Source organism: Anomaloglossus baeobatrachus, chromosome 11 (genome assembly GCF_048569485.1).
Source record: "Anomaloglossus baeobatrachus isolate aAnoBae1 chromosome 11, aAnoBae1.hap1, whole genome shotgun sequence".
NCBI classification, from domain to species: domain Eukaryota; kingdom Metazoa; phylum Chordata; class Amphibia; order Anura; family Aromobatidae; genus Anomaloglossus; species Anomaloglossus baeobatrachus.
Genome location: NC_134363.1, coordinates 8,158,441 through 8,230,529, shown reverse-complemented (window position 1 = coordinate 8,230,529; position 72,089 = coordinate 8,158,441). Strand labels below are relative to the sequence as shown.

General features: G+C 50.1%; 1 protein-coding gene across 1 annotated transcript; it reads left to right on the top strand.

Annotated features, from left to right (window-relative positions):
- The first annotated feature begins 45,021 nt into the window (after nucleotides 1-45,021).
- Nucleotides 45,022-70,042, top strand: LOC142256070 (basic phospholipase A2 RVV-VD-like). The gene is made up of 4 exons (XM_075327575.1): nucleotides 45,022-45,115; nucleotides 45,281-45,425; nucleotides 45,604-45,710; nucleotides 67,524-70,042. The coding sequence occupies exons 1-4, from the start codon at nucleotides 45,040-45,042 to the stop codon at nucleotides 67,685-67,687; spliced, it is 492 nt and encodes a 163-aa protein (XP_075183690.1). The 5' UTR covers nucleotides 45,022-45,039; the 3' UTR covers nucleotides 67,688-70,042.
- Nucleotides 70,043-72,089: the final 2,047 nt, after the last annotated feature.

The following is a 72,089-nucleotide window of genomic DNA, read 5'->3' as shown; positions in this document are numbered from 1 at the left end:
ATGCAATGGGGACTTTACAGCAGAGAACATTACAGCAGGCAACATTACTAAACAATGGGTACATTACTGTACATTGGGGACATTACAGCAGGGGACATTACTATACAATGGGCACATTACTATACAATGGGCACATTACTATACAATGGGCACATTACTAAACAATGGGGACATTACTAAACAATGGGGACATTACTATACAATGGAGACTTTACTAAACAATGGGGACATTACTATACAATGGAGACTTTACTATACACTGGGGACATTACAGCAGGAGACATTACTATACAATGGGAACATTACTATATGATGGGGACAGTACAGCAGGAAAATTTCAAACATATATCCCCCTTATTTTTATAGTCCTATGTGTTACCCCAATTTAGGAGCAAGAACAAATGTCAGTAAGGCGCAATATAAAAATATATCCCTAAACAGTCCAATAGTTAAGGGTCCTACAGTCAAGATCCCTAAAGGCAGCACTTTTTACCCTAAATTAGTCGGTTCTGCACTGAGATATAATTCCATATATACTGCCACTTCCTATATTAGTGAGGAGGCTGTCAACCTTCTACCCCTAATCGACCCGACGCGTTTCCCCTTTCTAATAGAAGGTTCTTCAGGGGTCATCAAAAAGTAGTATAGAAAAATACAATTAATTTATACATTATCCTCCAATCATAAAGTGAATACAGACATAGTTTTTGTAATCTCCCCAAACAGAGTACATCAAACAAATGATCTTCAGATTGTACATATGACTATTATAGTCTCCTCTGGTGCTGTCGTATCTTTAGTCTCCAAAAATTACCAGGTAACACAGAGTTCCACAAAATATTAGCGTGGATATTACCGAACAAAGAATTCCTGTTATAGAAATATTTTTCAGATTTTTGTCATCTCATTCGGGACAAGGCTGTATATTCTAGGTGAATGATGGTGTCACCTGAAAAATTAAAAGAATTTTGTGTCCCAAACAGTTCATATTTTCAGGTGTAATTACCATCAGGAATCTCACAGTAAATAATCATGGCAGAAGGAGATACCAATCTCCGGAGGGTGCATAGGAGGAGAATAACACATAGAGGTCCATCACCTCAAAACCAGAAACACCTATGTGCCCATATAATAAAAAATACCTATTAAAAACATGCCCATTCATAATTCCCCTTCAGCAAGCTTTTTCCTTTTCTGTGTCCGTGTAGATGAATGGACTAGAGTCCTATGGAAAAAGCAATACAATCACCAAGTGCCTATGCAACACCCCATATGGTGCTGCATATATCTCTAAAGTCAAACATACCCCTCAGGTTGCAATTGGCATGTCCTGGTCCAAATAAATTTAAAACTCTGCATAATGAAAGGTAAATGAAAAGAGTCCATCACATAACACTCACAGCTCTATAGTACATGTCAGCAGTTAGAATATCTCAATGAAGCCTGTTACTCACATATACCAGCATGTAGTTGGGGCTCCCTGCACTGTTCAGAGCGTTCCCAGCCTCTGCAAAATCCACGTGGAGACAGCGTTCACCTCCCACCTCCTCCAGTTACAGATCATATGCTGTGAAGGGGCCAATCAAGGCTGCCCTTCAATAGAGGTCCGCCCATTAACCTGGATGACACGCTCCTCGTGTTCATCTAATCGCATATTGCTGCCTTAGAGTACATGTCACATGCTCACATTGGGCCAATCACAGCCGTCCCAGTTGCTAGTCTGTTTACATAGCAGGGTAACAGACACGCTGTTTCTCCTCATTAAGAAAATCAATACAGCATGGTTGTGTATCCCACCCACCCCCAATCACATGCCATAGTGGGCCAATTAGGGTGGACAGCTCTGGGAAAACCGCCCACAAATCAGACACAACACAGGTCACGTCCATCAATGATTCCAGGACTCAGCATAGAGCAGTGGTCTGGGTGAAGCTGCAAGCGCAGCCAACAAGCTGTGATCACAGCGTTTCCAGTTCTATTCAGCCAGTCAACGCAAAATAAATCATCTATACAAAATTGTTTCCTTTTATTTTATGTTTTTTTTAAAAAAATCATTAAATTTAATAATGAACCGCTGGACCAAAAAATTCATGATCCAGTGGATAGTATTAAATAGCTCTGTAATTATATTTATTTTTTTGTCTGTATTCACTGTATGATTGGAGGATAATGTATAAATTAATTGTATTTTTCTATAATACTTTTTGATGACCCCTGAAGAACCTTCTATTAGAAGGGGAAACGCGTCGGGTCGATTAGGGGTAGAAGGTTGACAGCCTCCTCACTAATATAGGAAGTGGCAGTATATATGGAATTATATCTCAGTGCAGAACCGACTAATTTAGGGTAAAAAGTGCTGCCTTTAGGGATCTTGACTGTAGGACCCTTGGCTATTGGACTGTTTAGGGATATATTTTTATATTGCGCCTTACTGACATTTGTTCTTGCTCCTAAATTGGGGTAACACATAGGACTATAAAAATAAGGGGGATATATGTTTGAAATTTTTGTATGGCACCAATGAATATTTTCTATATAATGTGGAAGTGTTTTTAATTGCTTCTGTTAATAAAATTGATAATTTTTAAATTAAGGAGTTTTTAGTCTGTGAACCAGTTTTGAGCTCTCCTTGTATTACTTTTTTCGTGAGAAAGACAGTACAGCAGGAGACATTACTATACAATGCACACATTACTATACAATGGGGACATTACTATACAATGGGCACATTACAACAGGGGACATTACAGCAGGAGACATTACTATACAATTGGGACATTACTATACAATAGAGACATTACAGCAGGGGACATTACTATGCAATGGGGACATTACTGCAGGGGACATTACAGCAGGGGACAATACAAAACAATGGGCACATTACAGCAGGAGACATTACTAGAGATGAGCTAACCGGTCCCGGTTCGGCTCGAGTTCGGTTCGCCGAACGGAGGTCTCGTTCGAGTTCGGTTCCTCGAACGCTCGACGAACCAAACTCGAACCACATAGGAAACAATGGGAGGCAATCACAAACACAGAAAAACACCTAGAAAACACCCTCAAAGGTGTCCAAAAGGTGACAAACAACTCACAACACAGCACAAACACATGGGAAAGTGACAAGGACATATACTCATGCGAAAACAAAACAGCTGGACGAGGAAAAAGAGGAGGAGACACAGATATAGGCATGGCACGCCCTTCTAAAATCATGTAAAACACCGCAAGGTGACTCCAAGCGGAGTCTCCCTTTTTTCCAAAAATTGGGCCCCACACACACCCACCCATTCAGTGGCAGCAGTTGTGCCCCAGTTGTACACTTCACAGCTAGATTGGCATCAAGCACATTCAAAAATACGCCATAATTAACCGTCCCCAGGATGACACCGGGGTAGGTAGCAAAGTCTTTCCTGATCCCAGCTCTGTTCATCTTGGATCATTTTTAAAAACAATGTAAGCAAGGGTTACTCCAAGCGGAGTCTCCCTTTTTTCCAAAAATTGGACCACACAGACAACCCATCAGTGGCAGCACTTGTGCCCCAGTTGCAGGATGTTTTGATTTTCATCAAGCACATTCCAAATCCACAAGCATTTACTCTCCCCAGGATGACACCGGGGTAGTAAATTCCTTGTGGATCCATGACTTGTTCATTTTGATGAACGTCAGTCTGTCCACATTGTCACTGGACAGACGCGTGCGCTTATCTGTCAGCACACACCCAGCAGCACTGAAGACACGTTCAGAGACAAGTGCTGCCAAAAGGAGCAAGGCTCCAGTTGCAAAGTCATGGCATCGATGTTCATTTGGAGATACTCCTGTATCATCCTCTCCATCCGTTGACTATGTGTCAGACTTGTTGTCTCTGGTGGCCTTGCAAAGGAGGGTCTAAAAAAAATTATGAAAAGATTCCATAAAATTGCAGTTACCAGCACCAGATACGGTGCTACTGGTACGGGTAGACTGTTGAAAATGACGAGACCGTCCCATGTTTGTCAAGTTACAACTGGGAGATTCCCTCCCTGCACCTGCACGGTTGTTTGGTGGAAAAGCCGAGCTAAGATTGAGTAACAGCTTCTGCTGATACTCCTGCATACGTGCGTCCCTTTCTATGGCTGGAATTATGTCACAAAATTTGGACTTGTACCGGGGATCTAATAGTGTGGCAAGCCAGTAGTCATCATCACTTCTAATTTTGACAATACGAGGGTCATGTTGGAGGTAGTGCAACAAGAAGGCGCTCATGTGTCTTGCGCAGCCATGCGGACCAAGTCCACGCTGTGTTTGTGGCATAGAGGTGCTAACCGTTCTTTCTTCCTCTGACATCTCCCCCCAACCTCTTTCAACTGAAATTTGACCAAGGTCTCCCTCATCTGCTGAGTCTTCCATGTCCATGGACAGTTCTTCCTCCATTTCTTCATGTTCTCCTGCACCTTCCTCAACATCTCGCCTGCTACCATGGGCCCTTGTTGATCCCTGTCCCCCATGGTCCCATGCCTGCCGCGTTGGTGATGATGAACGTCTGGACCTTGGTGATGTTGTTGTGTCTTGTGCATATGAATCCTCCTGTAGTTCCTCCCCTTTCTGTTGTCCCACCCCCTGACTCCGAATAGTGTTTAGCGTGTGCTCCAGCATGTAAATGACTGGAATTGTCATGCTGTTAATGGCATTGTCAGCGCTAAACATATTCGTCGCCATGTCGAAACTGCAGAAGGGTGCATAGGTCCTTGATCTGAGACCACTCCATCAGGGTGATCTGCCCCACCTCTGCATCTCGTTGGCCCAGGCTATACGTCATGACGTATTGCACCAGGGCTCGGCGGTGCTGCCACAGTCGCTGTAACATGTGGAGAGTTGAATTCCAGCGTGTCGGCACATCGCATTTCAGGCAATGAACCGGCAGGCCGAAAGACTTCTGGAGCGATGCAAGTCGCTCAGCTGCGGCAGTTGAATGGCGGAAGTGAGCAGACAGTTTTCGTGCCCTGTGCAGAAGGCCATCTAGGCCGGGATAGTGTGTTAAAAATTGCTGGACAACAAGGTTCAACACGTGAGCCATACAAGGCACGTGTGTCACCTTGCCCAGGCGAAGGGCCGCACCCAAGTTTGCAGCATTGTCGCACACGGCTTTACCAGGCTGCAGGTTGAGTGGAGACAACCATTTATTAAACTCAGTCTCCAGAGCTGCCCACAACTCAGTCGCTGTGTGACTCCTATTTCCAAGACATGTCAAGCTAAAGACTGCCTGATGCCGTTGCGCTCTGCAGCCACCATAGTAATGAGAGGTGCGTGATTCCTTCTGCGCAGTGAGAACGCTGGTGGCCTGACCAGGCAGGCTTGGGGCGGAGGTGGAGGACCCAGATGAGGTGGAGGAGGCAGAAGCAGTGGCGGAACTTGGACAGACAGAGGATTGACACACAAGTCGTGGGGACGGCAGGACTTGTGCAGCAGACCCTTCACCATCTATCACCATAGTTACCCAGTGCCCAGTCAGCGACATGTAACGTCTCTGTCCATGCTTACTGGTCCAAGTATCGGTGGTGAAATGCACCCGTTCACACACAGAGTTTCTGAAGGAAGCGGTGATGTTGTGTGCGACATGCTGGTGTAGCACGGGCACACCTTTCTTAGAGAAGTAGTGGCGACTAGGCATCTGGTACTGGGGCACAGCGACGGACATAAGGTCTCGAAAATCATGTGTGTCCACCAGGCGGAAACCCAGCATTTTGGTAGCCAAGAGCTTACAGAGGGATAGAGTCAACCTCTTAGCTTTGTCATGGGTCGCAGGAAATGGCCTTTTATTTGTCCATATCTGAGGGACAGAGATCTGGCTGCTGTGTGTAGACGGTGTTGAGTAGGGTGTCCCTGGAAAAATGCAGGTTTGTGAGGAAAGGGCAGGCGTAGACATGATGTTGCCTTCATCCAATGTTGGTGCTATCGATGTCTGAGAGAGCTGTACACACACACTTGTTTCCCCTTCCAAACCAACTGACGACCTACCAAGCAAACTGCTTGTTGCAGTTACAGTGGTGGAAGTTGTGCGTGGAAAACCAGGTGTGACAGCTGTCCCCACAGTCCTAGAAGATGAAGAGCGCGCGGATGCACTGGAAGGGGCAGGCGGTGGATGGTTCGTTCCGCTAGGCCGCATTGCAGCACGGTGAGCTTCCCACTGGGACATATGATATTTATGCATGTGACGATTCATGGAAGAAGTTGTCAAACTGCTGAGGTTTTGCCCTCTACTAACAGAATCACGACAAATTTTACAGATCACATAATTTGGGCGATCTTTTGCTATGTCAAAAAAGGACCAGGCTAAGCAAGGCTTAGAGGGTATGCGACCTGCTGAGCCCCCCCGACTAGTGCTCAGAGGCAGAGTGGTGGCTGAGGATGCAGTTGTACACGTGCTACCAGTACTCCGACTCTGTCCAGGAAGGCGCAAGGTAACTTCATCGTCAGTTGCATCCTCCTCCACCGCCTCTGTTGACCTCCTCGAGTGCCTGACTGTGGGTTGACAGTAGCTGGGATCTAGAAGTTCCTCATCAATTGTTGTGTTTGCACTCCCCTCCCCCTCAGACCGAGCCTCTTCTTGCCCTGACCGAATACAGTTAGGTCCAGAAATATTTGGACAGTGACACAAGTTTTGTTATTTTAGCTGTTTACAAAAACATGTTCAGAAATACAATTATATATATATATAATATGGGCTGAAAGTGCACACTCCCAGCTGCAATATGAGAGTTTTCACATCCAAATCGGAGAAAGGGTTTAGGAATCATAGCTCTGTAATGCATAGTCTCCTCTTTTTCAAGGGACCAAAAGTAATTGGACAAGGGACTCTAAGGGCTGCAATTAACTCTGAAGGCGTCTCCCTCTTTAACCTGTAATCAATGAAGTAGTTAAAAGGTCTGGGGTTGATTACAGGTGTGTGGTTTTGCATTTGGAAGCTGTTGCTGTGACCAGACAACATGCGGTCTAAGGAACTCTCAATTGAGGTGAAGCAGAACATCCTGAGGCTGAAAAAAAAAGAAAAAAATCCATCAGAGAGATAGCAGACATGCTTGGAGTAGCAAAATCAACAGTCGGGTACATTCTGAGAAAAAAGTAATTGACTGGTGAGCTTGGGAACTCAAAAAGGCCTGGGCGTCCACGGATGACAACAGTGGTGGATGATCGCCGCATACTTTTTTTGGTGAAGAAGAACCCGTTCACAACATCAACTGAAGTCCAGAACACTCTCAGTGAAGTAGGTGTATCTGTCTCTAAGTCAACAGTAAAGAGAAGACTCCATGAAAGTAAATACAAAGGGTTCACATCTAGATCCAAACCATTCATCAATTCCAAAAATAGACAGGCCAGAGTTAAATTTGCTGAAAACACCTCATGAAGCCAGCTCAGTTCTGGAAAAGTATTCTATGGACAGATGAGACCAAGATCAACCTGTACCAGAATGATGGGAAGAAAAAAGTGTGGAGAAGAAAGGGAACGGCACATGATCCAAGGCACACCACATCCTCTGTAAAACATGGTGGAGGCAACGTGATGGCATGGGCATGCATGGCTTTCAATGGCACTGGGTCACTTGTGTTTATTGATGACATAACAGCAGACAAGAGTAGCCGGATGAATTCTGAAGTGTACCGGGATATACTTTCAGCCCAGATTCAGCCAAATGCCGCAAAGTTGATCGGACGGTGCTTCATAGTACAGATGGACAATGACCCCAAGCATACAGCCAAAGCTACCCAGGAGTTGATGAGTGCAAAAAAGTGGAACATTCTGCAATGGCCAAGTCAATCACCAGATCTTAACCCAATTGAGCATGCATTTCACTTGCTCAAATCCAGACTTAAGACGGAAAGACCCACAAACAAGCAAGACCTGAAGGCTGCGGCTGTAAAGGCCTGGCAAAGCATTAAGAAGGAGGAAACCCAGCGTTTGGTGATGTCCATGGGTTCCAGACTTAAGGCAGTGATTGCCTCCAAAGGATTCGCAACAAAATATTGATAATAAAAATATTTTGTTTGGGTTTGGTTTATTTGTCCAATTACTTTTGACCTCCTAAAATGTGGAGTTTTTGTAAAGAAATGTGACAATTCCTACAATTTCTATCAGATATTTTTGTTCAAACCTTCAAATTAAACGTTACAATCTGCACTTGAATGCTGTTGTAGAGGTTTCATTTCAAATCCAATGTGGTGGCATGCAGAGCCCAACTCGCGAAAATTGTGCCACTGTCCAAATATTTCTGGACCTAACTGTATTTAAGTTGTCATCCCAATCTGGTATCTGCGTTTCATCGTCATCAGTATGTTCCTCATTGTCTATAACAACAGGTGTTACAGTTTGTGAAAAAGCGTCAACATTATGCTCAGAAACTTGGTCCTCATGGCCTGAATCAGAGTCACAAAGGTTCTGGGCATCACTGCAGACCATTTCCTGTTCTGTACTCACTGTAGCTTGGGAGCAGACCTCTGATTCCCAGGCTATAGTGTGACTGAACAGCTCTGCAGACTCAGCCATCTCAGTTCCACCATACTGTGCAGGGCGGATGGAGACTTCAGAGCTGGGAGAAAGCAAGTTTGATTGGGATGACAACTCAGAGGACTGGTGTTTTTTGGATGCGGTAGTTGAGGTGGCGGAGAGGGCACTTGTTGGACCACTTGAGATCCATTCAAGCATTTTCCTTTTGTGGGCATCATCTACCTTTGTTCCAGTTGTTCGTGTCCGTAAAAAAGGGAGCACATCCGATTGTCCACGGTAAGTAGTAGACATCTTACTTTTGCTGGTAGATGGTCTATCTTCAGCAGATGTTAATGGAGCTTTGCCACCTTCCCCACGGACAAACCCTTTTTTTCCTTTTCCAGCACGCCTCTTCCCCTTTCCACCAGCATCTGTCATTTTGCCACTCATGTTGATTGCGACAAGATTGTGCACTTAAAATGTGGTAGTAAAAATTGAGAGGTGGTGTAGATTGCAGTGGTGGTCTAGCTTTATTAACAGCAGAATAAACAACAATAATTATCCCTGACAATGCAACTACGGCCTTTAAACTGGCAACATAGTTTGCTAGTATAATGGCTTAGTAACAATGAGTTTGAGTGTGCAATGCAGGCAGACGTGCTGCAAATATCTTTGCACTAGTGGGACACTAATGGAAGTCCAACAGCCACTTTTAGGATGCCACTAAGTTCACTCAGTGTTTGCTAGTATAATGGCTTAGTAACAATGAGTTTGAGTGTGCAAAGGACAGGAGGGTACAGTGGCAGGGTTGTGGGTCTGGGTAGAGGAAAGGAAGCCTTACTTTCTATCCCTCCTAATGGGGAAATGCAGCGAGGAAATCCCTGACCTTAGCTACACAGACGCTGTCATCTTGTGTAGCTGTTAAACTCTGTTTTCACGGACCTGTCACCTATGGCTCTGACCCTGCCGGGATTAGCCCTTAAAAGGACTAATAGAAACTTCTATCCCTATTCTGTACATCGCTGTGTATAGAGCGTACACAGCAGTATCGGAGATAGGAGCTGCGCCAGCGGTGACTGACACCAAGGATGCAGAAGGCAGATAATGGCGTGCTGGAAGAAAATGTCCATTTTTATAATGCAGGGACATGTGACATGGACATCCTATCACACATGCCGTTGCTTCTCTGGCTAAAAGTCCACTTAGCTGTGTGTGTGTCTGGGATTGGCTGACATGCTGGCCCTCCCCACTACACGCGCACGCTTAGGGAAGGAAGACAAGGAAAAAAAAAATGGCGATCGCCATTATCCATACAGCAGTGATCTGAATGCGCTGTTCCCGCACACTATACGCTGAAATTTCATAATAGTGTGAGTCACAGAGTGACTTACACTATTACAGTGGAAAGCCAGCTAGGAATTAGCTGGTCTTTTTGCTGCTAGAACCGTTCTCGAACATATCTAGAACTATCGAGCTTTAGCAAAAAGCTCGAGTTCTAGTTCAATCTAGAACAGCCCCCAAAATCACTCGAGCCGCGAACTAGAGAACCTCGAACCACGAACCGCGCTCAACTCTAGACATTACTGCAGGGCACATTACTAAACAATGGGGACATTACAGCAGGGAACAGTACAGCAGGGAACATTACTATACAATGGGGATATTACAGCAGGGGACATTACAGCAGGGGACTTTACAGAAGGGGACATTACTATACAATGATGACATTACAGCAGGGGACATTACAGAAGGGGACATTACTATATAATGGGGACATTACTATACAAAGGAAACATTACAGCAGGGGACATTACTATACAATGGGGACATTACAGCAGGGGACATTACTATACAATGGGGACATTACAGCAGGGGATATTATAGCAGGGGACAGTACTATACAATGGGAACATTACAGCAGGAGACATTACTATACAATGGGCACATTACTATACAATGGGGACACTACAGCAGGAGACATTACAACAGGAGACATTACAATACAATGGGCAAATTACTATACAATGGGGACACTACTATACAATGGGGACACTACAGCAGGAGCCATTACTATACAATGGGCACATTACTATACAATGGGGACGTTACAGCAGGGGACATTACAGCAGGAGATATTACAGCAGGGGACATTACTATACAATGGGGACATTACACCAGGGGACATTACAGCAGGTGACATTACTAAACAATGGGGACATTACTGCAGGGGACATTACAGCGGGGACAATACCATACAATGGGCATATTACAGCAGGAGACATTACTGCAGGGCATATTTCTAAACAATGGGGACATTACAGCAGAGGACATTACAGCAGGGGACATTACTATACAATGGGGCAATACTATACAATGGGGACAATACAGCAGGGGACATTACAAAAAGGGACTTTACAGAAGGGGACATTGCTATACAATGAGGACATTACTAAAAGGGGACTTTACAGCAGGGTACATTACTATACAATGGGGACATTACAGCAGGGGACATTACTATACAATGGGGACATTACAGCAGGGGACATTACTGTAGGGCACATTTCTAAACAATGGGGACATTACAGCAGGGAACATTACAGCAGGGAACTTTACTATACAATGGGGACATTACTGTACATTGGGTACATTACTAAACAATGGGGATCTTACTATGCAATGGAGACTTTACTATACAATGGGGACATTAAAGCAGGAGACATTACAGCACAGCAGGAGACATTACTGTGCAATGGGCCCATTACTATATAATGGGGACAGTACAACAGGAGACATTGCAGCAGGAGACATTACTATACAGTGGGCACATTGCTATACAAAGGATGGGGACATTACAGCAGGGGACATTACTATACAATGTGCACATTATAGCAGGGGACATTACAGCAGGAGACATTACAACAGGAAACATTACTATACAATGGGCAAATTACTATACATTGGGAAAACTACTATACAATGGGCACATTACTATACAATGGGGATAATACTATACAATGGGGATATTACAGCTGGGGATATTACAGCAGGGGATATTACTATACAATGGGGACAATACTATACAATGGGGACATTACAGCAGGGACTTTACAGCAAGGGACTTTACAGAAGGGGACATTGCTATACAATGGGGACATTATAGCAGGGGACATTACAGAAGTTGACATTGCTATACAATGGGGACATTACTAAAAGAGGAAATTACAGCAGGGGACATTACTATACAATGGGGACATTATAGCAGGAGACATTACTATACAATGGGGACATTACTATATAATGGGGACAGTACACCAGGAAACATTACAGCAGGAGACATTACTATACAATGGGCACATTGCTATACAATGGATGGGGACATTACAGCAGGGGACATTACTATACAATGTGCACATTACAGCAGGGGACATTACAGCAGGAGACATTACAGCAGGAGACATTACTATACAATGGGCACATTACTATACAATGGGGATAATACTATACAATGGGGATATTACAGCAGGGGACATTACTATACAATGGGGACAATACTATACAATGGGGACATTACAGCAGGGGACATTACAGCAAGGGACTTTACAGAAGGGGACATTGCTATACAATGGGGACATTATAGCAGCGGACATTACAGAAGGGGACATTGCTATACAATGGGGACATTACTAAAAGGGGACATTACAGCAGGGGCCATTACTATGCAACAGGGACATTATAGCAGGGGACATTACTATACAATGTGGACATTACAGCAGGGGACATTACAGCAGGGGACAGTACTATACAATGGGGACATTACAGCAGGGAACATTACTGCAGAGCACATTTCTAAACAATGGGGACATTACAGCAGGGGACATTACAGCAGGGGACATTACTATACAATGGGCACATTACTATACAATGGGGACATTACTAAACAATGGGGACATTACTATAAAATAGAGACATTACTATACAATGGGGACATTACAGTAGGAGACATTACAGCGGGAGACATTACTATACAATGGGCCCATTACTATATAATGGGACAGTACAGCTGTTGACATTACTATACAATGGGCACATTACTATACAATGGGGACATTACAGCAGGGGACATTACTATACAATGGGCACATTACAGCAGGGGACATTACAGCATGGGACATTACAGCAGGTGACACAATTGGGACATTAGTGTTACGTCACCACCGGAGTCCACTCCAGCGACTTCTGCTCCGATCGCCAGGCGACGCCGTGTTCCTGCCGTGGATGGTGCTGGTGATGGGAGAGGATTCGAGGCCAGCGGCACTGGTGGGTGCATCCTCCGATCATCCACTGGGCTGGGTTATCTTGGGATCTGCAGTACCACTGGCTGACTGTGGGTGGCGTGTGTCTTCCAGCTGAAGTTGCCAGCGTTCAGCTACAGCCAATGGGAAGATACCACACCCTTCTTAGTTCCCCTCCTGTCTGCTGACCTCTGCCAGAGATAGTTCTGATTTTTTGGATCCTGGTCCGCCCTATTCTGTTTTGTGATTCCTGTGTGCTGATTTCTGCGTGTTTTCTGACTACCCTTCTGCCTGCTGTTTTTGTACCTCGCTGCCTGATCCGGATTTGACCTCTGCTACGTTTTCTGATTACGTTCTTGCTTGCCGATTCTGTCCCTGTTCTGCTATTCCTGGTTTGACCCTGCCTGACGACTACTCTCATCAGACTGCAGCCTTCCACAGGTAGTGATCTTAAGGGCCCTGTGTAATTCCAAATCCCTGTATAGGGGTTAAAGGGTTTCAGGGTTCTAGGAGTCCTGCTTGGTGAGTGGCTTCCCTCTAGTCTGTCCATTACATCCCACCTGAGTCTGTTGATCCAGGCAGGCGTTACAATTACTATACAATAGGGACATTACAGCAGGGGACATTACTATGCAATGGGAACATTACAGCAGATGACATTACAGCAGGCGACAATACTAAACAATGGGGACATTACTGCAGGGACATTACAGCAGGGGACAATACTAAACAATGGGCACATTACAGCAGAAGACTTTACTGCAGGGCACATTTCTAAACAGTGGGGACATTACAGCAGGGAACATTACAGCAGGGGACAATACTATACAATGGGGATAATACTATACAATGGGGATATTACAGCAGGGGACATTACAGCAGGGGACTTTACAGAAGGGGACATTACTATACAATGGAGACATTACAGCAGGGGATATTACAGAAGGGTACATTACTATACAATGGGGACATTACAGCAGGGGAGATTACTATACAATAGGGACATTACAGCAGGGGACATTACTATACAATGGGGACATTACAGCAGATGACATTACTATACAATGGGGACATTACAGCAGGGGATATTACAGCAGGGGACAGTACAATACAATGGGGACATTACATCAGGAGACATTACAGTAGGAGACATTACTATACAATGGGCACATTACTATATAATGGGGACACTACAGCAGGACACATTACAGCAGGAGACATTACTATACAATGGGAAAATTACTATACAATGGGGACACTACTATACAATGGGGACACTACAGCAGGAGACATTACTATACAATGGGCACATTACTATACAATGAGGACATTACAGCAGGGGACATTACTATACAATGGGCACATTACAGCAGAGAACATTACAGCAGGAGATATTACAGCTGGTGACATTACTATACAATTGGGACATTACTATACAATGGGGACATGACAGCAGGGGACAATACTATACATTGGGGACATTACACCAGGGGACATTACAGCAGGTGACATTACTAAACAATGGGGACATTACTGCAGGGGACATTACAGCAAGGGGACAATACTATACAGTGAGCAAATTACAGCAGGAGACATTACTGCAGGGCACATTTCTAAACAATAGGGACATTACAGCAGGGGACATTACTATACAATGGGGACAATACTATACAATTGGGACATTACAGCAGGGGACATTACAGCAAGGGACATTACAGAAGGGGACATTACAGTGGGGGATATTACAGAAGGGGACATTACTATACAATGGGGACATTACTAAAAGGGGACATTACAGCAGGGGACATTGCTATACAATGGGGACATTACAGCAGGGGCCATTACTATACAATGGGGACATTACAGCAGGGGACATTACTATTGATATAGAAGGGTTAATAGTTTCTATATTTCTTCATTTTAAATACTTTATTATTCCATTACTACACCTGGTGTAAGTTCATAGCCATTGTTTAGCGTTCAAAAAAAGCAAAAAACAAGCTCAAGGATTATTATTGTCTGCTATATGTTTTTCTTATCTCATATGTAAGACTCTACATTTTTATATTTCTCAAACTTAAAGGTCATATGATCAACTTGTAAATTTCCACTTTTTTCCTTTTTGTAATATCACATTGATCTTTAAATGGTATAAAGTATCTGTGCATTGGCTAAATAAACAGAAAACTGATCATGCTTCCATGAATGCAGGTCTTTTCTCCGAGCGCTCGATATTGACTAGGCAAAGAGGCCCACATCAACAGAACCTCACTGGTGATCCCATAAGCTGACTTTTGACTCAGAACAGAACAGCTACGTCAGTTTTCAGTGGGGCCGTGGCCAACCAGCCTATTCAGAAGAAGTTTTGGGGGCTCTTGAGACAATGAAATTTCAGCTGCAGCAAGGTGAGAAGCTTTATTCTTACACTTCATTTCACTCTCTCTGACTTCCCGAATATTCTGGGTAAGGCTGTACACACGGTTCAAGAACTCTGGCATCACCAGTGAGTATTGTTTTGTCATGCATGTCAGAATGAGAGTTGAAAAATAGAGTAATAAGTAGAGATGAGCGATGTTCGAGGTTCGCCAATTTCATGTTCGAGTGATTTTGGGGGTGCTCGAGATCGAACTCGAACGCAAGCTTTTTGCTAAAAAGCTTGATAGCTCAAGTTACATTCGAGAACGGTTCGATCAGCAAAAAGTCTAGCTAGTTACTACCTGGCTTTTCACTTTAATAGTGTGAGTCACTGTGATTCACACTATTATCAAATTTCAGCCTATAGTGTGCGGGGGGACGCTGTTTAGATCTGTGGTGCAGAGAGAATGCCGATCGCCATTTTTTTTTTTCCCTAAGCGCGTGATATAGAAGGGTTAATAGTTTCTATATTTCTTCATTAAAGATATTTTATTGTTATTAGTAAGTATATCTGGTGGTAGTTCATAGTCATTATGGAGCCTTCGGAATAAGAGACAGGCTCAAGGATTATTTTGTCTCTAAATGTTCTTCTTATCTTCTTCTTATCTCATATGCATGACTCTACATTTTTTCTTTGCTAAAACTTAAAGGTCATATGAGCAACTTGTAAAGTCCAGCTTAGAAGCCTTATTTGCAATATCACATTGATCTGTAAATGGTATAAATAAAGTGTACTTTGGTTAAATAAACAGAAAATTGATCATGCCCACATGGATGCTGGTCTTTTCTCTCCGAGCGCTCGATCTTGATTAGGTCTGAAGAGGCCTAATTGAGAAGACCTCACTGGTGATCCGATAAGCTGACTTGTGACAAAACAGAACAGCTACAACAGTTTTTGGTGCCCAACGTGGAGCCGTGGCCAACCAGCCTATTCGGAAGAAGTTTTGGGGACTCTTGAGACAGTGAAATTTCAGCTGCAGCAAGGTGAGAAGCTTTATTCTTACACTTTATTTCACTCTCTCTGATTTCCCGAATATTCTGGGTAAGGCTGTACACACGGTTCAAGAACTCTGGCATCACCAGTGAGTATTGTTTTTTCATGCATGTCTGAATGAGAGTTGAAATATAGAGTAATAAGATAATCTGTTGTCCGTCCATTAACTGATTGCATAGATTGCATAGCACGGAATTTGGGACAGTCTCTGTATAATTGCATTTGCTGTGTTGCTGTGTTTTGTGTTTTGCTTTGGCCATCTTTGCATTTTTGATGGGCAATACACTGGTCTAGGGATATGTGTTCATAAGTGGTTCCATACTAATGCCTAGATAAAGTAGGGAGGCAATAGGTTGTTGTATATTGATGAGAAGCCTCTGAATAACAAAGTGACAAGTAATTGAGATAAGAGACTTGGTGAAATAATATGTATGTATAAGTCTAATGGTTATAGGTCATACTGTGGACTGTGAAAAGATGTTCCGGTTGTGAAATGTCACAGGGCATAGCCATATAGAGTATTTGAGTGGATACCTGACATATGTATTTTTTTTCCCATCAGTGTCAAGAGTGGTTTAGATAATTTTATTTGCATGTGAGGTTAACTGATCCTTGGAAGGTGTATTGTTACATATGCTTCTGGAATCAATGAATGAGTAGGACAAGTTGTCCTGGGATCTGTCCTTATAGTGAGATATTGTGTGTTTCTTCCCCTCAAAATGGGGATGAAGGTTTTATAGTAAAATAGAATATTAGTGCTGTGAAGGTATATAAGTAGTCTCAATTTTCTGCAGGGATTGTGTATTATACCAGTGGGTATTAGGATTGTGTTTTGGGAAGCTGAATCCGGACGATATAACACTCTTGCTAAACAAACTGTGCGCTACTGACATTCTTTTGGGAGGGGTCAAGTGAACAGCTGCGCGATTTTCTGCCCTCTGTGAGAAGTCAGCTCTGTTAATTGTTTTGGTTTAACTCTTACGTTCGTTGCTGGAATACTCTGTAAAGGACCAGCATGAAGTACCCAACTGCACATCAGGTCTAAGTGGGTTAGAGAGCCGTGTGGCCTTCCCACTTACATGGAGGTGGTCTAGCAGGTGAGAGGACTATCACACCTGGTCCTTCCTGCTTTAGTCATCTGGTCTATTGGGTGAGAGAGGTTTTTAACCCTTCCCAATACGCCCTACAAGTGTAGCAGGTGAGAGTGAATGCTGATTGAGCCTTCTTGCTACCACTTGAGAGCCCATTCTGACTTGCCAGGAGACGTGTGGCCTGTTAACAAGGTTCAGGGACACTGAGAGGGCATTTGCAGAAAGGTGGGCTGTGTGGGAATAAGTTGAAGCCATGGGCAACTTGTTCAGTGTGCAGCGTGGGGCTCCAGCAGGATCCAAAACAGCCAAACAGATAGTGCAAGAAAGAGAAGGCAAAGAAGCAGTGAAAAATGTCAGACCAATACTCAGAAAGGCAGACATACCAGAGTGTGGGTATTTGTATGTTGAGAAATGGCACAGATTCAGGGAAGAGGTGCAGCATTGTGGATGTAAAGAAATAACAGTGGGATGTATTATTATATTATTGTTATGTAAAGTGTATTATAAATGTTTTAATGCACCAAGAGCAAAAACTGTGACTGCTACCGCCCCCCCCCCTTCACATGATCAGAAACCCAGACCAGATGAATGGACTTGTAAACATTGTAGTCAGAAAAACCCAGACTGGAGAAGTACTTGTGCTACGTGTAATGTTACTCGCCCTAAGCAGATTGCACTAAATCCTGTTCGAACCAGATCACATGTGATGACAGAGGACGCTGACACTGAGACAGAGGTAGTGAAGGAATTGAGTTTTGGGGAGGAAGCTGGACATTACTCTGACGGTGAGGAAAGAAAACAGTTATCTGACCCTGAAGACCAACCTTTCCCTCTTTCCCTGACTGACGTAATACAGCAGGAAGGGGAGAGTATAGAGACGTACTTTTGGAGGTTACAGCTGAAGTGGGCAGACGTGGGGTACAAAGTCAGAACCTCCCTTAATGACAAAATACTGATGAGTATATTTGTTAACGGTATGAATAAGTTTTTACGAGAAGCAGTACAGACAGCCAGACCTGAGTGGAGAAACATGGACCCAACAGACCTTCTGCAAGTAGCTAAGGGGGGTGAACTGACAAAATGCAAGCAACCAGTTATGTATGCTAGAGCACAAGGAAAACAGTGGAAGCAGAGGGGGGGGGCACCAGGTGACCGAGTGACCGTACAGTGCTGGAATTCTGGACAGAATGGACATTACGCCAGACAGTGCAAAAACCCCAAATAGGAGAGGGAGCAGACTGACTCTCCCCCTTCCTTCCCTCCTCCTTTGCCTCTGGCCTAGGAAACTGGTGACCACGAAGGGACTGGAGGGATTGGTGTTTGAAATTCCCTTGATAAAACAGTATCCCTTAAGCCCAGCCAAATCAATGGCCCTGACCAGAGAATGTGTGCAAGCAGGGGCTCTAGTACAAAGGTCCTCCCCCCTGTAACACTCCCTTGTATCCAATCAAGAAAAAAGGGCCCAAAGGTTCCCCTGACACGTACAGACTGGTGCATGATTTGAGAGCTGTCAATGCTGTCACTGAGAGTGTAACACCAATTGTTCCAAACCCACATACCTTACTGTCACAAATCCCAGGGACCTCCAAATGTTTTACAGTAATTGATTTGGCAAATGCATTTTTCTCTGTGCCTCTACCCCCTGACTGTCAGTATCTTTTTGCCTTCACACATGAGGGGAAACAGTACATGTGGACAGTCCTCCCGCAAGGAGGAATGAATTCACCTACCATTTATTCTACAGCTATGGCAGGAATTCTGGAGCAGTGGCAACCGCCTCATCCACAGGTTACGCTATTGCAGTACGTGGATGACCTTTTGCTCTGCTGTCCAGACCAGACGTCCTGCAGAGAAGCCACAATTTCTTTGCTGTGTTTTCTGGCAGAGAATGGTTGCAAAGTTTCACGTGAAAAATTACAATACTGTAAGCAAAAGGTAACATTTTTGGGTCACTGTATCTCTGAAGGTACGAGACACCTGACTGAGGAGAGAAAACAAGCAGTCCAAAATCTCTCCTTACCCAGGTCCCACCGGCAACTGCGCACCTTTTTGGGCTTAGTGTCATACTGCAGGCCTTGGATAAGGTCTGCCTCGCAAATGATGCAACCCCTCTATGATGGTCTGTCATCTGACCCCTTTGACCTCACTCAGGAAGCTATTGATTCCTTTCATTCCCTTAAACTACTCATTGTATCTGCCCCGGCCCTGGGTATTCCAAATTACGATCAACCATTTTTCTTGTTTTGCACAGAACAGGGAGGGCATGCGACAGCCGTCCTCACACAGCAACATGGTGACAACAGAGACCAATAGCTTACTACTCAGCGCGATTGGACCCAGTTGTCAGAGGGTCACCCACGTGTGTCCGTGCTGTAGCGGCTGCTGCAGTACTGCTAGGGAAAGCTTGCGAGATCACATTGACATTTCCCTTAACAATTTACTCCCCGCATGACATCCATGCTATACTTGTGCAAGTCCAACCGAAACACCTGTCTATGGCCAGACAGCTCAGACTTGAATGTGCCCTTCTGATTCCTGAGTATGTCACCCTCAAGAGGTGTAATGTTCTGAATCCAGCCACCCTTTTGCCAGTAGATTCAGAAAAGGGGGAATTGGTGACAATGGTAGCAAGTGAGGATGAATACTTTGACATGACGCACGAGCATGGCTGCATAGAGCTGATGAGTCAGGAGACAGCAGGTTTTCCACATGTCTATGATACACCTATTACTAATGCAGATTTTGAGTTTTTTTGTAGATGGCTCCAGATACCACCTGGATGGGAGATTCTACACTGGATATGCAGTAGTATCCTCACATGAGGTAATCCGAGCTGAACCACTCCCGCCGCACATGTCCGCGAAGGAGGCGGAGCTAACAGCGCTCATTGAGGCGTGTAGAGCGGGATCAGGTAGGAAAATTAATGTTTATTCAGACTCAAAGTATGGATTTGGGATCTGTCATGATTTTGGCCCTATCTGGAGAAGTAGAGCTTTTCTTACGTCAGCTGGTAAGCCTATTAAAAATGCAGAATTGGTAAAACGGTTAATGGAGGCCCTAATGTTACCAGTCCAGGTTGGCATCATTAAGGTGAAAGCACACACAAAAGGTGACTCACTGGAGGTAGCGGGCAATAGAAGGGCGGATGCAGCTGCGAAAGCAGCGGCAAAGAGGCCTAGGGATCAGAGGATAGTGGCAGGGAGCCAGCAAGTCCCAGCCACAGTGAGTCTGGATGTCCTGAAATCCCTCCAGCATCAGGCTGCCCAAACAGAGAAGGAACACTGGGAGAAAATGGGAGCTGGGCTGAACTCGAATGGAGTATGGGAAAGTAAGGATAGGTTGTGTTTACCAAGGTCCCTGTTCCCTATGATGGCACAAGCAACACATGGCCCCACTCACGCCTCAAAAAGTCACATGTGTAACAAGGTGAATGCCTTCTGGATCGCTCCTGGCTTCAGTTACGTAGCCTCCAAACACGTACAATCCTGCATTATCTGCGCACAACACAACCCAGGTAAAACAGTAAAAGTCCCTAAGAAAGCAACACCCAGACCGCTCTACCGTGTCAACGACTGCAAATAGACTACATACAACTACCCAAGGTAGGAGTGTATGAATACGTCCTCGTATGTGTAGATCTCTTCTCAGGATGGGTTGAGGCCTATCCAGTAAAATGTGCAAATGCTAAAACAACTGCAGAAAAACTGATGAAGGAGCTAGTCTGCCGGTATGGCATCCCAGAAGCCATAGAAAGTGACAGGGGTACACACTTCACTGGAGAAATAATGAGGGACATTATGCAGGCCCTGGGAATAGAGCAGGCGTCCATACCCCTTATCATCCACAGAGCAGTGGAAAAGTAGAGAGATTAAACGGGACACTTAAACTAAAAATTCAAAAGGCCATGGCAGAGACAGGAAAGAATTGGGTAGAGTGCTTATCCCTGGCACTCTTTTCAGTCAGACACACTCCAAATAGAAAGACAGGCTTGTCTCCTTTTGAAGTCCTTTTTGGTAGTGCCCCCAAAACAGGTCTCTACTTTCCACAAGTGTTACAGATGCAACACGGCACTATGACAGCCTACGTCCAGGCCTTACAGGAAAGACTTAATGTGGTGCATAAACATGTCTTTTCATCCATTCCAGATCCCAATGCAAGTGCATATGTGCATCAGCTGAATCCAGGTGATTGGGTGGTCGTGCGCAGACACGTGAGAAAGAGCCTAGATCCACGCTTTGATGGCCCATTCCAAGTCCAGCTGACCACATCCACCTCAGTGAAACTTGAGGGAAAGCCCACCTGGATCCACGCCAGTCACTGTAAAGAGGTCACTCCATGACAGTCTTGCTAATTATCCTGCTAGGTGTAGCAGGGTTGCTGCGCCAAACAAAGACACTGAGCGAACTTTTAACTACGGACTGGGATAATAAACTCATTCGCCACCATATTTCTCTTACTGAGGACATGGAAGGAGAAAAGCCAAAAGACTGTTGGATCTGCACACACAGTTTTATTTTCTTCAAAGACTATGCCTTATTTAGCCTTACCTCTGGAACCACAGGAGGTGTTGATATCAGACTGTATACACAATGAAACCTGGACTCTATCGATATTCTGGTGAAAAGATGTATTTGCCACCTTGACTATAGCTGGAAAGGTCACTAATCCCTGGCTCCAGCTAAATATCACACAGCTTAGGGGACAGTCGTGGTGGATGGAATACAATCCGGACATTGAGGGTGTAGTTACCAAAGTAAAGACTAAGATCCCTCATTCAGGCCCCATTACCTACGATGGATTATGGTTCAGTCTTCAATATAATGATGTTGCTATCTGTGGAAAGGACAATGATTGTTTCCGTGTGTTTGTGTCTATGTGTGTATCTACATACATGGTCACCAGTTTTTGTCTGTTCTCCTATTATATGTATATACATGTGTATGTATATATGTATATATATGGATGACTCCAGCGAAGACTCCTGGTGAGGAAATACATTTTCTTTTATGAATCCAGCTAATTGGTTTAAGGGCCTAGCAGGTTGGGTTTCTGGCATTATACAGTCCTGTATGCAAATATTGTTATTCTGTCTACTGCTTTATATAGCTGTAAAAGCATTGATATATGCATTAGCTAAACTATTGAATAATGTATGTTCTAAGAGTTTCAGTATTGAACCCTCTGTAGTTTACTACGGACCCCAAATGGCCTCTACTGACGGGGAGTAGGTGTCCACACTGAGGGTGGATGGGTGAAGTGGTAGGAAGACCCCTCATGGGTACTAGGCCCATGAGCCAGCAGCTCCTGTTTGGACGCCTACTGACCGTGTAGTGAAGGTTATACCATTTACAAAAGGGGGAAATTGATATAGAAGGGTTAATAGTTTCTATATTTCTTCATTAAAGATATTTTATTGTTATTAGTAAGTATATCTGGTGGTAGTTCATAGTCATTATGGAGCCTTCGGAATAAGAGACAGGCTCAAGGATTATTTTGTCTCTAAATGTTCTTCTAATCTTCTTCTTATCTCATATGCATGACTCTACATTTTTGCTTTGCTAAAACTTAAAGGTCATATGAGCAACTTGTAAAGTCCAGCTTAGAAGCCTTATTTGCAATATCACATTGATCTGTAAATGGTATAAATAAAGTGTACTTTGGTTAAATAAACAGAAAATTGATCATGCCCACATGGATGCTGGTCTTTTTCTCCGAGCGCTCGATCTTGATTAGGTCTGAAGAGGCCTAATTGAGAAGACCTCACTGGTGATCCCATAAGCTGACTTGTGACAAAACAGAACAGCTACAACACGCGCGTGCTGTGGGGCGGGCCAGGATGTCAGCCAATCACAGACACACACACAGCTAAGTGAATTTTTGCCAGACAAGCAAGGGCATGTGTCATAGGCTCTGAATGTCACATGTCCTTGCCTTATAATTATGGCCATTTTCCCTCACGCCACCATTATCTGCCTTCTGCATGTGGGTGTCAGTCACCGCTCACGCTGCTGCTGCGGATACTGCTGTGTACGCTATAGACACAGCGCTGTAGAGATTAGGGACTGCTGTTTATTTCAGCCCTTTTCAGGGCTGATTTCCAGGGGCTCCGAGCCATAGCTGCTAGGCAGGTCCGTGCAAATGCTGTATACAGCTTTAGATAACAGCGTCTGTGTACCTCAGCTCAGGGAATTCCTTGCTGCATTTCATCATTAGGAGGGATTAAAAGTGAGGCTTCCTTTCCTGTTCTGGTACCCACAGAACCCGGGCACTGTACCCTCCTGCCCAGTTTTGCCACACTATTTTTTTATAGCAAACAGTGCTGAAAATAAGTGGCATCCACAAAGTGTCTGCTATACTAAATTTGTGTCCCATTTGTGCCAATCAAGTCCCACCACCTATGCATTCTACCCTCCTGCACATTTTTGCCACGCTATTTTATTTGCACAAAGAGCTGACACTTTTTCTGCCATCCTAAATGTGTCTGGAATACTAAGGGGTACTTTGCACGTTGCGACATCGCTACTGCGATATCGTTGGGGTCAAATCGAAAGTGATGCACATCCGGTGCCGGTAACGATGTTGCAACGTGTAAAGCCTAGAAGCGCCGATTTACGTTCGCAAAAGCGTCGTAAATCGGCGATCTGTGTAGCGTCGGTCATTTCCATAATTTCGGAACGACCGCTGTTACGATGTTGTTCCTTGTTCCTGCGGCAGCAGACATCGCTGTGTGTGAAGCCGCAGGAGCGAGGAACATCTCCTACCTGCCTCCACCGGCTATGCGGAAGGAAGGAGGTGGGCGGGATGTTTACGTCCCGCTCATCTCCGCCCCTCCGCTTCTATTGGCCGCCTGCCGCGTGAAGTCGCTATGACGCTGCACGACCCGCCCCTTTAGGAAGGAGGCGGGTCGCCGGCCAAGCGATGTTGCAGGGCAGGTAAGTGCACGTGACGCTGCCGTAGCAATAATGTTCGCTACGGCAGCTATCACAAGATATCGCATGTGCAACGGGGGCGGGTACTATCGCGCTCTGCATCGCTAGCATCGGCTAGCGATGTCGCAGCATGCAAAGTACCCCTAAGTTTGTGTTTCTTTGCTGCCAAGCAAGGTACAGCACATGTGCATTCTACACTCCTTTCCATTTCTGGAACGCAATTATTACCTGCAGGTAGTCCAGCCAATCTGTAACGAAGGTGCAGGCGTGGATATAATTATTATTATTATTATTATTATTATTTATTATTATAGCGCCATTTATTCCATGGCGCTTTACAAGTGAAAGAGGGTATACGTACAACAATCATTAACAGTACAAGACAGACTGGTATAGGAGGAGAGAGGACCCTGCCCGCGAGGGCTCACAGTCTACAGGGAATGGGTGATGGTACAATAGGTGAGGACATAGCTGGTTGTGCAGTGGTCTACTGGACTGAGGGCTATTGTAGGATTGTAGGCTTGTTGGAAGAGGTGGGTCTTGAGGTTCCTCTTGAAGCTTTCCACGGTAGTGGAGAGTCTGATGTGCTGAGGTAGAGCGTTCCAGAGTATGGGGGAGGCACGGGAGAAATCTTGTACACGATTGTGGGAAGAGGAGATAAGAGAGGAGCAGAGAAGGAGATCTTGTGAGGATCTAAGGTTGCGTGCAGGTAGGTACCGGGAGACTAGGTCACAGATGTAGGGAGGAGACAGGTTGTGCATGGCTTTGTATGTCATGGTTAATGTTTTGAACTGGAGTCGTTGGGCGATGGGAAGCCAGTGAAGGGATTGGCAGAGTGGCGAGGCTGGGGAGTAGCGAGGGGAGAGGTGGATTAAGCGGGCTGCAAAGTTTAGGATAGATTGGAGGGGTGCAAGAGTGTTGGAAGGTAGGCCAGAGAGCAGGAGGTTGCAGTAGTCGAGGCGGGAGATGATGAGGGCATGCACTAATGTTTTTGCAGATTCTTGGTTAAGGAAAGCACGGATCCAGGAGATATTTTTGAGTTGTAATCGGCAGGAGTTGAAGAGGGCTTGGATGTGTGGCTTGAAGGATAGAGCAGAGTCGAGGGTCACTCCAAGGCAACGAGCTTGTGAGACTGGGGAGAGCGAGCAACCATCGAGTTTGATGGAAAGGCTTGTTGGAGGAGATGAGTGAGGAGGAGGAAAGACAATAAACTCTGTTTTGTCCATGTTAAGTTTTAGGAACCGTGCAGAGAAGAAGGATGAAATAGCAGACAGACATTGTGGGATTTTGGTTAGTAGAGAGGTAATGTCAGGTCCAGAGAGGTAGATCTGTGTGTCATCGGCATAGAGATAATACTGGAAGCCGTGGGACTCTATGAGCTGTCCCAGGCCGAATGTGTAGATGGAGAACAGCAGGGGTCCAAGAACTGAGCGTTGAGGGACCCCGACAGATAGGGGCCGAGGTGAGGAGGTGGTGTGAGAGTGGGAGACGCTGAAAGTTCGGTCGGTTAGGTATGAGGAGATCCAAGATAGGGCCAAGTCTGTGATGCCCAGAGATGAGAGAATCTGTAGTAGGAGGGAATGGCCTACTGTGTCGAAGGCAGAGGACAGGTCCAGGAGGAGGAGGATAGAGTAGTGTCGCTTGGCTTTGGCGGTTAGTAGATCATTGGTGACTTTGGTTAGGGCAGTTTCGGTAGAATGATGTGGTCGGAAGCCAGATTGAAGCCGGTCAAAGAGGGAGCAGGAGGAGAGGTATGAGGACAATTCAAGATGGACATGCTGTTCCAGTAGTTTTGAGGCGTAGGGGAGAAGGGATATGGGGCGATAGTTTGACATAGAGGATGGTCAAGGGAGGGCTTTTTGAGGATGGGTGTAATAGAGGCATGTTTAAAGCATGAAGGGAATACACCACTTGCTAGTGATAGGTTAAAGAGATGGGTTAGGGCTGGGATGAGGACTGCGGTGATGTTGGGGATGAGGTGCGATGGGAGCGGGTCCAGTGAACAGGTGGTTAGATGTGATCTTGAGAGTAGAGTGGAGAGATTGTTTTCTGTCATGGTGGAGAAGCTGGATTTGGAGGAAGAGGGATGAGTAGCTATGATGAGGGGCTGTGGTGATTGTGGGCCAAAGCTTGCTCTGATGTTGTCAATCTTCCGCTTGAAGAAAGAGGCAAAGTCTTCAGCTGAGAGGAGAGGAGAGGGAGGTGGTGCCGGGGGACGGAGGAGAGGGAGGTGGTGCCGGAGGACGGAGGAGAGAATTGAAAGTGTTGAATAGCTGTTTAGGGTTGTGAGAGAAAGAAGATATGAGGGATGAGAAGTAGGTTTGTTTTGCAGCAGTGAGTGTGGACTTGAAAGTGGTGAGGGACTCTTTATATGCAATGAAGTGCTCAGTGGAATGAGACCTCTTCCATCTGCGCTCAGCAATTCTGGAAGCCTGTCTTAGTTCTTTAGTCTACCTTGTGTGCCAGGGTTGCCTGTTGATTATGCGGGTTTTGGTGTGTGTGAGGGGGCAGCTGATTCGAGAGCTGTAGAGATTGTAGTGTTGTATAAAGTTGCAGCAGCATCTGCATCATGTAGAAATGCAATGTCTGTGAGGGGGAGAAGGGACTGAGAAAGGGCGTGTAAATCAATGTGTTTGATATTTTTGCGAGGGTGTGAAAATTTGTGGAGGGGGGGTTGCATACTTGGAGAAGAGAGGGAAGAGAATGTGAGTAGGTTGTGGTCAGACAGGGGGAGAGGCAAGTTAGAGAGGTTAGATAGGGAACAGAGGCGAGTGAAGATGAGGTCCAGCGTGTGGCCATCTTTGTGAGTAGCTGCAGAAGACCATTGGGTGAGGCCGAAGGAGGAAGCGAGTGTTAGAAGTTTGGAGACAGATGAAGTGGGAAGTGTCAATGGGGATATTGAAATCACCCATGATGATAGTGGGGATGTCGGTGGAAAGGAAGTGTAGTAGCCAGGTGGTGAAATGGTCAAAAAAGGCAGTGGCTGGCCCTGGAGGGCGGTAAATGACAGCCAGCTAAAGGTTGGAGGGGGCGTAGATGCGTACGGAGTGCACCTCAAAAGAGGGGAGCGTGACAGAGGGTGGTAGTGGAATTGGTGTAAAGGAGCATTGGTCGGACAGGAGCAAACCAACTCCTCCACCATGCTTGTTAGTGGGGCGGGGAGTGTGAGAGAGTTGGAGACCGCCGTAAGAAAGTGCAGCAGGAGAGGCAGTGTCAGAGGGGGTGAGCCAGGAGAGGCAGTGTCAGAGGGGGTGAGCCAGGAGAGGCAGTGTCAGAGGGGATGAGCCAGGAGAGGCAGTGTCAGAGGAGGTGAGCCAGGAGAGGCGGTGTCAGAAGGGGTGAGCCAGGTTTCTGTGATGGCGAGGAACGAGAGTTTATTAGTGATGAACAGATCATGAATGTATGATAGTTTGTTGCAGACAGAGCGAGCGTTCCATAGAGCTCCTGTTAGTGGGACTGGGGGAGCGGGGGTCGGGTGAATGGGTATGAGGTTTGCGAGGTTGCTGAAATTTGTGTTAGGTTGTTGAAGAGGGTTTGAAGTGACAATAGGGATGTGGTGAGGAGGACCAGGATTTGGAGCAATATCCCCAGCAGTGAGGAGAAGCAGTGAGAGTGTTAGTAAGTGGGAGCAGGAGAGGCCATGAGATGGACGTGTGTGTCTGGAGACACTGGGTGTAATATTGAGGAAAATGTCTGAGGGGAAGGTAAGATGGGTGGGGAGGATGGAGGGAGAGATGAATAGCTCATTACTGGCTTTAGGGATCAGAGGGGGCAGTAAAAAGTGAAGTATTATAGGGGTGAAGGTGAATAGAAACACAAACATTGTTTACATTGCCTATGTATGCTGTTACCTTCCGGTCACTTCCGGCCCAATTCTGGCCTAATTCAATGCATCATACTTATATGGTGCAGACTTGTCTTGGTGCAGACGAAAAGTCTTGTGCAGACTTTTAGTTGCCCCACTATATACACATACAAGTGCACTCAGCTGTGAAGGGGTGGGTTGCAAGACTAACCCCTTGATCACTCAATCAAAAAAAAAAAGATGCAGCTTCACATAGGCAACATAAACAAAGGTCATAAAAAAGGGGGGGGGGACAGGGGGGAAAGATCACACTGAGATGCTGGAGGATGTCACGAAGATATTGAAGCAAAGAAAGAACAGGTCAGATATAGTGCAAAAGTAGAGTGCATGAATGGACATACCATGTATTAGAACACACAGCAGAGCAAAGTGGAGTGGAAATCAGTTCATGGGAAAGTAGAGTGCATGAATTGACATACCTGTGGGAAGATAGACATGGTGATTAGATGATGGCAGATGATAGATGACCAAGTGCATCATAATATCATCTCTGGCCTTATAATGTTGCCTTCATCCAATGGTGGTTCTCTCGATGTCTGACAGCTCAACAATACCATCTGTTTCCACTTCCAAAACAAGTGACGACCTGCCAATCACACTCCCGCTTACGGGTAACAGGGTGCAAATTCAGTGTGAAAAAGCATGTGTGACTGCTGTCCCCACAGTCACAGAGGATGAAGAGCACGCAGATGAACTTGATGGGGCAGACGGTGGTTGCACAGCCCTGCTAGGCCGCATTGTAGCACAGTGAAATTCCCATTGCGACTTATGCTTCATTTTAAGTCGTGGGCTCCCCAGTATGCAGCAAAACCACGCAACAGGAAAAGGACTCTAGGCAGTTGGGTTCATAAATGATTGTTTAACTTTCCCAAAACAAACAATAACAACCATGCATTAAATTGAAATAATAGAACAATCTATTCAGTTGCCTACTACCTGCTAATCCCTCTGCGTAGCAGCAGTAATTGTGTGTGTGTGTGTGTGCGAACACGACTTACCAGTGGCGCATCACAAGAGCTTCAAAGTTATCTACCTAAACATAGACAAAACACATTACCCCCTGTGACGACGTGGGCCCCGAGCATGTGGGGAACCATGCGTCAGGTAGCGGGATTGAGGAACACAGGAACACTTTGTCACTTAAAACAATCTAGGTGATTTATTCAGATCCTCATAAATCACGCCATATAACGGGCCACAGCCACTCTCCCCGCAGGACAACAATGTCTCACTGTCGGTTTCAACCGCAGAGTGTCCATACAGTACATTCTCTGGTATCAGCCAGTCCACATTCCCTTTTCTCAGGGTTACCTGTCAGTCGCTTTGCAGGCTTCTATGTAGGCTCGACCTCCAGGGAGACTCTCTCACTGGGCTCACTAACCTGGTCCTCGGACCAGCTCCATTCGACGGCACCTGCTGTCAGGCCAGAGCCCAAGTAGACTCTGCAACTCCCTGGACTCTCACAGCCCTTTGCTGTCTCAGCATGCACCTGATCTCCTGACCATGTGCTTTCAGCAAGGATGGCTCCCACCTACTCACAGCCTGATTAAAACCCATTAGACACACCCATGTATGGGAGGTATGTGGATGGTCAGTCCCACCCATCACCTCTGACCATCTCATGAACCCAGCCCTGAATACATACTGCAATCCTCATGGAACTACAAGTCCCATAGAAACATTCCCGGTTCAGATCGCAGAAGCCCTCCGCGTCTGCGGCACATACCGGGCATTCACATCATTGCCGGCTGCTACATCACACCCCCCCCTGAATACTCTTGTTAGCTGAAGCCTCACAGATAAGGCAGATGATAACAGTGTGAATGCAAACCACACAGCTCTGCAACACAGTCCTGGAAATCTTGTAAAGCAACAGTCAATGCAAACATGTGTCGCTGACCCTCTATGATTTAAACTGTAAGTGACAATTTGACAGTGCAGAGGCAGCAAGTCTTATTGTCTATATAGTCGGCCTACCCAGAAAAGATATGTGTTTTGATAATAAAACAAAGTGTTGCGTGCACACATTACTGTCTGGGCCCAGCCTACCGTACCCGGGTACTGTGGTGTCCAGTTGCCATAAATACAGACTTTATGCTCCTTTCACAGTAAACAGTATAAACAGCACCGGAAGAATGTCTGTCTGTGCCACAGGATGCTGCTCACTGACGTTACGGTGCTCCTCACCAAACTAAAACACAATTCCCCTCACAATTGACCAAAGTGTTTCCGCGGTGGCTCCTTGCTGTAACACACACCTTTAGCTTTTCCTTCTGTTCATAGACAGCATCTCCAAGTCCACAGCCGAAGACCATTTTGCTATTGCTATAGTGACCAAACAGAGAAAGGCAGATGCAAAAAAAAAACAGCAGCCCCTTGTGTGTAGTCTGCAACAATGCATGCAATGAACGGCAAATAAGCATGCTGCATTGACAGTGGCTAAAGCTGAGCAATACACCCTCACGCTATCAATTCATATCCATGTGACACTTCATTGAGGAAGTACTCAAAGTAGTGACTTTTTTCCTTCTACTTAGATATTGTTGACAAATCTTACAGATTACATGAATTGGGTGATCCTTTGCGATGTCAAAAAAGCCCCAGGCTAGGCAAGGCTTACAGCCCATGCGACCTGCATAGCCAACACGACTTCTGCTCAGAGGCAGAGTTGTGGCCAAGGATTCAGTTGTTGACGTGCTTCCAGTACTTTGTCTCTGTCCAGGAAGACGCAACGTGACCTCGTCGTCAGTAGCATCCTCCTCCACCTCCTCAGCTGACCACATCGACTGGGTGACTTTGGTATGACAGTAAGTGGGGTCTCCAACCTCATCATCACCCTGTGTGTTTTCATTCCTCTCGTCCTGAGTCCTCCGAGACAACCTCTTCCTGCCCTGACCGAATAGTAAAGTTGTCGTTCCAATCAGGTATCTGTGTCTCCTCATCATGTTCCCCATTGTCTCCACCAGGAGGATTTACAGTTTGGGAATGAGGGTGTACATTATGCTCAGAACCTTCTTCATCGGGGCCTGGATCCGACTCACAAAGCTTCAGGGCACCTGTGCAGATCATTTCCCCTGTCTCCTGGAACTCGCTGCCTCAACACGTCAGATTATCTGCTACACCCACAAGCTTCAAGCGGACCCAGAAAACTCATTTGTTCAGAAATGACTATAACCTTCAATGACACCACCACCGTGCGTAGCTGCCGCCCAACCTACACCACACCTACTGTCTCCTCCCCAAAATACTTTACAATGTAATCCCGCAAGGGCAGGGCCCTCTTCCCTCTGTACCAGTCTGTCTATTGTTACTTGTATATGTATTCTATATGTAACCCACTTCTCATGTACAGCACCATGGAATCAATGGTGCTCTATAAAAAAATAATAACAATAATAATAATAATAACTTCCTTGTCTGTACTCACTGCAGCCTTGGAGCAGACCTCTGATTCCCAGGCTATAGTGTGACTGAACAGCTCTGTAGACTCAACCATCTCTGTTACCCCATACTCAGCAGGGCTGGTGGAAACCTGACAGCTGTTAGGAAGCAAGTGCGATTGGATTGACACCACAGAGGAATGGAGTATTTGGGATATTGAACATGAGGTGGAGGAGAGGCCACTTTATGGAGCACTTGAGATCCATTGAAGCAGCTGCTGTTTTGGTGCCTCATCTACATTTGTTAGCGATGGTCGTGTCCAGGAAAAAAGGGATCACATCAGATTATCCACAGGAAGAAGTACACCTGTTATTTTGGCTGGTAGTTGGTGTTACGAATCGGTGCCGCCGTAAGCGCAAGCAGCCTGCTGCGGTTCCAGTTGCGCCCAGGCGTCAGCTTCCATTTTGGACTGTGCCTTGGGTCGTCCAGCTGGCTGCTTTCTCCTCCACATCTAAGTGTGGAGAGGCGGATAGTGCGCATGCGTGCGCCGATTTACCCCAGCCGCAGCCTAAGTCCAGTGTTTCGCCTAGTGAGTATGCTCAGCCTGACTGTGCCATTCCTGAGGCAAAGTCCTCAGTTCGGGCTACAGCGCATGCTCCCACACTTAGTGCGAAAAGCCTCTTTGCACAGGTACTTAGACTCCGTGCCATGTCTAAGTCCTGTGTTGTGCCAAGAAAGCATGCTGAAGCTGATAGTCTTTTTTCTGAGACTGTTGTCCATGTTACTCAGCATGCTCAGACACTTACTGCATCAGAGGCTAGGTCCGGTAATGAACTCTTTGGCCTGCCCCTGACATGGCAGGCCCATAGAGACCACAGGGCATCAGGTGTCCTGACGATGTGGCCAGGCCACTCTGGACTGACTTGTAGAGGCCCGCCCCTATGACTTGTCAACTCATTATTGTTGGTCAGACGATGACTGTAGAGGTGTTTGGGTCGTGGCTGCTGTGGCGCCCTAGGACCTGGTCGCCACAACAGCATTGCCCTCCCAAAGGGTTAATGCTGAGCCTGGAGGTAATTGGGGGGTCCACTGGCCAGCAAGTTTAACACCCAACGCAGTTCTCCCTCCGGCCAGCAGGGGGAGCTCTGAACCTGGGATTCCAGGGAGGATCCCCTTAAGTCTGATCTGGGGGAGGAAGTAGTAGTCAGTCTGTAGAGAGCAGTAGAAGTGAACAGACGCAGAGTGAGCTGTCATGTGAATCTGGGGCCTGGAGCTAGAGTAGCTTGGTCCAGAGAAGCAGGAGTAGCTGAGAGGCAGCGGAGAGACTCGGACATCGGAGTCTGTGGCCACCAGGGCTTAAACATATTCCTGGTAGCCGAATCCGAAGGGCAGGAGAGCTGCAAGCCCCTGGACCAAAACATCCCAAAGATACAGCTGCAGCATCGAGGCCCGGTGTGGACTCCAGCAGAGAAGCACCAGAGAGAGGGCCTGCGCAGCCTGCTACAGAGGGAAAGGGACATAACGTCAGTCCCAGCAGCAAAGAGGGCCATTGCTGGGTTCAGAGAAGCAGGGTCCTATCATAACAAAGAGAAGTACAGGAGTAGGCCTCATACTCAGCTGGCCAGAAAGATCACCCCAAGTACTTCCAGGCCGACCGGATCCCCATCACCATCTGTAACGGTCTCCCAGGGCTGGACTGTTTTCGAAGTAAAAGAGGAAAAGGTAAAGAGACTGTTGTTTATGCCTGATTCTTTCATTGCCTGTCGGCCCTGCACCGTGTTAGCCGCACAACCCCATAGACTCTCACAAGCACCAACAGCGCCCCGGGCATTGCTCCACCTGTGGGGAGCAGTACCACCATTGCTGCCATAACATCACCCCGGAGGCCTCACACGGCAGCGGCGGCTTCATAGCCGCAGACCACAGGTGGCGTCACGAACACAAACTTTATTACTTCAAGCCACATATTTTACTGACACCCACCAGGGCCACGGAGCCGGGCCCAGCCACCACTGACTATCACCGGACCGGTTCTGCCCGGCACCGGGTGTCCCATAGCCCTGGGGTGGGCGAGTCAACTTTTGGCGTCACGAACAGGATTTCGTGCCCGGTCCCATCGGGTACTGTGCGCCTGCAGAAACTGTGCTTAAAAGACTGTGTTACTGTTTGCAAACTGCCGCCGCCATTAGCCCCGCTGAGCGCAGGAAGAAGGGGGGGCGTGCCTGACAAAGAGCGCGAAGGGAGCGCGCCATCAGAGCAGAGCGCTGTTAACCCCGCGCGACCCAGAAGGGAATTTGAAAAGTGAACGGAGCCTGGTAAGGTTCACTAAGGGGGAGGAAGATGTCCGACTCAGAGGGAGAGCAGGTGGCTGCCATAGCCCGAGGCGCCGCAGCACCGGCCAAAGCAATCCCAGTCGCCGTCGCCCCAGCCCCCGCTGTAGCGCCGGTAATGCCGATCACAATGCCGTACATCCCGGGAGCAGAATGGCTGCCGCAGTACTCCGGGGAGTCCCATACCTTGAGCGACTTCAGAGAAAGTCTGCACAGCTTGTTCCAGGTGTATCCTCTGACTGAGAGCCAGAAGGTGGGCATATTAATGGGACAGCTAGCCGGCGCAGCCCAGCGTGAAGTGAAGTCCTGGCCTGATACAGATAAAGGGACAGCAACCCAGATACTGGCCAAGCTAAAGAGTACTTTCGACACCCGCACCGCAGCAGAAATAAAGATGAGATTCTTTGGGTGCAAACAACGGGCCACAGACAGCATCAGGGACTATGCCTTAAACCTGCAGGAGGCCCTGAAAGCAGTTAAACAAGTGGACCCAGAGAGTGTACGTGAAGAAGACAAACTCCTAACTGAGAAGTTCATAGAGGGGCTCCTGTCAGACGCCCACAGGACCCAGCTGCGTATCATGGTCCTGCAGAACCCTGCTTTGGACTTTTGCAAAGTTTAAGGACCAGGCCATCCGGGTACTGAGAGAATCTACACCGAATGACCCAGTACCCCTCCGGCCTCTTGCTATCACGTACCCCGGGGTGGTGCCTGCAACACGAGCCGCTGCAGGGGCTGAGGCGCAGTCCCTGGATAAGGATCCCACTGCAGAGCTCAGACGGCAGGTCCAGGAGCTGACCAAGACTGTAGCTGCCCTTGCCAAGACCGTGCAGTCTCTACAAGTGACCCCATCACCTGCAAGAATCGAGTTGGCCTCCAGCCCAGATGACGTCCCATGGATGCGACAGAGGAGGATTCCGCCGGCCCGAGGCAGAGACACAGACCGGTATGATTCAACGGGACAACCGATCTGCCGCCGCTGCAGCCAGGCGGGCCACATTGCACGACACTGTCCTTTAAATGGGCCGAGCCTGGGGCCAGGAGCCGACCCCCAGGTGTAAGGAAGCCCGGCTCAACCCCCAGCCGCAGCAAGTATGTGGGAGGACGACCGGTCCTTCCTATTGTGCTGGATGGGATCCCTTTGAATGCCCTCCTGGATACGGGGTCCCAGGTAACAACCATCCCCTATAAACTGTACAAAAGATATTGGGCTGATTCAGACATTGACCATGGCCCAGATGATGATTTAACAATTGTGGCCAGTAATGGTCAGCCCTTACCTCAAATTGGGTACAAAGAAGTAACCATTAAAGTGGGGCGGGTAGAATTGCCATGTCAGGGGATGATAATTGTAGATATTGATCGCAAAGAATCTGACCCACTGCTAACCATTGGTACAAATGTGATAGAAAATTGTATTGCCGAAGTGATAATTTTGTTGCAACAGGCGTCTGAAACTGCCAGCTCCGGGCAGCAGCATGCCCTACAGAGGGAGATCCGAGCCCTGATGAGGAGGCAGCAGGTAGAGCTGGCCGGAGGAGAAATTGGCAGTGTGAGGGTAAGTGACCCCCTCCCCATTGCAATACCCCCAAGAAGTGAAATGTTGATATGGTGTCGGGCAGCCATAGGCCTCAAGGGTCAGGATTACCATGCCTTGGTAGAACCGGTGTATTCAGACAGTAGGCCTGGAGTCCTGATAGCCAGAGGGGTAGCAGACGTCCGCAAGGGAAGAGTGCCCGTCCGTGTCCTGAATTGTGGGGAGGAGGAAGCCAAATTGCCCCGGTACGCCACTGTAGCAAAACTGTACACTGTCAGCAACAATACCATCAAAGCAGTGGAACCCTTGATCCCGTCCGACCAGGCGGAAGACAATGGCTCCAAGGGGCAGCTGGAAGACTGGTGCCAAAAATTACATGTGGGCACCGACTCCACCCCCTCACACCAAAAGCATGGGGTTTACCGGGTGGTACAGGAGTACGAGCGGGTCTTCAGCAAACACCCCCTAGATTTTGGGCAGGTAAAAGGGGTTAAACATCAAATCCCCACGGGTGATCATCATCCCATTAAAGAGAGATACCGCCCTGTACCCCCAGCACAGTATCAGCGTGCCAAAGAAATGTTACGGGAAATGAAGGAGGCTGGGGTTATCAGAGATAGTTGTAGCCCCTGGGCAGCTCCACTAGTGCTCATAAAGAAAAAAGATGGTACAATGAGAATGTGCGTAGATTACAGGCAAATTAACCGCATTACACATAAAGATGCTTATCCACTGCCCAGAATAGAGGAGTCACTAACAGCCTTAAAGTCAGCTAACTATTTCTCCACCTTGGATCTCACCAGTGGGTATTGGCAGGTTCCCGTGGCAGAGGCGGACAAGGAGAAGACTGCATTCACGACACCAATGGGCCTCTGTGAGTTCAACTGTATGCCATTCAGGCTCTGCAACGCCCCAGGGACATTCCAAAGGTTGATGGAGTGCTGCTTGGGCCACCACAACTTTGAAACCGTGCTGTTGTACCTGGATGACGTCATAGTCTACTCCAAGACTTATGAAGACCACCTGAGGCACTTAGCAGAAGTGTTTGAGTCCTTGTTGAAATATGGCCTGAAGATAAAGCCGTCCAAATGTCACCTCTTGAAGCCAAAGGTACAGTACCTGGGTCATGTAGTCAGCGCAGACGGTGTGGCACCTGATCCGGAGAAAGTCACCGTAATCAAGGACTGGCCAAGACCCACCACGGTAAAGGAGGTGCGGCAGTTCCTTGGGCTGGTGGGCTACTACCGAAGGTTCATTGATGGTTTCACCAAGATAGCAGCGCCCCTTCAAGACCTCCTGGTGGGCCAGCCAAAGCAGGCTAAGAAGCAGAGTCCTCCATTTGAATGGAGCAGCCAACTAGAAGCATCCTTTGTCCGGCTGAAAGGGGCTCTCACGGGAGAAGAAATTCTGGCCTACCCTGACTACAGCCAGCCGTTTGTACTGTATACAGACGCCAGTAACGTGGAACTGGGAGCAGTTCTGTCCCAGGTGCAGGGAGGCAGAGAGAGGGTGATAGCGTACGCCAGTAGGAAGCTTCGGCCCACAGAAAGGAATCCAGAAAACTACAGTTCCTTCAAGCTGCAGTTCCTTGCTATGGTTTGGGCAGTGACTGAACGCTTCAAGCACTATCTGGCATCGGCCAAGTTCACCATCTTCACGGACAACAATCCATTGACACACCTGGCAACAGCCAAGTTAGGTGCGTTGGAACAGCGATGGATGGCCCGGCTGTCTAACTTTGACTTTACCATCAAGTATCGGGCTGGCAAGGAGAATAACAATGCTGATGCGCTGTCCAGAATGCCTCACTTACCCGAGTCTGGAGAAGACCTGGATGAACTCGAAGAGATAGAGTTACCGGCTTTCCATCACCAAGGTGTTTCCCAGTGTGAGCATGCTGTAGGAGTGAAGCGCTCGAGCCAGCACGAGGTCTCGGTCAACCCATTACTCCACCATAATTGGGAAGAGACACAGAACGGTGACCCGGCCGTGCGATTGGTCAAAGAAAAGCTAGCACAAGCTGAGACCCATCTTGGCCCATATGCTCCAGAAGAAGCCCAGCAGCTGTGGAAGGAGAGGGGACGACTGTTCACCTACCAAGGCAAGCTCTGCAAGAGGTATGTCAACTGGCGAACGAATGAACTCGTCTGGCAGATAGTGGTCCCGCAGAGGGATGCTCCAATGGTCCTAGCAGCTTATCATGATAATGCAGGACACTTCGGGTGGAAGAAGTTGGAGACCCTACTCCGTGATCGGTTCTACTGGGTGCACATGAGAAAGACAGTCGAGAAGTGGTGCCGAGACTGTGGTCCGTGTAACCTGAGGCGGAAAGATGATGCCAGCCAGAGGTCTCCCCTACAGCCAATTGTCACGAAGCAGCCCCTGGAGTTGGTGGCCCTGGACCACGTGAAGTTAACACCAAGCCGGTCGGGCTATGTGTACGCACTCACCATTGTGGACCATTACTCTCGTTTCCTGGTAGTAGTGCCCGTGAAGGACCAAACAGCCAGAACAGCAGCGAAAGCATTTCAGGCCTACTTTTGTCGACCTCACGGTTACCCTGAAAGGGTACTGACTGATCAGGGTCCTGCATTCGAGGCAGAAGTGTTCCAAGAGTTCTGTAACATGTACGGTTGTAACAAAATCAGAACCACACCGTACCACCCTCAAACCAATGGATTGTGCGAGAAGATGAACCACGTGGTTATTGATATGCTCAAGACTCTACCTTTGGAAGAAAGAAACCAATGGCCAGAAAAGTTACCAGATCTGGTAGACTTGTACAACCATATCCCGGTAAATTCGACCAACTGCAGCCCTGCTTACCTGATGCGAGCCAGACCTGGCAAGTTGGATGGAGACCTTTTGATGACCTGAGGATGCCTTCCTACACCCCATAAGAACTGCTTGTATTTACGGCTGGCTGTCCTGTGTTGGTTCTGTTTGCACTTGAGCACTTTAGGTAAGGGAATATTTCCTAACTGCACACTTGTGCCATATATTTATTGCAGACTTATTCCCTGTTGTGCACTCACGTTTACTAACAGCATAGCCAGTGATATCACCATGATTCCCCACCCTTACACGGTGGGCAACCACGGTTTGATCTGACCATTTTTCCCATTTTACACATAGCAATTCTTTTGGGTTTGGGCACAGTCCCAACTACTGTGACCCGTTTAGGCTAGTTGTCGCCATATATATGAATACTGACTACTTGTCTTTTTTGATTTTTCTGACTACAATTACTGGTCTATTTTTTGCTGGCATCCCCAGGATATACTGGTAGTGCACCATTTTAATGAAATAATTGTCTTGTTGTGTATTCAATAAAATTGTCTATTTTTTTGCACTTTACTCTTGTCCTCTTGTTACTATTCCTGTAATGAGTAGTGCCGGCACCTTCCCTACCTAACTAAGAGAGGTTTGGTGCTTATTTTCTTATGGCTCTTGATGTGAGTTATGTTATGCTGGCAAGTTACCTGTAGACTTTGAGATGGGGACTGTGTCACCTGAGGCGGTTCAGGAAATAGAGAATTGGGATACAGAGCGGCAGCAGCGGTACCGTAAGGTCCAGGAATGCGTAGAAAGGAGCCTGTCTCAAGCAAGAACGAGACAAGAGCAGCATTACAATCAAACAGCCCCAGCAACTCCCTTAGCACCTGGAGAACAAGTCCTCAAGCAGAAGCGGAGGACGCATAAATTGGATGATCAGTGGGAGAATGAACCCTACACCATTATCCCCTCCAACTTTGACAACAGTAAGGTATGCCTCATAAGCAAGGATGAAGGCAAGACCTATCAAGCAGTTTCTCGAGACCGCCTGAAAGCGTGCCCTGAACGGTGCAGGATCCAAAGGGAAGTGGAAGAAGTACAAGAAAGTCCCCAAAGTCAAGAAAAAGAGGAAGAGATGATCCAAACAATCCTTGGAAAATTCCCCAAAACCTGGACCCGAATAAACAATGCCATAGTGGTACCAGTCTTGACGTTCCCGCAGTTGGTTGAGCCCGAAACAGAAGAGGTTCCAGATCCACCTAAAGAACCGTCCGCTCCAACACGAGATGACACGCCAGCAGAGGAACAGGAGGTTCAACCCCCTGCCAGTGGTAAACCTGCCGTACCCTTGGCGAATCTGAGATCCCGTAGGCAACCAACATGCATCCCTGTCAGGGTTAGGCCTACCAATCACACGGGGGGGGCAGACACTCTAAGTAGTCAGGGACAAACCCCAGAGCTACGCCGGTCCCAACGCAGCACTCGGGGACAGCCCCCTCCAAGGTATAAAATATAGAAAGTAAAATACCTAACAGAATGTAAATAGTTATGTGGAATGTCTGTAATGTTGTGTATAAAATGCTTTTTGTCTTAGGTGATTAAGTAAATGGACAATTGGGCCACTGGACTATGGGTGGCCAACACCTAAATTGTTCATAGTTAGCACCAGTGTGCTCAACACCCCTGAAGAAAAACCCGTCCGGCGTGCATAGAGTGGGGTCATCAATGCTCTGACGCACGCCCAGAGCCTACGTTGGGGGTTTGATCGCGGCGGGTCCCCCATGGAGCAGTGTAATGGACACCCGGCAGGGAGCCACACTGGACTCTTATAGTAGTGTTTAAGTTTGTAACGTTTAAGTAATGCGCCTCCCATAATGGGATGAAATGTTGTAACATGTTATGTTTGTTTCCACAGTCCGGAAGTACTGAATTTAACTAAGGGGGAGTGTGGCGCCCCAGGACCTGGTCGCCACAACAGCATTGCCCTCCCAAAGGGTTAATGCTGAGCCTGGAGGTAATTGGGGGGTCCACTGGCCAGCAAGTTTAACACCCAACGCAGTTCTCCCTCCGGCCAGCAGGGGGAGCTCTGAACCTGGGATTCCAGGGAGCATCCCTTAAGTCTGATCTGGGGGAGGAAGTAGTAGTCAGTCTGTAGAGAGCAGTAGAAGTGAACAGACGCAGAGTGAGCTGTCCTGTGAATCTGGGGCCTGGAGCTAGAGTAGCTTGGTCCAGAGAAGCAGGAGTAGCTGAGAGGCAGCGGAGAGACTCGGACATCGGAGTCTGTGGCCACCAGGGCTTAAACATATTCCTGGTAGCCGAATCCGAAGGGCAGGAGAGCTGCAAGCCCCTGGCCCAAAACATCCCAAAGGTACAGCTGCAGCATCGAGGCCCGGTGTGGACTCCAGCAGAGAAGCACCAGAGAGAGGGCCTGCGCAGCCTGCTACAGAGGGAAAGGGACGTACCATCAGTCCCAGCAGCAAAGAGGGCCATTGCTGGGTTCAGAGAAGCAGGGTCCTATCATAACAAAGAGAAGTACAGGAGTAGGCCTCATACTCAGCTGGCCAGAAAGATCACCCCAAGTACTTCCAGGCCGACCGGATCCCCATCACCATCTGTAACGGTCTCCCAGGGCTGGACTGTTTTCGAAGTAAAAGAGGAAAAGGTAAAGAGACTGTTGTTTATGCCTGATTCTTTCATTGCCTGTCGGCCCTGCACCGTGTTAGCCGCACAACCCCATAGACTCTCACAAGCACCAACAGAGCCCCGGGCATTGCTCCACCTGTGGGGAGCAGTACCACCATTGCTGCCATAACATCACCCCGGAGGCCTCACACGGCAGCGGCGGCTTCATAGCCGCAGACCACAGGTGGCGTCACAAACACAAACTTTATTACTTCAAGCCACATATTTTACTGACACCCACCAGGGCCACGGAGCCGGGCCCAGCCACCACTGACTATCACCGGACCGGTTCTGCCCGGAACCGGGTGTCCCATAGCCCTGGGGTGGGGGAGTCACTGCCATGAGGTCATCATTGAAGTGGCGGTTCCGAATAGGACGCTAGTTATGCCACTCATGACGTGTCACTCTGCTTTTGTCTCCAGGAGGTGCATTGTGGTCCACCCTGGTTTGGGGCGGACCCAGGTTATAAAAGGGGCTGGAGCCAACAAGGAGGTGCGCAGTCTTCTATTATGCTCCGAAAGAGCACACCTCCATGTGTTAAACCCATTGCGGCTTTAGGCCAGAGGTAGGCAGGGATAGGGCATCGGTGCAGGCCGCCACCACAGTTGGTAACGCAGAACGGTTAAGACCAGCTCCTGTCCTACCAGTCCTGCTAGTGCAGCCCAGTGACATTAACAGGCCTGCTGCTGCTGATACGCCTGCTGTCCACAGGTGTGGCCCCTACGCACACGGACAGTGTACCCAATGGCCCCTGTGTTGTTAACAGGGAGTTCCGGGGCTGGGTTGTCTTGTACCGGGGATGTAACAGTGTGGCAACCCAGTAGTTAGCATTGCTTCAAATTCGTACATTCCGACGGTCATGATGTAGGTAGTCCAGCAAGAAGGCGCTCATGTGTCTTGTGCATTCAGGAGGACCAAGTCCTTGGTGTGTTGGTGGCGGAGAGGTGAGAATCGTGTCTCCTTCCTCTGCCCTCTCCCCCCAACCTCGCACAACCGAAATGTGAGCAAGCTCTCACTCATCTGCTGAATCTTCCATGCCCATCGCCAGTTCGTCCTCCATTTCTTCATGGGCTCCTACACCTTCCTCAACAGTTTTGCTGATACTATGCGCCCTTGTTAATCCCTCTCCCTCACCATGACTGCCGCATAGGTGCCGCTCACCGTATGGACCTTGTAGATCTTATTATCCCTTCCGCATATGACTCCTCCTGTACTTCCTTCCCTTCCTCTTGGACCAACACCTGACTCCGAATAATGCTTACAGTGTGCTCCATCTTGTAGATGACCAGAATTGTCACGCTGAGAATGACATTGCCAGTGCTAAACATCTTCATCGACATTTGTAAACTGTGTAGAAGGGTGCATAGGTCCTTGATCTGACACCACTCCAGCAGCGTGGTCTGCACCACCTCTGGATCAAGTTAGCCCAGGGTATACGTCATACCGTATTTCAGCAGGGCTCTGCGGTGCTGCCACACACGCTGCAACATGTGCAGATTCCAATTCCTGCGTGTCGGAACATCGTATTTCAGGCGTTGACCCGTCAGACCCTAAGACTTCTGGAGCGATGAAAGTTGTTGAGCTGCTGGGTGCGAAGGATGAAAGTGAGCACATAGCAGCGTGCCCGCTGCACAAGGCCATGTAGGTCGGGATGGTGGTTTAAAAATTGCTGGAGAATCAGATTAAACACGTGAGCCATACAAGGCACGTGTGTCACATTGCCCTGACGAAGGGCCGCAGCCAGGTTTGCATCATTGCTGCACACGGCAGTTAAGTCACCACCGGAGTCCACTCCGTCAATTTGTACTCCGGTCGCCAGGTGACAACGTGTTCCTTTCGTGCATAGTGCTGATGATAGGAAAGGAGTCAATGCCAGCGGCGCAGGTGGACGCAGGTTATGCTCACCCACTGGGTTGCGTTACCTTGACAGATGCAGAACCACAGGCTGAATGTAGGTGGTGGGTATCTCACAGATGAAGTACCATCATTCAGCTACAACCAATGGGAAGACACCACACCCTTTTTTAGGCCCCTCCTGTCTGAGGACCACTGCCAGACATAGCTATGAACCTCTGGTTACTTTTACCCCCAGTTCAGTTTTATGAGTTTGTGTGCTTGTTACCTGACTACTTTTCCTGCTTGCTGTTTATGTACCTTGTTGGGCGATCCGCATTTCACCTCTGCTTGTTTTCTGATTAAGTCCTGGCCATCCCATTCTGTTCCTCTTCCTCAATTAATGTTTTGACCCTGCCTGACTACTATTCTCTGGAACTGCAGCCTTCCACAGGTATTAATCACCTTGGGCCCTGTGTAATTCCAAATCCCTGTATAGGGGTTAAAGGGTTTAAGGTTTCTGGGTGTCCAGCTTGGTGAGTGGCTTCCCTCTAGCCTATCATTAACAGCCCATCTGAGTGTGTCGATCCAGGCAGGCGTTACACCGTGCCCTCTGCAGAAGGCCATGTAGGCCAGGATAGTGGTTTAAAAATTGCTGGACAACCAGGTTCAACACGTGAACCACACAAGGCACGTGTGTCACATTGTCACAGCGAAGGGCCGCACCCATGTTTGCATCATTGTCGCACCCGGCCTTCCCTGGCTGCTGGTTGAGTGGAGACAACCATTGATGAAACTCGGTCTCACTCCACAGAGCTTACCGTCTACAAATCCTCAGCGGTGTGACTCACATTTCGCAGACATTTCAAAGTAAAGAGTCGACCGCCTGATGCCGTTGAGCTCTGCTGCCAGCATAGTAAGGAGGTGTGTGGGATTCCTTGTGCGCAGTTACAACACGAATGGTCTGACCACATGGGGTTTGGGCCGAGGTGGAGGACCCAGACGAGGTTGAGGAGGCAGAAGCAGTGGAGGAACTTGTACATACAGAGGAAGGATTGACACACAACTTGTGGGGACGGCAAGACTTGTACAGCAGACCCTTCTCCATCTCTCACCATAGTTACCAAGTGCCCAGTCAGCGACATGTAACGCCCCTGTCCATGCTTACTGGGCCAAATATCTGTGGTGAAATGCACCCTGTCACACACAGAGTTTCTCAAAGAAACGGTGATGTTTTGTGCGACATGCTGGTGTAGCGCGTGCACGCCTTTGTTCGAGAAGGAGTGGTGACTGGGCATCGACTCTTGGGGCACTGCAATGGGAATAAGGTCTCGTACATCCTCTGTCTCAAAAGGGTGGAAAGGCAGCATTTCTGTAGCCAACAAATTGTAGATGCTGAAAGTCATCCTCTTAGGCATGTTATGCCCTTTGAAGATCAGGTAAAACCCAGCGAGGGGACTCCAACCACAGTCTCCCTCATTTCCTAAAATTGTGCCACACACCCCACTTGACTGGCATCAGTTGTCCCCCATTTTAAATCTTAAAACGATGCTTTGCATGAAGCACTCTCAAAAATACACCAGCCTTTCGCCTCCCCTGGATGACACAGGGGTAGAAAAGTCCTCTGTGATCCATGACTTGTTCATCTTGATGTACGTTAGTCTGTCCACATTGTCAGTGGACAGACGCGTGCGCTTATCTGTCAGCACACACCCAGCAGCACTGAGGACACATTCCAAGAGAACGCTGGCTGCGGGACACAACAAGATCCCCAAGGCGTAAGTGGCAAGCTCAGGCAATTTATCCAGATTGGAAGCCTAGAATGAGCAAGGCTCAAGTTGCACAATAATGGAGTCCCCTTTCTGTGTTTTACATTATTTTAGAAGGGCGTGCCATGCCTATATCTGTGTCTCCTCCTCTTTTTTCTCATCCAGCTGTTTTGTTTTTGCATGTGTATTTGTCCTTGTCACTTTCCCATGTGTTTGTGTTGTCTTGGGAGTTGTTTGTCACCTTTTGGACACCTTTGAGGGTGTTTTCTATGTGTTTTTATGTGTTTGTGATTGCCTCCCATTGTTTTCAATGGGGTTCGAGAGGTTCGTCGAACGGCTCGCCGAACCGAACTCGAACGCGGCCTTCGATCGACGAACCGAGCCGAACTCGAGCCTCTAGAGGTTCGCTCATCTCTAGTTATAAACCTACTGAAATCAGACAAAAAATAAAATAGTGTGAGAAAGTCAAATACAACAATATAAACCCATATTCCCAACTCTGTGGCCTAAAGATCACATGTACAGTACAGGTAAGGGTTAATATTTCCCACACTGTCACCCGATCCTATGATGTTTGTATAAGATAAGAAGCCCCTGGGCACCAATAGCAGACAGCGCTCTGCAGCGCCCCCTAGTGGTGGGAATATCAGGAGGATATAATCCCCGGTGGGATCTGCTGTTCTTCCAGATGGTCTTCTCCTGGATCTTCCCCGTCTGTCTCCAGGGCACAATGCTCTCCTCTCTGCTGCTCCTCCTTAGTCTCGGTAAGTCCTGAGATTCTCCGCTCCTCTCCGGTAATGGGAATATAGTAGGGAGCGATCTCCAGGCAGATCCCTGATCAGAGGAGGAAGATTCCCGGTAACATCCGTCATTCCCGGTGACTGCGCCGCTCCGTGTAACCACAAGGTGACCATGGCTTTATCTTCTAGCCTCGGTGGAAGGAGGTGGACCTTACATAAAGAATTTCAATACTATGCTGATAGAAACAATGAACAAACGGAGAAGTGATTTTTCCTTCTACGGCTGCCAATGTCTATTTTCGAGAGGTAGTGAGATAGTGGATGAAATAGATCGGTAAGTGGCCGATAATCTATATTATATATAATAATGTGTATATATGAGAACTGGAGGAGCAGAGCTGAGGGTATAATTGTACATGTTGGGTGCAGATAATGGAGCAGATATGACCTGCAGTCCCATGTAACATGAGGTTATCATCACTGACTATTGATATATACTGTTCCTCCTTTAGATGCTGTCATGAAAGAACTTGCTGCTATATAACTGAGAGAAAAAAAGGGTGTAAAGATTTACTATTGCGTTACTATTACACCTACAGTAACGGGACCATCACCTGCGGTAAGTCCGGGGGTCTCCTCGGGGGCAGGACACTCGGGGACATTGTAACAAGCAGAAGAATTACAGGCTTGTCCTTAATAAATCACAAAACTGAAAATAAAATCAAACATTCCATGTCATGACATTATATATATATATATATATACTGGGGATGAAAATGAGAGAACAGCACCCAGTTTTCTAAATGTTGCGCTCGTTGTGTTGTCCTCTGTGATTATCTCTTCACATGAGGAAACTCGCAGGATTTTCCACTTATTTCATAAATTGAATTTATTCTAAAGCAAATAATAAAAATGTAAATGAGAGAAATGTAAATGTGGCGCCCTGGACTAGCCAGGTCGTCACAAGTAAGACACACACACACCCCATCCCTAGACAGTAACATTAGTCACACTAAAATCCTTGTTGCCTCCCTCCAGGGTCTGATGTCCACACCAGGTGGGGCGGAGCCAGCCGGTTGGCCCCGCCCACCGAGGAGTTCACAGGCCTGGAGGTGGGAAAGGCAGAGAGTTAGGCTATGTGCCCACTGGGACAGTGTCCTGCGGTTATATCCGCAGGACATTCCGCAGGTGCTCCCAGAAATCCACAACAGAACTTTCTCTGTTTCAATGCTGCGGATATACAGCGGAATGTCCTGCGGATATAGTGCGGGTATTCTGCATTGAGGATACAGTACCATGGCTTCGGCACTGCATCCTCAATGCAGAACAAGTGCTGCAGTGATCGGGGTGCTCATACTTACCTCCATCACGCAGCACCTCGCTCTCCGGCGACCGGGTCACTGTCAGGCAGCGTCTGGTTCACTGTGCTGGAGGTGGGCGGGCCTGAACTAGCTCCGGCTGTCACATGACCGGAGCTCGTGCAGGCCCCGCCCACCTCTTCCTTCCTGTACCTGGCTGGATCCACCGCGCTGCTGTACACCGGACAGAGAAGGTGACTCGGGTCTCTATCAAGGCAGGTAAGTATATGAGACCGTGCGGAGAAATCCGCAACAATAATTGACATGCTGCAGATTTTTCCGCACGAAAATCCGCACGATTTCCGCTGCGGAAAAATCCGCAGCGTGGGCACAGCATTTCCCAAATGCCATAGAAATGGCTGGGGAGTAGCTGTGCTGCAGATTTCTGGAAAATCCGCGGCTTTTCCGCGAGAAATCCGCGGCAAAATCCGCGCATTTTCTGCAGCGTGGGCACATAGCCTTAGAGTTTGGAGGTGAAAGTGGAGAGAACTGCGAGTGTCTGGGTGTGTGGCCCAGGCACTGACAGCAAGGTTGGCAGACGGTGGTGGCTGTCTCCAGGAGTGGTGGATCAACGCGGAACCGTAGGACCGGGGTCGGGCGGTGGCCCGCCGGTACCGAACCGGGGAGCGAAGTGAAGCCAGCACACCAGGCAGGGCCTTCGGCCGCCGACAAAGGTCAAATCCGATAGTGACCGGAACCCCAGGGGTTTCCTAACAACCAAAGACCCGTTAGAAGGCAACCGTCCGCACCGTGAGGATATACAGCTACCACCACAAGCTAGAGATCCAAGGGCCAGCGCCTGCGGGCAAAACGGGCTCCTCCGGCATCCATACACCAGGGAGCGGGCTACCGTTGGAAAGCCATCGGAGTCTAATCAGTACACAAAGGTGCAGGGAAAGACAGCCGCCATCACCTGTCCTGGGAGAGACACTGCAGCCGGCTGCGGGACCCGTCCATCCAGCCGTTTGGTTTACCGGAGACTTTGTGACTTTCTATTTGAGTGAGTGTCGCGGGCGGGGAGGAGGGTGTCAGCACACTACGCTCACCCCTTCTGCTCGGGTCCGGCGGCTGCCGCTGCTCAGTGGTGGCTCGAGCTGTGGGCCGGATCCCGGGGGTTCTCGAGCGGCGCTCCTCGCCCGTGAGTGAAAGGGGGTTTGGGGTGTTGGGATAATGTCCGTGACGCCACCCACGGTTGTGGTGATTTGTAGCACCACCGCTGCTCAATACGGGGATCCCGGGGATGGTGAAGTGGAGCAGCTAGGTGTTGTGTTGCCCCTCCGTGGGTAGGGGTTGGGGATCCCGGGGCCCGGTGATGAGATGTGGGATGCAGGGCCTGGTGGGCGCAGGGATGCGGGGGCAGCGCTGTGCCTTGCGGCACCGTGGTACTCACTCAGCCTGCGACAGGAACAGAGTTCTCGGTAAACAAACGGCTGGTTGGTCGGTCCCACGGATGGCTGCACTTGCTCACCCAGTCTGTAGCGGTGATGTCCCTTTTCCTTGCACCTAATGTTGTGTGTTGGTAGCGATGGGTTCCCACCGGTAACCCGCTCCCCGGCTTCAAGCTGGACCGGAGGAGCTCCACTCTTTGCCCGCAGGCGCTGGCCCTCAGAAACTGGTGCCCTGGCGGTGGCGGTGTCTCTATTGGGCGGCATGGTGGCTCAGTGATTAGCACTGCAGCCTTGCAGCGCTGGGGTCCTGGGTTCAAATCCCACCAAGGACACCATCTGCAAGGAGTTTGTATGTTCTCCCCGTGTTTGCGTGGGTTTCCTCCGGGTTCTCCGGTTTCCTCCCACACTCCAAAGACATACAGACAGGGAATCTAGATTGTGAGCCCTAATGGGGACAGTGTTACCAATGTATGTAAAGCGCTGTGGAATTGACAGCGCTAAATAAATGAATAAAATTATTATTATTATTATTATTATTGTAAAGGTTGGGCTGTTGCCTTCAATCGGGACTTGGTTGTTGGGGGATCTACGTCCCCTTCACTGACGGATTTGGCAAATTTGGCGACTCCTAGCCTTGCCGGAGTCCGAGAGGCTCCTGCCCTGGTGCTGACTGTCCTTTGGTACGCTGCTCCAGACCGCCGGGTCACTACCCGTCCGCGGTCCTTCCAGGAACTTCCAAACGGTCACCCCTTCAGACAATCACCACTGTTGCTGACCTTGCTGACTCTGTCCTGCACACAGCTGGACACACTTCAAGCTTTCCTTCTGTAACTGTTCTCACTTTCCTTCAGCTTCTCTTACTCCTCCTTTACCACTTCCACTTCACTTCACTACTTTCACTTCCCTAGCTCATCTTAGCTGTTTACTCCTCTCCCTCCCTAGCTTGACTTCACTCCTTCCACTTCCTCCTCCAAACTCTATCTGCTGGTTTTTCCCGCCTCCAGAGCTGTGAACTCCTCGGTGGGCGGAGCCAACCGCCTGGCCCACTCCCTGGTGTGAACATCAGTCTCTGGAGGAAGGCAACAAGGATTTTAGTGTAGCTTTGGTGTTCCTAACTGGGATGTAGGGTGTGATGGTGCATGACCTGTGACCCCTGGCTTGCCCAGGGCGTCACATGAGTACCATCTGGCAAGGCGCCGCGCTGTCCCTGCAACCCTGCACCTCACCAACCCTGCCTCCCCGTTACACCACCAGGCCCCGGGACACCAACCCCTACCCACGGAGGGGTAAAACAACATCCCAGCTTCTCCCTACCATCGCTCCCGGGATCCCCGTTACCAGCAGCGGTGGTGCCCATCTTCACCACAACCCGTGGGTGGCATCACAGACTAAATCCCCAAACAAACAATCCCCTTTTCACTCACAGGCGAGGAGCGCCACTCGAGTCCCTGGATCCGGCCCACCGCTCGAGCCACCGAGCAGCAGCAGCAGCGCCGGACCCGAGCATTAGCGAGCGTAGCGCCCCGCCGCCCGCGACAACTTGGCGTCACGAACAGGATCGTGCCGATCTACTTACCAGTAGAAGTGTGCCTTGCAGTCCCCGCCGGCGGCGTCCGGCCGAAAAAGTTTGAATTCCGCCATCTTGGGGGCGAAGATTTTCCCACTCGAGCGTCTCCTCCGAGCAGAGGAGGCGCGAAAAGCAAAGCCCCGCCCCTGAGGAGGGAGTGTTGAAGAAATACCAAGGGGGGGCGGAAACAAGATGTCGGCGCCCGATGGAGACGCTGGAGGCACCCGCGGATGGAAATGAGCCAGCCCTTGCTCCGGTCGCAAGAGCGGGAGAGGCCGCAGGCCCCGCAGTCGCGCAGGTGATGCCGTTCTCCCTGCCCTATGTGCCTGGTGCTACCTGGCTACTGCAGTACGATGGGAAACCTGATGCTTTGCAGGTGTTCAGGAAAAAGCTTAGCCCGGTCCTCGAGTTGTATCCCTTGACGGACAGGCAACAGGCAGCGGTAGTGCTGGGGCAGCTAACCGGCGCGGCTGAGCAGGAGACGGAGACCTGGACCGACGGGGACCGGGCCTTAGTGGCTACCATTTTTGAAAAACTACAAATTGCTTTCGAGACCCGCACAGAAGCGGAGCTGCGGATGCAGTTTTATCAATGCCGACAGTGACCTGCAGATAATATAAGGGACTATGCCCTGCGCCTACAGACCGCCCTCCGCACACTGAAGCAGGTGGACACTATTAATGATGCCGACAGCAATAAGATGCTAGTAGAGCAATTCCTGCAGGGGCTGGGGTCCCCCGAAGACTGCAAGCTGTGGGCCCTGGAACACCCCAATGTGGACTTTGCAGTACTAAAGGAGCGAGCTATTAAGGCCCTACAAGCCCCAACAAAAGGCGCTCCTGAGGCGGCCCCCTGGCCAGCTGAAACGGCTCCCATCTCAGTAACCCCTCCTCTCCCGGCTCCTCCAGCCCCAGCGACACCCGGTGGGATGATGGAGGAGCTGGCTGCTCAGGTCCGCCGCATGGATGGGGATCTTGCCAAGATTCTCGCCGCACTCCAACCTCCGACAAGACCCAAGCCCCCGGGAAGGATCCAGCTCGCCGACAGCCTGGAGGACGTCCCCTGGATGCAGAGGAGAAGGGCCAATGACTCACGGTATGGACCTCCCATTTGTTACAGGGGCAGCAAGCCCGGCCACTACTCCCGGCAGTGTCCGTTAAACGGGCAACCCCTGGGGCCAAGGGCCAATCCTCAGGAGTAGAACCCAGTGGCCCCCACGACCGGCGAGACTGGTACATTGGAGCTCGCCCCATCATCCCTCTGGCAGTGGATGGCGTCCCGCTTATGGCCCTATTGGACACTGGATCCCAGGTAACTACTATACCGTATACGTTGTACCAGCGGTATTGGGGGACGGAAGAACTCGCCCCCCCGGATGATAGTCTGACTCTTGTAGCGGCCAATGGACTGCCCCTGACCCAAGTGGGTTACAAACAAGTAGCCATGACCATAGGACGGGCCGAACTGCAGCACCAAGGGATGATTGTGGTAATGAATGACCCCAGTGACCATAACCCCAAGGTAGTTCTAGGGACTAACGTGATGGAGCATTGTATGAGTGAGGTGCTGGGCCTGTTGCAGCAGTTGGCCGCCACCGCAGGAGGAGGCCGACAGAGGGCTGTTTAACGTGAGATCCGGGCCTTACTGTACCGGCAGCAAGTGAGTTCAATGGGTGGAGAGATTGGAGGAGTGAGGGTGATGGATGCGGCCCCCTTGGTAGTGCCACCCAGAAGTGAGATAATGATTTGGTGCAGGGCAGCAGTAGGTCCACAGGGACGCGACTACCCGATGATGGTGGAGCCCACGCCCTCTGAACATTGGCCCACAGTAATGGCAGCCAGAGGGGTGGTAGACGTTAAGAAAGGGAGAGTGCCTGTGAGAGTGTTGAATTGTGGAGAGGAAGAAGTCAGGCTTCCCCGTTACGCTACCCTTGCTAAGCTGCTTACCCTAGATCCTCACACCATCCAAGAAGCCGTTTTCCCGGCCTCAGCGCTCCCTGCCAATGGCCATACACCCCCCGAGCGGTTAGAAGAGTGGTGCCAAGAGCTGCATGTAGGCACTGACGTCACCCCCACACATCAGAAGGAGGGGGTATACCAGGTGGTACAGGAGTATGAGCAGGTTTTCAGTAAACACTCACTAGATTTTGGAAGGATTAAGGGGGTCCAACACCACATCCCTATGGGCATGCATCCACCCATTAAAGAAAGGTATAGACCCATCCCGCCAGCACACTACCAATGCGCCAAAGACATGCTGAGGAACATGAAGGAGGCAGGGGTCATTCGGGATAGTTGTAGTCCCTGGGCAGCCCCACTGGTACTGGTAAAGAAGAAGGATGGTACCATGAGAATGTGCGTGGATTACCGGAAGATCAACCAAATAACACACAAAGATGCTTATCCTTTGCCCCGTATTGAAGAGTCGCTAGCTGCACTAAGAACTGCTAACTTCTTCTCTGCCCTTGACCTCACTAGTGGATACTGGCAGGTGGCAGTTGCACCAGAGGACCGTGAGAAGACCGCCTTTGCTACACCCATGGGACTCTGTGAGTTCAACAGCATGCCGTTCGGGCTGTGCAACGCTCCCGGAACCTTCCAACGGCTTATGGAGTGTTGCCTGGGACACCTGAATTTTGAAACCGTCCTGCTGTACCTCGATGATGTGATTGTATACTCCCAGACATACGAGGCCCACCTGGAGCACCTGGCTGAAGTGTTTGCGTCCCTTGCCAAGTATGAGATAAAACTGAAGCCCTCTAAGTGCCACCTACTGAAGCCCAGGGTGCAGTACCTCGGACATGTGGTGGGCGCGGAAGGCGTCGCCCCAGACCCCGAGAAGATTGCTGCCATTCAAGACTGGCCGAGGCCGACCATGGTGAGAGAGGTGAGACAGTTTCTGGGCCTGGTGGGCTACTATCGCCGCTTCGTTAAGGGATACACGATGATGGCTGCTCCTATGCAAGACCTCCTCGTGGGACAGACCAAAAGCGGCAGGTCCCCAGGATCCCCGTTGGTGTGGGAAGAGAAGCATGAAGAATCCTTCCGCCAACTGAAGACGGCCCTCACCGGGGACGAAATCCTGGCGTACCCCGACTACAGCCTCCCATTCATCCTCTACACCGATGCCAGCAATGTGGGCTTAGGAGCAGTTCTTTCCCAAGTCCAGAACGGGAGAGAAAAGGTGATCGCCTATGCCAGCAGGAAACTTCGGCCCACAGAAAGGAACCCTGAGAACTACAGCTCCTTCAAGCTTGACTTCCTAGCCCTGGTGTGGGCCATTACCGAGCGGTTCCGCCATTACCTCGCAGCAGCAAAGTTCACCGCCTATACAGACAATAATCCGTTGACCCATCTGGATACGGCCAAGAAGGGCGCGTTGTAGCAACGGTGGATGACCAGGCTGTCTAATTATAACTTCACTATCAAGTACCGAGCCGGCAGCAAAAACACCAACGCGGACGCGCTATCCCAGATGCCCCATCTGCCGGATGAGGGATCGGAAGACGATGATCTCGAAGAAATCGAGTTGCCTGCGTTCCACCGGCCACTAGTCGAGAAGTTGCATGTCCAGCAGCAACAAGTGAACCTGGACCCGCTACCCAGTCAGGGATGGCGAGATGCCCAAGACCAAGCACCTGCCGTCCAATTGGTTAAAACCATGATTGAGCAAGGCTCTGCTGGAATGGACCCTGATGCTCCTCCCGAGGCCCAACGGCTGTGGAAAGAATGGGCCCGGCTGCACCTGGACCAAGGGAAGCTGTATCGGGAACTGATCAACCCGAAGACTCATGAGAAGGTTCGCCAGCTGGTGGTACCTCAGGCTAATGTGCCCACAGTTCTACGAGCTTACCATGACGGTGCCGTGCACTTTGGGTGGAAGAAGCTGGAGATGCTGTTGAGGGAACGGTTCTATTGGAGTGGTATGCGGGAGTCTGTAGAGGCCTGGTACAGAGAGTGCGGTCCCTGTGCATTGAGAAGAAGGGACGAAACCAGCCAGAAGGCCCCTCTACGACCAATCATTACCCATCAACCGCTGGAGTTGGTCGCCCTGGACCACGTCAAGCTCACCCCTAGCCGAAGTGGGTACACCTACGCCCTGACCATCGTAGATCACTACTCAAGATTTATGGTGGTAGTCCCAGTCAAAGATCTGACCGGCCATACCGCAGCTAGAGCATTCCAGGCCTACCCAGAGAGGGTGCTTTCCGATCACAGCCCGGCTTTCGAAGCGGAGGTGTTTCAAGAGTTCTGCCAGTTATACGGCTGCAAGAAGATTCGGACCACGCCATACCATGCCCAGACTAATGGCATGTGTGAGAAGATGAACCATCTGGTCCTGGATCTCCTTAAGACGCTACCATTAGAAGACCGGAACCTGTGGCCCGAAAAGCTGCCTGACCTGGTAGATATGTACAATAACATTCCCTGTAGCTCTACCAAATGCACACCAGCGTATCTGATGAGAGCCCGACCAGGCCGGTTGCCTGTGGACCTGGAGATGGGCTTGGAAGCTCCAGAGGCCCTTCCGTCGACTGCTGACTGGGACACCCGGCGGAGAGCGCAGTACCGCCAGGTCCAGGAGTACGTGGAGAAGAACCTGTGTTGGAGCCGGGAGCAACAAGAACAGTGCTTCAACAAGCGGGCTCCAGCTGGTCCCTTTAAGCCTGGGGATGTAGTGTTAAAACGGAAAAGAAAAACCCACAAGCTTGATGACCAGTGGGAGAAAATCCCGTATGTCATACAACCCACTGAATGGGAGAATGAGAAGGCCTACCAGATTAGTTGTGACCAGGGGAAGACTTCGGCCACAGTTTCCAGGGACCACCAGGGACCACCTGAAGAGGTGCCCACCTCCATTGAGGGTGACAGCTGAAGTCCCAGCCCCCAGACCAACCGGGGGGAAAGAAAAAGAGGTGATCCACACAGTGATTGGTGATTTCCCAGCGGACTGGCCTATGCAGAACGGCGCAGGGATTATTCCGGTGATAATGTTCCCACAACCCGTGGAGGAAAAGGAGACGGAAGTAACCGCCAGTGAACCAGTGCCCAGGGCTGCACCTGCACCTAGTACCCCTAGGTCTCCGCCTGCCCCACACAATATACGGGAAGAGGAACCGGTTGTCTCCTCTGTTCCCTCGCCTGTTACTACTGACATTGGGCCCCAAAGGTCCACACGCTCCAACCTAGGTAGGCCCCCGCTTAGGTATAGAGAAACCGACATTTAGGGGTGCCACCTGTTGATTGTGTAAATATGTGAGTGAATGAAAAAATAATCAACCGAGAAAACTAACCTGATTCCGTCCGTGAATAGAACCGTCCCCGTTGGGACTGGAGTTGTCCCTGTTGTTCAGTTAACACCCTCCATACCCACATGAGAAACTACTCATGAACATGGCCGAGAACTTGCAGGCCACCCACGAACTAGTGGGTTTGTAAATAAGTTGTGGGATGGAAACCATTGCCGCCTCCGGAGAGCCTGATTTGGAGGATGGGCCTGGAGGAAAGTGATGGCCCAGGCCCGCCACTACCATAACCGGTGGCGATCTTCCAGGGGTCAGTGGTCCCCCTTGGATGTGGGGTCCCCTGAAGTGACAGTCGGGTGCGAGTGACCGTACCCGTTCCCGCTCGGGCAGCCTGAACCTGGACTGGGGTAAAGGGGTGCTGCCCACTTCTTAGGGGCAGCATCAGGGCTAGGTTGCTTGGGTGGGAGAGCGGAAGACATCCGTCCGTCTGTATTAAACATGTTTACATGTGTAAACATGTGTTCAAGTGACCAAAAGCATGCATATGTTTAATGTTTTACCCTTTTTGCAGTTTTGAAAAAAAAATAAAACCGGTGATGGACGGGCAGCCCGCGGACGGTCTGCATTTTACCAAGGGGGAATGTGGCGCCATGGACTAGCCAGGTCGTCACAGGTAAGACACACACACACCCCCATCCCCAGACAGTAACATTAGTCACACAAAAACCCTTGTTGCCTCGCTCCAGGGTCTGATGTCCACACCAGGTGGGGCGGAGTCAGGCGGTTGGCCCCGCCCACCGAGGAGTTCACAGGCCTGGAGGTGGGAAAGGCAGAGAGTTAGAGTTTGGAGGTGAAAGTGGAGAGAACTGCGAGTGTCTGGGTGTGTGGCCCAGGCACTGACAGCAAGGTTGGCAGACGGTGGTGGCCGTCTGAAAAAGTGGTGGATCAACGCGGAACCGTAGGACCGAGGTTGGGCGGTGGCCCGCCGGTACCGAACCGGGGAGCGAAGTGAAGCCAGCACACCAGGCAGGGCCTTCGGACCCCGACCAGGCTTGGAGCCGCCGACAAAGGTCAAATCTGATAGCGACCGGAACCCCAGGGGTTTCCTAACAACCAAAGACCCGTTAGAAGGCAACCGTCTGCACCGTGATGATATACAGCTACCGCCACAAGCTAGAGATCCAAGGGCCAGCGCCTGCAGGCAAAACGGGCTCCTCCAGCATCCATACACCGAGGAGCGGGCTACCGTTGGGAAGCCATCGGAGTCAAATCAGTACACAAAGGTGCAGGGAAAGACAGCCGCCATCACCTGTCCGGGGAGAGACACTGCAGCCGGCTGCGGGACCCGTCCATCCAGCCGTTTAGTTTACTGGACACTTTGTGACTTCTATCTGAGTGAGTACCACAGTGCAATCCGGCAGCGCGCCGCGCTGTCCCTGCAACCCTGCACCCCAGCCATCCAGCCTCCCCGTTACACTACCGGGCCCCGGGACCACCAACCCCTACCCACGGAGGGGTAAAAAAACATCCCAGCTTCTCCCTACCATCGCTCCCGGGATCCCCGTTACCAGTAGCGGTGGTGCCCATCTTCACCACAACCCATGGGTGGCGTCACGGACTAAATCCCCAAACAAACAATCCCCTTTTCACTCACGGGTGAGGAGCGCCGCTCGAGTCCCTGGATCCGGCCCACTGCTCGAGCCACCGAGCAGCAGCAGCAGCGCCGGACCCGAGCGTTAGCGAGCGCAGCGCCCCGCCGCCCGCGACATAAAATACACAGATCACGATTAGAGAACACAGATCACAATTAGAGAACATGGATCACAATTAGAGAACACGGATCACAATTAGAGAACACTTTCAGATCCCTGCAAGTTAATGGTGTTAATCTGCACCTGGCGCTAATTTCCTTAGTTATCTGACAAACCCTATGTAACTGGCACCGAACTTTCTAGTTTGCACTGACTTTGCTGAAATGGTGTGCCATTCCAAAGTGACTGAAAGCGTCCGGCAGCAGGTGGTCCAGATGAAGGTAAAAGGAGTGACTCTATCAGCCATAGTAAGAGAAGTTGGTTGTTCCAAGTCTGTGATTTTGAAAATATTGCATCTTTACAACATCACAAGCTCTTTCAAGTCCCCCAAGGAGGCTGTTCTCCCTCGAAAGACAAATGAAAGAGAGGACAGGATAATGCGGAGACTCTCCATGGGCAATCATTTCCACACTGCAGCTGGAATTTGCTGTCAGTTCAAAACTGAACAGGGTAAGAATCTGTCTCATCATACAATGTCACGATGTGTAAGAGCATTTGGACTGAAAGCCAAGTCTGCAGTGTCCAAACATCTCATTAGCAGAAAAAAATCCCAAGGCCAAAGTCATCTTTGGTGAGGAGCATGTTGTGTTGACATGTTGTTTTATAAAAACAAAAAAACAAACAAAACATAACACTGCCCACCCACCTCCAAAAGTATTTTACTATGGTGGGACATTGAAAAACACTTCCGAAGGTGGGTGGGCAGTGTTTGTTTTTTTTTTGGTTTTTTTTTTTAAATCTCCGTAAACAAAACATCTTAGAACACTGAATGAAAGCCAAATTTGAGCCAAAGAAACACATCCCAAAGTGCGCACAATGCAGGTAATCACTCACATACAAGCACAGTGCTATACTCACCGGGCTAAGTTTCACGTCTTTTTCTGAGCCCGAACGCCAGGGCCTCGAACCTGAGATTCACTCAACTCTACTGTGGAGCATTTCTCCTCTGTCCACACAACATGCTCCTCACCACAGGTGAGTCTAGCCTTGTGATTCTTTCTGCTAATGAGAGGTTTGGTCACTGCAGAGTGGGTTTTCAGTCCAAATGTTCTTAAATGTCGTGACACTGTATGACGAGACAGATCCTTACCTTGTTCAGTGCTGAACTGGCAGCAATTCCAGCTGCAGTGTGGGATCGATTACCCATGGAGATTCTCCGCATTATCCTGTCCTCTCTTGCACTTGTCTTTCGAGGGCGACCAGTCTTCTTGGGGGACTTGGAAGAGTTTGTGATGTTGTAAAGATACAATATTCTCAAAATGACAGACTTGGAACGACCAACTTCTCTTGCTATGGCTAATAAGGTCGCTCAACTCTTGTCCACAGTTCCTTTTAGTGATGAAAGCAAGTTTAATTTATTTGGGGCTGATGGGAAAAAATACGTTCAGGTGTCCGTCTGCAGAAACGTATATGTGCAAAAAAATGGCACAAAACAGAGCACACGCTAACGCAGTGCGCTCCATAGCAGTGAATGGCCCTGTCGGGCGCATGCGTCCGGAGCACGCTTTGCAGAGTGTGGGAGGGGCGGTCCGGACGGATGCTCCGACGGGACCTGTGGACGTAGAGAAAAACGCAATGTGAAAGGAGCCTAACACACAGCAGGACAATAAGATCCCTGGGACCTTCACATGCTCCTCCTCCAATGTGGTCACTTTATCCTGTGCACTATACGTCCTATTCGGGGGTTTTATGTTGGAAAAACAGGACAGAGACTGAGAGCGAGGATGTGGTCTCTCCGCCACACAATTACAGATAAAAAAAACCATTTACCTGTGGCCAAACATTTCTGTGCTCCAGGACACAACATAAACCACATGAAAGTTTTCATATTAAAAGACCACTTCAGAACACAGAATCATCGAACGGTCGGGGAATACAAATTCATTACAATGTGTAACTCTGTGCACACAGGACTCCACCTGTTAGGAGGATTTATGACAACTACAGAATCTGAGGGTTCTGCTCCAGAGACTGTGAGGGCATCAGACATCTAATCTTACATGGACTCTGCTCCAGAGACGGTGAGTGCATCAGGGCTCTGACCTTACATGGACTCTGCTCCAGAGACGGTGAGGGCACCAGACCTCTGATCTTACAAGGAATTTGCTCCAGACTGTGAGGGCACCAGACCTCTGATCATACATGGACTCTGCTCCAGAGACGGTGAGGGCCCAAGGCCTCTGATCCTACATGGACTCTGCTCCAGAGACGGTGAGGGCCCAAGGCCTCTGATCCTACATGGACTCTGCTCCAGAGACGGTGAGGGCCCAAGGCCTCTGATCCTACATGGACTCTGCTCCAGAGACGGTGAGGGCCCAAGGCCTCTGATCTTACAAGGAATCTGCTCCAGAAACGGTGAGGGCACCAGGCCTCTGATCTTACATGGACTCTGCTTCAGAGACGGTGAGGGCACCAGGCCTCTGATTTTACAAGGAATCTGCTCCAGAGACTGTGAGGGCACCAGACCTCTGATCTTACATGAAATATCAAAAAACTGACCCGCAAATCCAACAAATGTGAACAGGTGCTAACTGAAAAAACATAGTAACTATAAATGCATACAGAAAAAGCCAAAAATGTACAAGAGAAAATATGGCTCTGCATTACTGCAAAAGAGAGATATTTAGTTTATGTATTGGCCAATGCATGTAAGCCCGGACACCAATGGCAAACGGATGCTTTTAACCTAGATAGTGGCATTTAAGTTAGGTTCCCGGATTACAGAGATATACCCTGCCGTTTGGTGTCCGGGCTTACATGCATTGGCCAATACATAAACTAAATATCTCTCTTTTGCAGTAATGCAGTGCCATATTTTCTCTTGTACATTTTTGGCTTTTTCAGTGTGCGACTGTATGCATTTATAGTTACTATGTTTTTTTCAGTTAGCACCTGTTCACATTTGTTGGATGTGCGGGTCAGTTTTTTGATATTTCTAGTGAGTCTTTTTCTGACTGAGCACTCCGCCCTAAGACCTGGCTGTTCATAACCATTATAGCAGGAGCCTAGTTGCCCATGCATGGAGGTTTGTAGTCCAAATAGTCGCATTTTGCCCAGATACAGATGTTTTTAACCTAGATAGTGGCATTTACGTTAGGTTCGCGGATTACAGAGATATACCTTGCCGTTGGTTTCCGGGCTTACATGCATTGGCCAATACATAAACTAAATATCTCTTTTGCAGTAACGCAGTGCCATATTTTCCCTTGTACATTTTTGGCTTTTTCAGTCTGATCTTACATGGACTCTGCTGCAGAGACTGTGAGGGCACCAGGCCTCTGATCTTACAAGGAATCTGCTCGAAAGATAGTGAGGGCACCAGGCCTCTGATCTCACAAGGAAGCTGCTCCAAAGATAGTGAGGGCACCAGACCCCTGATCTCACAAGGAAGCTGCTCCAAAGATAGTGAGTGCACCAGACCCCTGATCTCACAAGGAAGCTGCTCCAAAGACAGTGAGGGCACCAGAACCCTGATCTTACATGGACATAGAATCTGAGGAATCTGCTCCAGAGACGGTGAGGACACCAGACCTCTGATCTTACATGGATACAGAATCTGAGGAGTCTGCTCCAGGGATGGTGAGGACACCAGACCTCTGATCTTACATGGATACAGAATCTGAGGAGTCTGCTCCAGAGACAGTGAGGGCACCAGACCCCTGATCTTACATGGACACAGAATCTGAGGAATCTGTTCCAGAGACGGTGAGGACAGCAGGCCTCTGATCTTACATGGATACAGAATCTGAGGAGTCTACTCCAGAGACAGTGAGGGCACCAGGCCTCTGATCTTACATGGATACAGGATCTGAGGAGTCTACTCCAGAGACAGTGAGGGCACCAGGCCTCTGATCTTACATGGATACAGAATCTGAGGAGTCTACTCCAGAGACAGTGAGGACACCAGACCTCTGATCTTACATGGATACAGCATCTGAGGAGTCTACTCCAGAGACAGTGAGGACACCAGGCCTCTGATCTTACATGGATACAGAATCTGAGGAGTCTGCTCCAGGGATGGTGAGGACACCAGACCTCTGATCTTACATGGATACAGAATCTGAGGAGTCTGCTCCAGGGAAGGTGAGGACACCAGGCCTCTGATCTTACATGGATATTGGGACAATGAAACTCTCACACCACTAATCTAAGCTAATTAAGGATTCTCTCTCTAAGGGGTGCTTCACACACAGAGATCGCTGCTGAGTCCCGGTTTTTGTGACGCAGCAGTAACCTCATTAGCGATCTCGCTGTGTGTGACACTGAGCAGCGATCTGGCCCCTGCTGTGAGATCGCTGCTCGTTACACACAGCCCTGGTTTGTTTTTTTATTGTTGCTCTCCCGCTGTGACGCACAGATCGCTGTGTGTGACAGCGAGAGATCAACAATACTGCAAGCAAGGGAGCAGGAGCCGGCATCTGGCAGCTGCGGTAAGCTGTAACCAGGGTAAACATCGGGTAACCAAGGTGGTTACCCGATATTTACCTTCGTTACCAGCCTCCGCCGCTCTCTCGCTGCCAGTGCCGGCTCCCTGCTCTCTGCACATGTAGCGACGTTATGATCGCTGCTGTCATGCTTCCCGGTCCCCGTGCCCTGCTCTCCGGTCCCCGTGGCCCGCTCCCCGCTTCCCGGCGGCGTCCCCGGCTCACCACTGCGGTCCCGGCCTCCTCTTCCTCGCCTGCGCCCTCCATGCGTCCAGCTCCCCGCTCCCGGCGCTCCTCTGCGACGTGGGACACTCAGCCGGGCACCCCTGCTTCCTCTGCACCGCTCCCTGGACTGGTTTCTGGTACACGGGCCTCGCGCATGCGCATTAGGGCACGCGGTCATTGACCCTTTCTTAAAGGGCCAGCACCTAGAAACAGGAAATTGCATAGACAGGTACAGGGTATATCAGGATTCTCTTTCCTGGTGGGCGGGGCCTGTTCTACGTGTTTAGTAAGCTAGGAGTTCAGGTCCCCGTATTGCTGTGTCCTGTATTAACCCCTGTCTGTCTCGCAGAGCCTGTCCTGCCACGCCAGCCGCTCCGGACCACGTCCGTTCCAGTACTCTGACGGTGACTTTGGCGGATGTTCCACCACCTCTGCAGCTCCGCCAGTCTCCAGTCCCTGGCTCCGTTTGGTGACCCGTCCCATCGCTCAGCAGGTTCCGGATTCCGCCTGACCTTACAACCCGGCCTCGGACCCTGAGCCTCGTCACCCGGACTACCGTCTAGAACTCCGTGTTCTCAGCGACATCTACCTTCCAGCTCCCCTACGGACTGTCTTGCTACCAATAGTGCTTCGGCTGCCGTACATCAAGACCCTCTGGCGGGGTGACCGGCCTGGCTGCCTCCCCAGGGGAACCCGGTGTACGGTCCAGTGTTTCCACCACCCGGACGTAACAGCTAGAACAGGCCATGGATCCCGCCGAAGCACTAGTGGCCCAGCTGGGCACCTTGCAGCAGGAACTCGTACGACAGCGCGAGACCCAGTCCCGCATGCTGGCCTTCATGTCCTCGGTGGATACCCGCCTGAACACGCTACAAGCAACTGCCACGTCCTTGGCATCTCAGGCTTCTACTGCACAGTCCACGGCCGCAGTTCCCGTGGCAGCCTCCTCGGATACTTCCAAACTTCGTTTGGCCTCACCACCCCGGTACGCCGGAGATCCCAAGACCTGCAGGGGATTCATAAATCAGTGCTCCCTCCATTTCAAGCTGCTGCCGCACCTTTTTGCCTCTGACCAAGCCAAGGTCGCGTTCGTGATGTCCCATCTAGAGGGAGAGGCACTGGCCTGGATGAACCCCTTGTGGGAGAAGGAGGATCCGGTAACCACCAACATCCAGGAGTTCCTGCAGGCTTTTCGTAGTACCTTTGATGAGCCCGGACGCGCCTCCGCGTCCGCCTCATCGCTCCTCAGGCTACGTCAGGGGACTCTGACAGTGGGCCAATATGCTATCCGCTTCCGCACCTTGGCCTCGGAATTAGGGTGGAACAATGAGGCCCTAACCGCCGCCTTCTGGGAGGGACTCTCGGGTCGTATTAAAGATGAGCTGGCTGGTCGTGACGTGCCTTCCACCCTGGATGCCCTGATCGCTCTAGCGATTCGAGTGGATCTTCGCTTTCAGGAATGATCCAAAGAGGTGTCTCGCGAGAGGCGTCCGATAAGGCACTCCTCCCCACCGCTGAAGTCCATCGCTCCCCAGTCGGTGTCACCTGGCGCGTCTACCTATGAGCCCATGCAGATTGACCGCCTGAGGCAGTCTGAGCAAAGCAGAGCAGAACGACTAGCAAAGGGTCTCTGCTTCTACTGCGGTGATGGCACACACCTGCTACGCTCTTGTCCCGAGAAGCCGGGAAACTCCAAAGCCTAGGCTTGGTAGGAGAGGCCACCCTAGGTGCTGGGACTCTCTCAGACTCCGTCACATGGACTGTTCAAGTGACTACAGAAGAGACCCGGTTCACGGCAGAGGCATATCTCGATTCCGGAGCAGCAGGCAACTTTATCCAGCAGGCCACGGTGGATAAGTACCAGGTGCCTGTTCTCCCACTAGAAAAACCGCTGGTGATCGCCTCTGTAGATGGGAGACCCCTCTCTGACACCGTCTCGTTGATCACCAAGCCTGTGGAATTACGGATCGGTGCCCTGCACACCGAAAATATCACCTTCTACGTCCTCCCGCGCATGTCTCATCAGATCCTGCTGGGACTCCCATGGTTACAGGCACACGAACCGTCGGTCAGCTGGAGTACAGGTGAAATTACCCAATGGGGCTCTTCGTGTCACGAGAGATGTCTGAAATCCATACAGCCCATCCGACGACCTCCGGTTCCAGAGTCTCTACCAGGACTGCCTTCTGCCTACTGGTCCTTCACGGACGTGTTTGATAAAAAGGAGTCAGAGGTACTACCGCCTCATCGTCCTTACGACTGTGCCATCGACTTACTGCCGGGAACCACGCCTCCTAGAGGAAGGATATACCCCTTGTCCCCTGCTGAATCACGGGCCATGTCTGCCTATATCACCGAGAGCCTGGCAAAGGGGTTCATTCGGAGATCTTCGTCCCCTGCCGGAGCAGGTTTTTTTTTTTCGTCAAGAAGAAGGAAGGTGATCTGCGCCCTTGCATTGACTACCAGGGATTAAACCAGATCACCGTAAAAAACAAATACCCTCTGCCACTCATCCCCGAACTATTCGATCGGCTCCGAGGAGCTCGTGTATTCACCAAGTTGGACCTCCGTGGGGCCTATAACCTGGTTCGCATTCGCTCTGGAGACGAATGGAAGACCGCATTCAACACTCGGGATGGGCACTACGAGTATTGTGTCATGCCCTTTGGTCTGTGTAATGCTCCGGCAGTCTTCCAAGAATTGGTGAACGACGTGTTCAGAGATCTTCTCTATGTCTGTGTCGTGGTATATCTGGATGACATCCTGGTCTTCTCTCCGGACCTACAGACCCACAGAGAGAACGTGCAGCTAGTACTCCAAAGGCTTAGAGAGAACCGTCTGTACGCCAAGTACGAGAAGTGCGTCTTTGAAAAGTCGTCCCTTCCCTTCCTGGGTTATGTAATCTCGGACACTGGCCTGCAGATGGACCCAGAGAAAGTGTCTTCCATCCTCAACTGGCCTCCTCCTTCCGGACTGAAGGCTATCCAACGCTTCCTTGGCTTTGCAAACTATTATCGTCAATTCATCCCGCACTTCTCTGCCCTGACTGCGCCTCTCTCTGCCTTGACTAAGAAGGGAGCTAATCCTAAGGACTGGCCACCGGCGGCCGATGCCGCGTTCTGCTCTCTGAAACAGGCGTTTGCTTCTTCCCCGGTTCTCCATCGCCCTGAATTGAACCGACAGTTCATCTTAGAGGTGGATGCCTCCTCCTCAGGGGCCGGGGCAGTGTTGATGCAGAAATCCTCCTCCGGGAGGATGGTCACTTGCGGATTCTTCTCCAAGAGCTTCTCGGCACCCGAACGCAACTACACCATCGGGGATCGGGAGCTACTGGCCATCAAGCTGGCTTTGGAAGAATGGCGCTACCTCTTGGAGGGAGCAGTATACCCTGTGATCATCTACACGGACCACAAGAATCTGGAGTACCTGCGGTCAGCCCAAAGACTGAACCCGCAACAAGCCCGCTGGTCCTTGTTTTTTGCTCGATTTGATTTCCAACTCCATTTTCGGCCCGCGGATAAGAACGTGCGGGCAGACGCCTTGTCTAGGTCCTTCGTGCCCGTAGAGCTGGAGGAGGAGATGTTCCAGCCCATCATCAGCCCCAGTAAAGTCATTCCGGTGGCTCCTGTCGCTCTGACTCAGATACCCCCTGGGAAAACTTATGTCTCAGATACTGACAGACAGAGAGTCCTGCAATGGGGCCATGCCTCGAAGATCGCCGGCCATGCTGGTCAGAAGAAGACTTGGAGTGCGATTGTCCGTCACTATTGGTGGCCGTCCCTCCGTAAAGACGTCGCAACCTTCATCTCAGCCTGTCCGTCCTGTGCCCGGAACAAGACACCCAAGCACCTACCATACGGACGTCTTCTGCCTCTGCCCATTCCTTCCGTTCCGTGGCAACATATTGCAATGGACTTCATTACGGACTTACCCTTATCCTCCGGACACACGGTCATATGGGTTGTGGTGGACCATTTCTCAAAGATGGCTCACTTCGTTCCCATGGCCGGGCTGCCCTCTGCCCAGGAGCTAGCCGACTCCTTCATACAACACATATTCCGATTGCATGGCTTTCCCGCACACATTGTGTCCGACAGAGGAACTCAGTTTACCTCGCGCTTCTGGAGGGCTCTCTGCAAACATCTGGGAGTATCCTTGGACTTTTCTTCGGCCTACCATCCTCAGTCGAATGGCCAAGTGGAACGGGTCAATCAGATCCTGACCTCCTTCCTGCGCCACTACGTCAACATCCATCATGACGATTGGTCCACGCTCCTACCCTGGGCTGAATTCTCCCACAAACAACACATCAGCGAGTCCACCTCCAGCTCTCCCTTCCAGGTCGTTTATGGACTCCAGCCTTCTGTCCCGTTGCCAGTATCCTCGGCTTCCGATGTCCCCGCAGCAGATGCTCTGGTCCAGGACTTCTCAGCTATATGGAACTCTGTCAAGACTTTCCTAGAGCGTGCTTCTTTGCGGATGAAGAGACATGCGGACAAGAGGCGTCTGGATCCCCCGTGTTTCTCCCCAGGTGATCTGGTCTGGCTTGCATCCAAATATGTCCGTTTAAAGTTACCATCATACAAGTTGGGTCCTCGTTACATCAGGCCGTTTAAAGTCATCAGCAAGATTAATGCAGTCTCCTACAAGCTGCAGCTCCCGGCCACGATGCGGATACCCAACTCCTTCCATGTCTCCTTGCTCAAGCCTGTTGTCCTTGGTCCCTTCTCCGCTGATGCCGGTACTGCTCCTCCTCCCATCGCTGACGATGACATCTATGCGGTAAGGGATATCGTGGCCATAAAGACCGTGCAAGGTCGGCAATACTTCCTGGTGGACTGGGCGGGTTATGGTCCCGAGGATAGGTCCTGGGAGCCCCGGGAGAACGTTGGCACTCCTCTGATACGTGCTTTCCTGTCCCGGTTGCGGGGAGGGGGGCATGGGGGAGGGGGTACTGTCACGCTTCCCGGTCCCCGTGCCCCGCTCTCCGGTCCCCGTGGCCCGCTCCCCGCTTCCCGGCGGCGTCCCCGGCTCACCACTCCGGTCCCGGCCTCCTCTTCCTTGCCTGCGCCCTCCATGCGTCCAGCTCCCCGCTCCCGGTGCTCCTCTGCGACGTGGGACACTCAGCCGGGCACCCCTGCTTCCTCTGCACCGCTCCCTGGACTGGTTTCTGGTACACGGGCCTCGCGCATGCGCATTAGGGCGCGCGCGCGCGGTCATTGACCCTTTCTTAAAGGGCCAGCACCTAGAAACAGGAAATTGCATAGACAGGTACAGGGTATATCAGGATTCTCTTTCCTGGTGGGCGGGGCCTGTTCTACGTGTTTAGTAAGCTAGGAGTTCAGGTCCCCGTATTGCTGTGTCCTGTATTAACCCCTGTCTGTCTCGCAGAGCCTGTCCTGCCACGCCAGCCACTCCGGACCACGTCCGTTCCAGTACTACTGACGGTGACTTTGGCGGATGTTCCACCACCTCTGCAGCTCCGCCAGTCTCCAGTCCCTGGCTCCGTTTGGTGACCCGTCCCATCGCTCAGCAGGTTCCGGATTCCGCCTGACCCTACAACCCGGCCTTGGACCCTGAGCCTCGTCACCCGGACTACCGTCTAGAACTCCGTGTTCTCAGCGACATCTACCTTCCAGCTCCCCTACGGACTGTCTTGCTACCAATAGTGCTTTGGCTGCCGTGCATCAAGACCCTCTGGCGGGGTGACCGGCCTGGCTGCCTCCCCAGGGGATCCCGGTGTACGGTCCAGTGTTTCCACCACCCGGACGTAACAGCTGCTGCGTCGCTGTGTTTGACAGCTAAGCAGCGATCATAACAGCGACTTACAAGGTCGCTACTACTTCACAGAAAATGGTGACGTAACAGCGACGTCGTTGTCGCTGTCGCTATGTGTGAACCCAGCTTAAGCTCAGTGTTTTTTTAAATGTCCTTTTATTATATCTCCTCTGCTCTGTGTATATATTTGTGTTTGTTCAGATACTTTGATTGCTTTCAGTGAGAGAAACAAAATTAAAATTTTGTAGTTGTGATACCTTATACCTTGTTATACCATGCCTGATAAAGAGACCTAAGGAGTTTCGAAATCTTCTGTGTAACATCATTTATTTCACTTTTGTTAAACATTAAAAGGGATCAGAAATACAAGAATACAATTTTCTTTCTCTTACTGAGAGCAATCAATCACAAGCTGCACACCGACACTGCACATTGTATCACAGGGTCCGATCTGCAGCGCTGTCCCAGGAAAAGATATAAGAAAATATTTACAAAAATGTGAGGGGTGTACTGATTTTTGGGATATGCTGTATTTACTTACATCAGAAAGTGACTTTTATAGACAGCTTTATAACATATGTCGTTCATGGATCCGTCAGGAATGTTAATTGATGGATGTTTCTGTTATGTCCGCAGATGATGAGGAGTCCGGCTGTGCCAGAAAATACTGTGAGTGCGACTGGAAAACTACAATGTGTTTCATGAGCCACAAATATTCAGAGGATTATAAACAATATACTATGCTGAGCAAATGTTCGGGGCGATTTCTATCCTGCAAAATCTTCAGCTCCCAGCTCTAATGAGACATCATGAGGAGCTCGGCCCTCACCGCTCATAGAGCCGCTGCCTCCTCCCCAGAGGATTTCCAGGAATAAAAGAAATCCTCAATAAATCCTTGTGTCGTTCTCTTCCACAGTTTACACTGAATTCAGACTCATATTAATTTTTTTTCTGGGGAATCAGGAGAACAACCAAGATGTCTGACGTCATCTGACCCAGGGCGTGATATTCAACTCATCTGCTCTGCTGGTGCAGCCACCGTGTACATACATTACATTACTGATCCTGAGTTACCTCTGTGGCGCCCCTGACCTGGTCAGGCACCACTGAGTACTGCACCCATGCTGGGGACAGTACAACACAGGTAATCCAGAAGGCTGACAGGGGTGTGGAACACAGGCGCATAGTGATCAGGTCTCACACATGTACCCATGAGAGGACCCCTGGGGATCCCAGGAGGGGGAAAAGCCTTGACCTTCACTGGAATAGTGGAGGGGGCCAAAAGCCTCCATCTCCTCTCAAGGGGTGTGGTAAGAGAATCTGGTTGCTAGGTGGCGTAGGCAAGAACAGGAGAGGAGGAGCAGTGAGTCAGTTAGAGCAGAGAACTCCATAGGGCTCAGTGTGGAGCAGACCTGTGGGGTTGATGCTGTCTAACAGCGCCCGCGCAGTGGCTACTGACGGGGGAGAACGGTCAACTAGGAGTGCTGCCTGAAAGCCAGCTTCAGCTAGAGAGAAAGCACGGAGTGGGAAGTAAGGAGACTGCTAGAGAGCACCAGGCCCAACCGGGCGGCAGATCCCGAAGCGGAGATAGATTCAGCTTTCTTCTGCTAAACCTGCCGGTGTGGGGCTCTCAAAGCCCACACCACAACACCACAAAAGCCGCAGCCACGTAACCGCAGTGAGGGCCCATAGGTCACAGGAGGCAAGCAGCTGGAGTGGCCTGGTCCGGGGAACAAGCAAACGGCAAACAAAAGGGGGAGAGAGGCTGCAGCATCTTCCCTGGGCGACCCCCATAGGGACTAAAAGTCGGGGTCACCCCAAACCACCAAGGGCTAAGGAAGGCGAGTTGGTAGTCACCCTCATAAAGTCAGCCTGAAGGATACCTGGTTCCCATCTGGTTCATCTCAGCTACGCCCGGGCTACTCACCCTGCCATCAAATGTGAGTAAAGCCCTTGAAAGACAATTCTGCCTGTGTGGAGTTATTCTGCGCCTTGTGGTACTACAAACCTACACCGGGCCCTGGGGCTTGCCTCACTCTCAGGAGGCTATTCCAACTAACTGCACACACCATCAGCCCCAGGCGTCCCCTAACCTGCAGTGGCGGTCCCCACTGACCGCAATACTGAGAGTGGCGTCACGATCAAAACCGAAGATTTCCTACCTGTGACCAGCACCAGCTACGTGGAGTCCCTGAAGGTATGCACCGATACAGCACCGGCGGGGCTTCACATCTGGCGTCACGAACAGGATAAGGACTAGACCTGTTCAGACAGGTGACCATGTGCCTGGGCGGTCCGCTTGGAAAATTGGAAGCGCCGCCATATTGCCACCATGAAAAGCGCGCTGAAAAACAACAGCAGCCCGCGCTGGAAGAAGTTACCGCCCACGAAGAGGTGTGGCTACCCAGAGATCCCCTGCAGAGTTCTGACCTTGCCAGCCATGAGAGTGGAAGCGTCCGGAGACGGCGGGAAGGAAAGAGAGCCACAAGCCTGCTGCTGGGAGAGGAGCTGCTGAAAGAGGCAGAGCAGAAACTGAACAGCTTGCTATCAGAGGCAACGGCGAGTCCAAAGCTGGAGAGTCGTGCAGAAGAGGGCGCAGAAGAAATGGCGTCTGACCGCAGAAATCCAGAACCGGGCTCCGCTGCCTGGTGGTATCGGGAGCTGGCCCAGTTCTGCGACCGACTGGAGAACCGGGTTGTGGAGCAGATCCGGGAAGAACGGATGGAAATGCTGGAGATGGCTGCCGCGGTTCGGGCCTATGAAAGGAGAGCCGAGCGCCGAGTGCCAGACAGGACGGCGATGACGCAGACCCCGATGCTGCCACCGGTGGGTGAGTCGAGTGATGCCCCGGCCAGCGCAAGTGCCCCGACCCCTGCTGCCACGCCCGCGGTCCCCGAAGAGGCGTCCGGTGCGGCGACGCTGAAGCAGGCCGCAGCCACGCCAGGCGCGGCCCGCCAAGCCCCGGCCGCCGCAGCGATGCCCTGCTCGGCCCACCAAGACCCGGTCCCTGCAGCAACGCCCAGTCCGGCCCGCAAAGAACCGGCTGCCACCGCGACCCTCATCCGCGTCGCAGGCGTAACGCTGACCCAGGCCGCCGCCCTGCTAGGCCCGGCCCGCCGAGACCCCACCGCCGCAGCAACGCTCGTCCGCGCCGCAAGTGAGGTGCTGAACCAGGCCGCAGCCACGCCAGGCGCGGCCCGCCAAGCCCAGACTGCTGCAGCGACGTCCAGCCCAGCCTGCACAGAGCCCCCTGCAACAGCGACACAGATCCAGGCCGCCGCCAGCCAGGGCGCGGCCCGCCAAGACCAGGCCGCCGCCAGCCAGGGCGCGGCCCGCCAAGACCAGGCCGCCGCCAGCCAGGGCGCGGCCCGCCAAGACCAGGCCGCCGCCATGCCAGGCGCGGCCCGCCAAGAAGAGATTACCTCATTATTTACCCCGGCCTGCAAGGCCAGAGCAGACACCGCTCCCCAGTCCAAAGAGGTCCCTGCTAGGAAGACCCTGATAGGAGAGGACCCCGAATACTGGAAGCTGAAGGCTGACCTAGAGGCCCAGTTCCCACAAGAGATGGTGGATCGGTATCTGCTCCCTCCGCATACCCCCAAGGAGATTCAGGCAACCCCTGCAGCCGCGCCGGAGAGTCCACCGCCCAGACCAGCTGAAGAAAGCCCATCCCCAGCACTGCCACCAAAGGAGTGCCAAGAAGAACTAAGGGGGAGAGGAGGCCAGGCAGCTGAGGAGCTGACTCCGGAGCCACCAGCAGTGGATCTATACTCAGAACCGGAGATGTTGCCCTATTCCCGTTGGGATGAGGAGGACTTGACACCGTCCGCTGACGAAGATCTGCCTAAAAGTCTCACCTGGGAGTTTGCAAGCTGTACCACGCAGAGTTCAGGCCGCAAGACAAGGCGTCGCAACAGAACAACGCTGTCCCCTGCACCACAGTCTCCAGAGCAGAGGGAAGTTGCAGCCAGAGACCTGCAGGAGAAAAGATTACTGAGAAGGTCTAGAGCCCAGGTCAGAGGACCCCTTTACAGAGGAGTAGTAGAGGACTTCAATTTGAAAAGCGGATACGGCTTTATTGTAGCAAGAGGAATAAAAGAGGGCATATTTGTGAATCGGAGAGATGTTCAAGCCCACCTGCCCAGAGGACATTCAGGCAGAAATTTGAAAATTGGAGACGCAGTACAGTTCACCTTGCATCAAGGAGAAAGGGGCTACTATGCCTTAGACGTAGCACCATGTCCCAAAGAGGAAAGAAAAGACAGAGATAGAGACACAGATGAAGATCAAGAAAGAAAAGACAAAGAGCCTACAGATGAAACTACCTCAGAGGATGACAAGGAGCAAGAAAACAACAGGTGCCGCAGCCCAACAGGCCAAAGCCCTGGTAAAGAGGAGTAAAAGTAAAGTAAAGAAAGAAGTTACCAGTTTGAAAGTTTTGTTTTGCAACGTTCTCACGTTTAAGCATGTGCCCACAAAAACTATTGTGAGAAAACCATAAACCTTAAGGCTATGAACTGGCTATAGCCACAAACTCTCGCAGTGTAAATAGTTACACCAGAGGGCACCACCGCCACCAGAGTCAGCCTGTTTAGGGGCTTGGCTCGTCTGCAACCAGGAGGAGCCCGTCCGTATATAGGGCCTTGGCTCACCTGCAACCAGAGAGCACGCCTGTTTATGGGGCCTTGGCTCACCACCACAAAGAGGGTACCTGGTCAGCACCAACTGTGGAGGCCGCCTCTGCATCCTGCCAGAAGAGGCTGAAGGCGCGGATCCACCAGGCCAGGTATACCCTGAAGACCACCAGCCCATGAAAGCCGCCTCTACATCCTGCCAGAAGTGGCTGAAGTCGCGGCCAACGTGAAAGGGTTTTGGGTGGGTTAACGGACTTGTGGGTGGAGGGTGGTGATGTATGGTACCTGGTGCTTTTAAAAATGTTTTACCATGTTTTAATGTTTTATGCATTTTAAAATGTTGTCTTGCAGCCCGAGGACGTGCTGGTGATAACTAAGGGGGAATGTGGCGCCCCTGACCTGGTCAGGCACCACTGAGTACTGCACCCATGCTGGGGACAGTACAACACAGGTAATCCAGAAGGCTGACAGGGGTGTGGAACACAGGCGCATAGTGATCAGGTCTCACACATGTACCCATGAGAGGACCCCTGGGGATCCCAGGAGGGGGAAAAGCCTTGACCTTCAC

Coding starts and splice junctions, on each gene's coding strand:
- LOC142256070 (XM_075327575.1), top strand. CDS start 45,040: ATGGTCTTCTCCTGGATCTTCCCCGTCTGTCTCCAGGGCACAATGCTC. Junction 45,116..45,280: donor GCTGCTCCTCCTTAGTCTCG/GTAAGTCCTGAG, acceptor TTTATCTTCTAG/CCTCGGTGGAAGGAGGTGGA. Junction 45,711..67,523: donor TAACGGGACCATCACCTGCG/GTAAGTCCGGGG, acceptor TTATGTCCGCAG/ATGATGAGGAGTCCGGCTGT.